Raw genomic sequence first — 72,089 nt, 5'->3', positions numbered from 1 at the left:
TCAGTGCCTTTTCCTCAGACGTCTGAACAGTTCTTTTACAGTCTCAGTAACCTCCTGTCTATATCTGCTCATCCCTATCTCCTTTTCCCCCATCTCTTTCCTAATTGCCCATCAGAATTCATCATGGGGCTGGCAATGTCCATCTTCCCCAAACCACAAATAATTTTATGTTTCAAAATGCATATATCTAGCGCCACGTGGAATGGAAACAGGTGTAGTTCATTACATCACCAGCCTGTCACTGTAGCCAGAAGCAGGTAAGTCCTGTCATAGAAAGCTGACTTCTATAAACTACAGAAGCTTCTTATAAGAGAGCTTTTTCACATCCTCTTCATTTCACTGTATTTAAAAAAATACAGTCTGTGCTCCTGCTGTGCTGTGTCTGTCCTTGAACTCACCTCACCTTGCTTCTGGAGCCCTGCTAAAATACTTTTTCCACTGATGCTAAAATGGAGCAGTGTTGGCCACACAAGCTTACTTCCCTAATCTTATAATCATAGAATCATAGAATAGTTAGGGTTGGCAGGGACCTTAAAGATCATACTGAAATTGTGCATTATACAGAAATAAAAACAAAAGAAAAATAACAACATTGGTCTGTGGAAAGCCATGGGGCAAAAGGAATTGTCAACAATTTACCAGCAGCAGTATTCCAATAATAAAATAAAATAAAATAAAATAAAATAAAATAATAAAAACAATAGTCATGCAAGTATCCTAAGTCCCTTACTTCAATACAGATCATAAAGATCTTTCTGACAGACAATAAATTTGACATATAATGGCCAAAAGTCTATGTTGTCTGGACAAAAGTCAGTCGTTCTCCATATATTTTCAATAGCAGCAGTCATTAGTCATTTGTTACAAAGAACAAATTAATTCCTCTCCCATTCTATCCTAGCTTTTCCTCTTAAATATCTTTCTAGTGTCATAAAGTTTGTCCTCTCTGTGTTACAGAGATAATTGCATAGCCATTTATTTCACTGCCTGGGTCGAGTGCATTACAAACCACAGAACTAAACAGAAGCTTTGGCTTTTTTTATTACATCGTTGATATAATTTACTGTATTAAAGTAGCTAGCTGAGTTCATCATTAGATTAGTAAAACAATTTTGGGTATGTCATACCTATTTTTCCAGTTAAATTATTTACTTTCTGTAATTTCTAAAAGAAAATACTAGTTTTGAATTATAAATTAAATACATACCAGTATTTTACATGAGCCAAGGCTAGCTAAAAATAGATGTTTGTTATTATAGGATAATACCAATGAAATTAATATTCTTAAGTAACAGAATTTTTTAATCCCTTTTCAGTCATGGGAAAAAAGGTTCTTCAGATATATTTTATTTAGATGCTTGTGGCTCTTTTAATTTGACAAGTCAAGAAAACACTAGACTTAAACTAGAATTTAAAAAAATCCCAGAAAACAAGAATTTTTTTTTATCTTTTTTTTTGCTGAAGTACATCAATATGAATGGAAAGGCCCATCTGACAATAATATAGCTTTAAACTGTGCATTGCATTCGTAGACTTTGTAGTGTATGTGGGCCTTTAATAAGGGCCCCTTAAGTACTTCAACCTTAATGAGAAATCTTCTGTAGACAATTTATTTCCAAGGAATCAGGCTAAATGCTACTGAAATTCTACTCTCACTCTCTGAAAATAGTTTTGCTTTGGTTGCCTCCCTTTAATTTATCCTCAACTTGAATAAGAACATTTCTTTGAAATGCTGCCCCAGTCTTCTTATTATGGGTGTGATCCAGCCCATTGACGAAATGTGCTGAGTACTCCTCAGGGGTGCTGATGCCATGCTGATTTCAGTGGATGCTCAGCACCTTTCACTATTGAGCGCTGAGTGAATCCTGTCTTTCATAGTTGTCACAGTTTCTTTCCCAAACCACCCAATCAGAAATTACTTTGTTTCATTCACTCATTTACAATTAAAGCTATAAACAGCACATCTGAGCAAAAGATTAATAGTGTAAGCAAGCATTTCCAGGGTATACTCAGCTGTCATTCCATAATTACTCAAAAGATTGGATGAATGGCTTTGAAATTACAAGGAGAGTTATATTTCTTTACCGAGATGGAGCAGCAAGACAGGAGTGCCCATGAAAAGTCATGCTAAGTTTTTGTCTGCGGTCCATCCTTTGGTATTTATGACAAAATTGCTCCAGCCTCAGAGTCCTATCCTGCACTACAGAAGTCAGTGAGCATCATAAGAGAATGAATCCTGCTGACCTGGCTTCAAAACAGATGGCTTAGATCTCAGTTGCTGCTTCTGGTGGACACAAAGGTCTGACCTCCATTTTTGTTTTCTTTGCATTCATTTTTATGGGATTTTTATAGGCACAAGAAACTGAGAATTAAATCCTGCAGAGTGTATCTTGTAAACCCTGCTGATCAGAGTTGATCTTGTAAAGTTTTCTGTCCCATCACCCAATAAACTATAAAATACTTCCCAGAGCCTCAAATGAGAGGCGTTGAAATGGACAGTTAATCATAATGACTAATTTAAAGTCTTGCTTTTGTTATGGTTTGGGAATGCAGAAAAGAACATAATGGAAAAGTTTCTTTTTCAAGAAAACCAGCTGAAAGAAAAATTCTAAACATTTACAGTGGGATTAATAGGAACTCATAGAAAAATGTGTTTATGAAATTGTCTGAAACTGGGAGTCTGGGAGTGTTTGCGTTCATGTCAACATATAATTGTAATGTAAAAAATCTTCTGAAGTAAGCCTGTGCTATTAAACAGACTGAAGTATGTCATGTGTATGACCAATAGAAGAGGGGAGGTCAGTATGTGTTTTACAATAATTACCCTAAAGCCTACTTTTTTTTTTGTGATATTAGAAGCCTTCAGAAGACTCATGGAGTGGTAATTTGGGAAACCACTGGAGCAGAGAAGCAAGTCCCACAAGTATTCCCCTACGGGAAGACATCAGATTTCATATTCTCTGTTACTGGAATGGTTTTGGTCGAAGTTTCTTTCCCTGCCCCTGCTCTGGGAGTTTTATGACTGTTCTGCCTGTCCACAATGATCTCATTCTCTCCAACTGACTTGTATAAGGTAAATAGAAACTGCTGTCTGACAAAACCCGATTTTGATAGGTAGGTCTTTTTAGTAATTTTAATTTAGTTTGATTTATAACAAAACTGCTATTAAATTGGTCTGATTTCCTACTTCCTGTATGATCTAAATGAGGAATCTGGCCCCAGAACAGCTCCTGGCAGCAATTCTGTGGCACTGGATTTGAGAGAGAAAGAAAGGAGATTTGCTGGCTGTTATTTTGCTACTGCTGCTGAAGTCTCCTTGCACAGAGCCTTCCGACTTCCACTTTTCAGCAGGAATTGTGTGGCAGACTGACCACAGGAAAGGTAAGAAAAAGCTAAGAGCTACAGATCTTAATTTAGTGCCTCACTGGTTGGTCAAAATATCACATGGCTTTGCAATACCTAACTTGACAAGGAGACCTCTTACAGGGGAAAAGAGATGGCAGCCAATAAAAACAAGGCGTGGAAAGTAACAATCCAGTCTTTAAATGAACAGTTAAATACAGTTACCAGGAAAGTTGAGGTTGTGAGCTTTGTCCCTGACATAAGCAAGAAAATCTCATGACCAAATCAGTAGGAGAATATGCTTTCAAGCTTAGAAACATTTAGGAACTAAACACTGCCTTTCAGTTTGGGTTTTTGTTTTGTTGTTGTGTTTTTTTTTTTTCTTATCCTCTTCTCCATCTTGCATTGCATGTGCACATAGTTTTATTTGGCAAAAAGGGATATGAAGGGAGGTTACATTCAGATCACTATTAGAAAACTTTCTCTGCAGAGCAGGGGTCACAACTTAGCCTGCACTAGTGTACTTAATCACTTAACTCTGTAACTGACAGGATGTAAGAGTGGAACGGATTCAGACATTTAACACTAAAAAGGCCAGGAGTTACTGAAGCAATGAAAAAGTTTTAGGTTTCAGACTGTGTACGGTAAAAGTGAAATGCATTCAGTCTGGATGCTTCTTCTCCATTGTACTTCTTAGGCCAGTGAGCAAAATTAAGGCTGGAAGGTTGTAAGCTCCTCAGCTTACACTGGAAGGCCACAGAGAAGACATTGTTTGAATAGCAGCATAGTTTTGATAAATGTGATCCACTCTGCATTCAGGACAACTCACCTATCTGCTGTTCAGGGAATGACTGGAATAAATTAAGAATTTCCAATAGATTCTCAAGAGGTCTCTTTTCAAAAGATTAGGAAATTTAGTTATATTTTAGCACATCACTCAACAGAAGCTAGAAGGATGGCTACTTTGAATCTTCGAAATAATTTCTCAAAGACTACAATTTGTGCTTCTGTAGTCTGAATGCTCAGGAAGATGAACTAATTCTGATCACTTGTCAGGTTGTCAAAACCTGATATTGGCAGTGCATCTTGGTCCTGTAGTCTGGGCTTTGGAAGGGTAATTTCGGAATTACACTGTGAATGGGTGTTCATAAAATCCCAAGCAGAATTAAGGAGGTGACCAAATTTGAACATAGCCTAAGCATCACATGGTGATGAGCCTGAGCCACTGTCAACTTCTGTTCTTACCTCTTGCTCAGTCTTTCCTCACTCCATCAAGAGGATATGCAAAGTATATAAGGCTGTAGCCAAAACCACTTTCATAGGATTTAGAAGAGTAGAAATAACAATATTCAACCAAAAAGTGTCCTCAGATAAACTGTGCAAACAGCCTCTATTCCAGGGTATCTAAAGGAGGAGGGTAACTTGATAGTACAGAGCACACATCCCCAGGATGCTCCTAGTATATGGCCAGGTAAAAGCCATCCTGTTGTCATAGAAAAGAAAAGGACTAGACACAAGTGCCCTTGCCTTCTATTCCTGTACCAACATAAGGATATTCTTGGCTTTGTGATATTTACACATGAACAACATTCTTTTGTATATTATTTATATATCAAGAAATAGGGAAAACATTATAGCCTTTATATCTGACTCTGGCAGGCTGCTACCTAGCAAATTATCACCTCTGCAAAACACTTACTTACAGGAAATATCTGAAGGGGGCCTACAAGGATACTGGAGAGGGACTCCTCAATAGGACAAGGGGAAAGAAGTTCTTTATTATAAGGGTGGTGAGGCACTGGAACAGGTTGCCCAAAGAAGTGGTAAATGCTCCATCCCCGGCAGTGTTGAAGGCCAGGTTGGACACAGCATTGGGGGTCATGGTCTAGTGGGAGGCGTCCCTGTCCATGGCAGGGGGGTTGGAACCAGATGATCTTAAGATCCTTTCCAACCCTAACCTATTCTATGTTATTAATGTGGCTCTCATATTGTGCTTACATTCTGCCTGCTAGAATTCAGAATTCTGCTAAAATAAGGGCTGCAGAACTCACTGTGGCTCAGCTGTAATGTTCCTCACATGTATTAGGGAATATTGATATTACTTATTCTTGCATTCAGGTTCACAGAGTGGGATTTGTACACCTGATTCAGAAAAAAAAAAAGAAGGAAAAAGAAAAAAAAACAGCAATATTACTCTGCTTGGAAAGGCTATGTAAACATTTCTGATAAGCTACTAAGTTGTTTCTAATCAGATAGATTTGATAAAATTCATTAAAAAAACACCAGTCATTTTCATATTTCTCTTTCATTTGTCCTTATTTTGTAGATGCTGCTTTTTCACTTTTTCTACCAAAATATTCTCATGCAATGTAGCCAGAGCTGTATTATACTCTATTAGCCTAGTCTCAGTATAAATGCTCTGCAGGTCCACAGTTATTTCATTCTCTTTGTTTTATGACAGGGATGTGTGACTATCTTTAGCTCAATCCCCTTTTTTTGTGTATAATCATTTGTTCTGCCAGCTCTGTGTGGACATGAGTCAACCATCTCATCAAGTCCGCCAGTCTGCTCCAACCTGGAACAGTGTTCAGAATCATCAACATGCCTTTCCAGCCCTTCAGTAAATGCATTCAGCTATGAGTACAGCATTTCCAGTCATGTGGCCTTCATCTTTTTTTAAGGTCCTTTTCAAGCTGTTTGCTTTTGAGATGCAAAAGTCAGATCCCAAGACTGTGGATCATTTAGTCCTTTCACTTTGCATGTATATTTACACTAGCCTGTTGGAGTGTTTGTACCTAAACTGAACACAGATCAAGGGAGTTGTTGGATCAGGCCCCTAAGGTTAGTGCTATCTGAAAGACTTCAAATTGCCAGGTAACATAAAACCCATAGTTTCCAGTTGTTCTGGTTTTGGCTGGGATAGGGTTAATTTTCTTCCTAGCAGCTGGTACAGTGTCATGTTTTGGCTTTAGTCTGGGAACAGTGCTGATAACACACCAATGTTTTAGTTGTTGCTAAGTAGCACCCTGATCAAGGGCTTTTCAGTCTATCATGCTCTGCCAGTGAGGGGGGGGCACGGGGAGCTGGGAGGAAGCAGAGACAGGACACCTGACCCAAGCTAGTCAAAGGATATTCACAAACTAGCTAAAAGGATACAGCACGTCATGCCCAGTATATAAACTGGGGGAGTTGGCTGGGAGCCACCAATCACTGCTCAAGGATGGGCTGGGCATCAGTCAGCAGGTGGTGAGCAATTGCATTGTACATCACTTACATTTCTTGGGTTTAATTCCTCTCTGTTATCTCCCTTTAAAATCTGAATGATGATGTTCGGACTATTATTAACTATTTACTGAGCCATCATGAATCCTCAGATCGCTATATAAAGCTGATGTGAGATATTGCTATGGCCACACCCTATTCAGTTTACCATCTTGCCACCAGTTTTAAGGTTTATCCCCCTGGAGATAATAGTGATAGTGTTCCCAGGTTTCCAGTCCAAAGAATAGAAATCACTTGCTCCCAAAACAAATTATAATCTTTAAATTGGACCATGCATGCAGTAGCTACTAAAGCTAGAGAAAGCACTGTGATGCAATTTCCAAAGAAAAACTAAGACAAGATACAGGCCAAAAACATTCCCCTCTAAATCAGAGACATTCAAGAAAACTCATACACCGCTAAAGCCAGGCTTCTGCAAAATGTTAGTTGCATCCTTTTTCTCTTCTTGGTACCTCGTGTATCTTTTTCCAAATCCGTTTCAGAGAGGATGAAGATTCTTGTTGTTTAGTAAGAGTAGGCCGTTTAATCCTTCATATCTTCCAACTGTTGTTCATGAGCATCCCAGCTGACTGTGTATCAGTATGCATTTGTTCTGTTGAACTATTACAAATAATTCTCTAGTTCTCAAACATAATTCTAGTGTTTTATTCTCCCTGTGCTCTAGGATTATAATTGAGACATCTGATGGTGCAGCTGAATATAAGCTTCCATAAACAAATGCTGTGATTTGAACAAAATTGCACGTAGGCCATCCACACACTTTTTCCAGTCTGTCTGTTTCTCCCTGCAGCCAATTAGGGAAGATGTTTTGGCCATGACTCTGCTGTAGATTACATCAGACCAATGACCGATTGGATTGAGGAAAAAGCTACTGGTTAAATGTCCATGGTTTTCAGCTGGTGTGCCAAGAGCTTCAGACGAGATGCACTTCCTCTCTGTTCAGAAAAGGATCAGCATTCCCAGGCTAACCTTCAAAGCCGAGCTCTGGTTTTGAGAGCATGTACTCTTCATCTCTCAAAGACAGGGAACTTACTGCAGCAGTTGAAATTTTACTATCTGTGTTTGCTTTTCATATAGTGCAGAGAGGGAATATTAGGCAGGGATTTGCTTTATGATCACCGTTTATGGAATTTACTCTTTTTTTCTTTTAATCCCGGAGAAAGCCTAACCTTTTTCCCATGGAATTTCTCTTAAGTGAGTCACAGAAGTTAACTGTTGCTCAGGCACTTACAGGAAAGATGGATTTATGTTTTATGTGCATTTTTAGGAGCACTCTTCTGTTGCATCATAGTTCTCAATGACTAAATTAGGTCATTCCTTTGCTTTTTCCCTCTTTGCATTGTAGATAAAAACAGACGTGATTTATCAGTCTGTCATTTTGGAGAAGGTTTTATTCTGAGTTTGTCCATTCAATTCTAACTCCACATAAACCTCAGTCTGTGATTCCCATCATTTTGGGGCTCCATAACTGGAGAGCATGACTGGGCAGAGAAAGGCTTTGACACTTTGGTGATTAAACATTTTAAAAACACCTAATTTAGATGATGTATAGATGACAACAAGAAAGCAGCACTTCTCTGTGATGTGGTCTCCCCATAACCCACTGAAAAATACTTGGCAGTAAGAAAAGATTCATAAAACAGGTACTAGCAAATACGCTTTGTTTCTGCACATATGCTGTGCCTGAGACAGCTTCATGACAAGTTCTTGGGAGACAGCATATGTCATTGGCAACAGGACCTACAGCAACTCTGCACAACACCTTGGTCCTCCCCACCTGCCCCAAGATTGCGCCCTATAGCAGAGCTATAGAGAATCCTTTGCCTTTTCAGTGGTGGTAGAGAAAACGATTACTGCTTTTTAAGGGGATGATTCCTTTGAATGCTTTTCAGCCTTCTAAAGATTTTAAATTTACAGAATAAATTCTTAATCTTTCATTAAAACTCATTCAGGAGTTGCATATATAAACTTTAAAACCAAAGTAACCTTCTGCACTAGTCTTCTGCTCCATTATTCACAAGAAACTGATGTGACTTAGAAAAAACTTCATTACTGCTCCACAGGCACTGAAATCTCCAATAAACAGGGCACTGTCTAACTAAATCTAATAAAATCATTAATTCAAATATCATTATTTGGAGAATTCCATCATACATGAAAATACAAAAACCTTAGCCACAAAATTGCTAGATTAACAGGAGCATCTTCATAATTCTACCTGGCTGCCTTTTTTTTTCTTTCTTTGGGGGGAAAAAATTGGAGTTCTTATATTTTAACGTAAGAAAAGACACTTGATCAGCTCTTCTGACCAGAATGTTACACTCATTGCATTCCTCGTATGTACCCTCATATTATAAACAAGAACATGATTTAAACATTTTGGTCCTCAGCAGAGTAAACTGTTGATGCCATGCTGACAGCCTGTTAACAGCAACCAGCTATTAGTGGAAATGCTGTGGGAGTTTGTAGGAAGGCATTTGCAAATGCTTTATCAATACAGATTTACCTCAGCAGCCAAAAAGGCAGACAGCATTAGTTTTGTGGCCTGGGTGGATATGCCATACGCTTCCTCCTCGCTGAAGAAAAAGCACTTCAATCAATATGAATTGCAGGTAGATAGCTCAGGTGGAGCAGAAGGCAATGGTCCCAGGGAAGGGATGAAGTTTCAGGAATTGCAACAGTTTTCCACATACCTGTAATCAGGCAGCATCAAAGCACGTCTCCAAGGAAAGCACTCATCATATTCTCTTACCCAGTCACTCCAGGCTGCAGCTTGATTATGCTGAGACTTCAAGTATTGATATTTTTGGCACACTTCTCTTTCATTTTTCCATTGTCAGAAGGTGTATTTGTATTTTTAAATGTTCATATTCTAGTCTTAAATATACATTAACAAAAAAAAAAATAAAATAAAGTTAATCTGTACCTGGATAGAAATACTGGCGTGGCTAGATCTGAGCTGAGATGCAGACATTTATCAGTTGTGATAGATGCCCTCTGGACCAGGCAGCAAATTGCCTTTGATTTCACTGAGCTTTGGCTCAGTAGGATTTTGAAGTCAAACTTATTTCATGGGTGTTTACACCTCATTACATCTTTCTGAAAGATAAAAACTTGTCTAGTGCATATTACTGTTTGCAAATTTGGACTGAGTTTATATGATAGTGAAAGCTTTTGCTACATTTCACCACATAATTACTGAAGCACAAATCCCCCGGAAAAAAACAAATTGCTGTAAAGATTTCATATTTGCACCTTAAGAGGTGTTGATTAGTTGATGTTTTACTCTGGCACTGCATTTTAATGGCTCCCTTAAAGCATACATAACTGCTGACATTTTTGTAATTTATTTTTCATTAATCATTTTTTGGACAAATATTTCCTTTGACTAAACTTTGCTTAGAATGTTGAACACCATAAATAGAGCACAAACAACGTACATAAATTTAGTTGGTTCATTCAGAGATTTTATCATCTGTGTCTTGCTCTGTCACTGAAATGTTAACTATCCAGTCGGGGGGGTTTAGGGGTTGGGGTTTTTTTCCTTTGGTTGTTTTTCTCCATGGAAAAATGTGTGCTGCAACGCACAGGTAAGTTCTTGTTCATTTCAATGGCTGGCTTTAATTCTTATTGCATTTTAATGTTAGCTTTCTATCTTTCACGGCCTTTCCAAAGTTTGTTCAGTGGAAAAAAGAGGACAGGGCACAGTGAGCCCTTGTCTGTGTTGAACAAATTCACTTGTATTTCTTTGCTGTCCTAATCTGGCAACAAGGAGAATACAGACATAAACAGAGTGCCGGCAAGCTTCAGCCTCAGTCCACTGAAAGATCTATATTTTCCAGGAGCCACAAATTCTGCTCCCTGGAAAATGAGAAATTTGCTGGCACAATAAAGCAGTGTGCCTGGGTTCCGTTGTACAGCCATACTCAGTGGGATAACAAATAGTTTTACAACAGTTGAAGAGTTTTATACCAGTTAAAAAGCAGGACTGGCTGCAGGAGTGAAAGAAAGACAGAAGACAGAATTTAGCTGCTAACATGTAGGTCTCTGGCAAATGTACACAACCCTTGCAGTATTAGGATTTATTTTGTTCAAATTCCCCAGGGCAAGTGTTGCTGTGTATCATACGGCATGGCTACAGAGAGCTACAGTAAAACCCTGAGACAGAGCCTGAGCTGAAATATCAGCTGGGAGATTGGGAAAGATCATAAAGAACTGAAGAAACAACTTGCAGAATATAAAGACTGTAGGAATGAGTTCATCGGTGATACACATGACAGCTCAGTTGTATAGCAGGGTATAAGTACATAGAAAGTGGACCAGCACAAAGCAATGATTGTAAAGTTTGGATACTTTGGGAGGTTGTGCTGTTCAAATTGCACCAAAAAAAAATCCCAACATACAGGGGGAACTGTACACTTACACAAGAGGGACTGTACTTCAGAGCAGGAACATGCTGCCAGGATCTCAATAATAAAACAGTATTGCACTGATGCATACATACCAGCAGAACATTGCTTGAAACCAGGAAGTCAAGGCAGCTCCAAAGTCTTTAGTGTCTTCAGGGTCAAAAAGTACGACTGGGTCATTTAAATTATCAAATTAGTATTTGTTTATATTTTTCTTCTTATGAATAGCTTTAATTAATAGCCTTCACCACAAGCCCCAGCCTCCCCAGTTTGTGTAGTTTTCACACAGCATTTGCTTGCTTCTGTGACTCAGTGCCTGCTCACTGTGTCACTACAGTGCCATCACCACAGTGCCAGCGCCATCTCCCAGCTTCATATGCAGTGCTATGGCACCGTTGCAGTATTTGACCACTTACCTTTCAAATACACCTTTGTCCGTCCTCCTTGCAGTCATGCTGTATAGTTGCACATGAATTTTCCTGTTGTTGAACATCTCCATGTCACTCTCTTTCTGTAGCACACACAAGGAATAGGAGGCTCCTAGCAAGAAGGTAGCCAGGCCAGTGGTCCCTGAGTTTTCTGGCATGCATTTGTAATCAGGGACTGAAGCTGGTTGCGCAGCAGAGCCACAAACACTAGGAGATGCTGAGGTCCTGGTGGGTACAGCACCAGTGCAGGCTCCCCTCTGTGCGTGCTGCCCAGCCTCGTACCAGTTTCTGTTTACTCCTCAGTAAATGGCAATTAACGCAGGAGAAATACTGACTTCCTTACATGCTACCAGCTGCCCTGGTTCAATAACTAGGTCAGTTAAAGGTTAAACCAGCCAAGGCATGGGCAGCAGGTTTAAACTTAAAGAAAAATAAACAAAAACTCAAACAAATAAACAAACAAAACCAACAACAACAACCAAACAAAAAAACTTGGGGGGGGAAACACAGGAAAAGGGAAAAAAAAAGAAAAACATAACTGAAACCTCGGGGCAATCCTGGAGCAGATTCCCAGGCCCACATAGCCATTGCTGTTCAGTCCCTTGCTCTCTTCTCTGTCCCTTGCCCTCTCTTCCACTGCCCTGCAGTGCTTGCAGTCCACATCACAGCCATTCACACTGAAGCCATTGCATGTCTAGGGGCCTAAATGAACCTCAGATGAAAATGTGACATCACCGCAGCAGTGAAACTAGCCTGTTTCCTTCAATGTACCCTGCTGTGATATATGAATAACTTTTTGTGTTATGTAGTAAATTATGCCAGAAACCATAGTCCAATTCCAAATTCTACTACTTACCAAGCCTAATACAGCTTTAAGAACATTACACAGAATTTGTCTGAGGTTTTTTAAATGAATCATGGTTTAACCATACTTTTACACCTATTTTTCAATTTTCCTAGTGGCACATAATTGCATTTGAAGCTTAAGATTTTGCAGCTTTGGTGGGAAAGACACATCTAACTCTCCACACTCATTTAGGGAATACATACTTTGGAGATAGTGTAATCTGAAATTCTTCCACTGAGAAAATCAGAATGACAAGTAAGGAACTGCCTGTGAATCTCAGCGCAAGGTTTTAAAGCAGTGAAAAAAATAATTCCTGTGCTAACACTGCCACCTATTGCCACTCGCTGAAAAACAGAGACCAGTTGTAGACGCCTATTCTCGTCTCTTCCCCCCTTTGGTATTTTTTGCAATGCTTTAATATCACTTTAATAACAGTGTTATCAGGGAAACAATGCAAATAAGCCAAAATCAAGTGATATGTCAAATGTATCTGCAGAACATAAGATAAACTCTGCAGAACAGAATCAGCAATGTATGGAAGTCTCCCTGTGAGACGTGACAGGGAGCTACTAGACTCCTGGAGCAACCTGATCCATAGCATTTATGAATATATCCTGAAAGCACATATAGAGCCCTGATCCAACACAACAGAATTCTCCACATGAGAAATTCCCTTATCTGCAAGTTCCTCTGCTTCCACAACTTCCTCCCTGCAGCATCCTTTTCCTTCCTTTACCATTTATCAATTTCATAAGTATTCCTGTCCAAATTGTTAGCATTCATGCAATGCAATGCACATCAGTAGTCAAAAACTTAAGTCATGCAATTTTACAATACATTCCCTTGAAAAAAGATTTTATTTTCTTTTTTACATGTAGCATTTCCAATGAGTTACCCCTGCACCTTCAGTAAATTAGCTACATTGCTGTCCCTGCTCCCACTGACAGCTTTTGGTCAAAGTTATTCTCATTAGTAAAACCAAGATGAGGTACATGAGGGATGTAAGGGCTGCCCTTGGGCCTACAAAATACCCATTAGGCCTTTTTATGAACTTTACTAATATGGATTAATTTTTTTTAGGAGACCAACTATCATACAATACTTTCAAACAATGCTCCTGCTCTACTCCAGTTAGTAAAATTATTTTCTCTCCTCAATTAGCAAAAACCTGATCTTGCTTAAAAGGAGGAGTAAATTCCTTTTTTTTTTCATTTATAATTTTAGTTTCTGAAAATTGAAATCAACTATGCTTTTCTACTGAGACATATCATATCAATTACGCCTTTCTGTGCCTGCAGACCCTAAGGTTTCATTAAGTGCCTGCATCTCCTGTACAGCTGGAGATGAAAACCTTACAGGGATGATACAGATGGAAGGGTCATTAACAGAACTAGAGAAATGCATCTGCAAATCTCACTCTAAAGGTTTTATGTAACAGCTCCATCTAACTGAGATGCTATTGAATAACAGGCAGCATGCTGAAAGTCTTCTAATACTTTCCAAAGCCTGGATTTATGAATAGAAGGATAAATCAGTGTATTGCTTATAGTCTGATGGATAAATAGCGGAGAGTTCTAGAGTCTCGTTATTTGGTAAATATGGATACTGCTATAGGTTTTTTCAAAATGAAGAAAGACAACTCAAAGAATGATCTGTTCTGCTTTTAGCACAATCAGTTTCCAAAATGAGCAAGTGAATACAGCTGTCCCCAGAAGTTCTTGAAAAAATTAAGAAATAAGCATTTTTCAATTCAATGTCATTAGGAAAAAGTGAAAGAAATTACAAAGGTTATGCGATACTGTTTTGTTAACTAGAGTTACTCCTTGATAGCTTTAGATCAAATTTCTCATGCAATATTTTTACCTTCATGACGGAGTGTGAAACATTTCACAAGAAAAAAAGGTTGATGAGCTGTGTAATCAGTATCAGCTAACTAACCAGATACCCAACTGATGGAAAATTCCCCTAGTGCAATGCTCTCTCTGTCCTTTTGATATGAGGTTGTGGAACTTCTTTCATGTTCTTACCACAATTCTGGCAAATTTAAGAGGCTTAGCTTGAGCATCTTATACCTTACTATGTAGCTGGATTCACAAACTGATTCCCTTGGGCTATCTAATTCTTCACCTTATTTACTAATTTTGCTAAATACATGGTAAAGGAATGATCTGTAGCAATTTGACCAGTAGACTCAAGCAGCACAAAATCAAGAAATCTAGATGGCAACAGCACAACCTACTTCATTGTTGGGTTTCACTGTATTTGAGAAACTGATTGTAAGCAAAGGTATCTTTTCTTTGATTACACTCTACAGAATTGTTACTGTTTGCAACTGCAATTCTCCGTATGATTTGCAATTCTCCTTATGAGTTGCAACACTTTTTTCCTACATCTTGATGTGAAGCTTATCATTCTTGGCTGTTTGCATCCTCACATTCTTCCCTTACTGCTCTACAAAGATGTATGTGAATTAATATGTAATTTATATGTAATGAATGAATTAATATGTAATTTTTTATGCAAGGTTGTTGGGACATATTATTCTATCCACTCTTCAAAGAGCCACAAACAGGCCTCACTCTAATGCAAAATGTAAATTTAAATTCTCAGCAGACCTCTCATGGAATTAAACAGGTATTTTCAAGTATCTCAGAAAGAAAAAGAGGATGTGGAGTATTTTGAGTTGACTCTGCTCTCTGTTGAAAGTGCAGCCATTGAATGTGCTTGAGCCTGGGACTTCAGAGCTACAGGCAGAACTGAAGCTGTGTGTCACCCCTTGCAGGGAAAATAATACTGATGGGCTTAACTACACAAGGACAGGACAGGTTTGGTCCTGGGTGTGTCACTTTGGTTTCTATAAATGCAGCTTCTATTCCTAACTGAAGGAATCAGAATTCTGTAGCAGATATCAGCAGGATTGAATTTCCAGTATCTCATTAATAGCTGTCAATTAAATATTTTCAAATTAATAATTATTTAATTCCGTAAGAAAAGTGCTGATGAATCAAAAATTCACCTCCAGCAATCCCTATTATTAAAGACACTATATTCAAGGAACTTTGTCTTTAGCAGCAGAAGCTAAATTTAACAAGGCATAATATACAATTTTGAAGACTTTCTGAACAGTCTAGATTGCTGTCATGAGTTTGTACAATTCTTATAACATCAAAGAGAGTCGAGGTACATAGCAGCCATAGCACTCCTCTTTTCCTCTGCTTTTTGACTGACCAGGAGCAATCAATAAATTGAAAATACTGAACAAAAGGAATCTTTATCAGAACTAAAATACAAATGAAAATATCGGCAATGACCTCTCTCCATTGCTGGATCCCAAGAACCACTATATGCACATGCTTCCATGAAGCTGTGGTAAGAAACAGCAAGTTTACCCATAGTTTGCACATTTAAATAAAACTATAAATGCTAAAAACCAGACCTGCCATTTCATGCATCTGCTTTTGAAGCAGAATTGTTCTGTTTATTATTCCTGCACTCTCATGCCTACAGACAGACTTACAATCTGTGAAATACATGGACTAAATGAAGAGGAAAGAGAATTCCTCTTTCTTTTGTATTTCCTGTCTCCTCTAAACTTCTGTTAATGAAAATCAAAGCCTTAAGTCTCAAAACAACCTGAATTATGAAACTAACATACACTGCAGAAGTCATTTGACAGCAGATTTATCACCATCACTATACAATTTTACAGTGATTTTTGATAGTTTTCTTCACTTAGATCACAGAATCAGAAAATCAGAGAATACCAGGTTGGAAGGGACCTCAAGAATCATCTGGTTCAAACTTACCTTGGTTTGAATGTGTATGTTTGGTAAGAAGTTGGAAACAACAAAATGTGAACACCAACGCAAAAGTACCAAAGAAGGATACACAGAAAAAGATCAGGACCTCTTTATTAGGCTTCTTGCTTATATTAATAATGAATATAGAAGTCCTCTTTTTTTTATGAATTAAAGTAACTATAAGTAGTTATTTTACAATTCCAAATTTCTTGTAAAGAAAGGTTGCTATATATTTCTGTAAGTTTCTGGTTTGACCTGTACAAAGTATTCTTATTTGAATACTACAAATTATTTACTACTATTTACTACAAAGAAAAACCCACAACAAAATGTAAAGCTTTTAGTTTATAGAAATATAAACTTGCAGTAGCACAAGATACACATTTCTCACATTCTTACTGGAGCTCTGAAATCCACTGTAAAGTTGGGAGATTTATATTCTTCTTCTATATAAAAGTTTTCATTGCCAAACTCCTGCTCGCTGTTGGTTATCACCAGCATGCTCAAAAAACATGAAGTCCTAAGAAGGCAACAAAAAGCAAATGAAACACTTCTTAAATGTGATTCTTAGTTCAGAGATCTTCTGGTTGCTTTGCAAGGTATTCAAAGCCCCTTCCTCTCAGAAGCCTCAAAGATAAGAAGATGATGGGGCCACCTCCCTCCATCCCACATTACCTGAGTCTCTCAGAATAGGACACCCTCAGAGAAAGAAAGAGATGGTGAAAGACCTACTTGGAAACTTTAAATTATCACCAGCTGAAGCTATGCTTCCTTTAAGCAGGATTCCTGCCCTGGCTTTGTTAGACTTCACTCAGCCCCTTCAATTTTACCTTAAAGTGGAGTCCATCATAATGATGACTATCTTTATTTTACACCTGGGGGCCCCAGTTTCTGTGTCTGGAGTCCTGGGTTGCTTGCACTCACTAACACTGTACTTCACGCACATGGCAGCACATGAACGAATACAGCTAAAAAAATCTGTTTCATGCATAGAGCTGCTAAGAGGCTGGTAAGAATGCTCCAAACTCAAGGTGCTTCACATGCCCCTTTCCTCTTCGTCTGCAGCTCTGCCAGCACAGAAGCAGAGCACTTTTTGAAATTGTACCTGATGCTGAATTGCACTGGTAAGCGGAAACATGAGTGTTATCGCATACGCACATATACATACAAAGAGCAAAGTGAGCTGCACTGCAATATTTGACACAGCAGAGTCAGAGTGCAGCTGAAAAGTGTTGTATCAAGTTAGATGTGCTTTGCCTCCACAGAAGTCCCTCGCATTGGAAATGACTCCTCTGAGAGCATTTAATCCTGTTCAGCTCAGTGCTTCACACACTTCCTAGAAGGAGAGTCAGGAGGAAATAGCTGCCACATCCAGCTGTCCACTTTGCCAGCTCAGCAGGCTGCTCTGGTTTGGTCTCTTGGCAATTGCTGATGTGCACTTTCATGGTTTCACCATCCACATAAACATTCTTTCCTCTATTAATGTAATGTTATAGACTATGTAAAGAGTCTTCCCTTTACAGGGTTTCTCAGTCCCATCAGATATGTAGCTCTTCTTAAATGCAATTAGCACTTCATGTAGTCTAGAACAAGCTTATTATCTGAAATAATTCCTTGTTGCCTTCTGTGTTTAGTTCTACACATAGCAATTTCACAACAAGTTACGGCCCATTTCAAGGAGCTCAGAATCAAATTCTTTAACAGTACATTTTGAACATAAAAATAAAAAAGCCAGTTCATACTCAAGTATCAGTGAATGACAGACTTACAATAAGGAAACAAGCACCGATCATGACAGCTTTCATTTTCACATCAAGGTCCATTGGGAATGTGATTCCAAAGTTATCCACATCTGTAAAGGCTTCTTTCAAAAATCCAGTCCACTGCTTAGAAATCCTTCCAACAGTAGCAGTCTCATCTACAGATTTCACCTAGTTAAATATAAAATTAAAAAAACCCATAAAATCTGTCATTCATAATATTCTCAAACCCTGTTCGTGACAGATCCATGTGAAAGCTACAGATTGTGTTATTTGAATTAATGCAGTCATTGAATGTAACTGTACCAAAAACCAGCCCTGACTATCACAAAGTCAGCCTTAAGTAGCACAGACAAGAACTCAATTCTAAATCTAACTACAGAGTTCGATACTTTAATGGTGTTGGAAGACACCTACTACACACATGTACACACACTGCTGAAAGTGTTGTCTTTTAACCAAGAGAGCAAATTAATTTCTCCTGCCATGTATCAGGTGCTGCTGGAGTGAAAATTAAACAAACTACATTGTTATGTTACAAAACAGAAATTTGCCCTTTAGTATTTCCTAAAGTTAGATGCAGTTGTCAGAGTTGCAAAATCTAATATGCAAAATAAAATTATACTAAATTTGCTTTAGCAACTATTTGCAAGATCATTTTAAATATTAAATGACAAACTACTGTATCTACTAATTAACGTGTATGAAAATAATGATGCATTAGTCACTATTATTTTTAAGTGAAAGTTGTAAGTCTTTAGTCATTCAAATCTATATTTTAGGTCTAAATTATATTGATTTACTTGGTCATTACATGATTATTAAATTATTAAATGAGTGATTGTAGGAAGTCATTTTAATAAATACATGACACAGCTGAGAATAACATCTTTTTGTTAGGCCCAAACACAATAGATTCAAAAAAACTTTGCTGCTAAATATTTAAATTAACAGATCTGTGTGCAACCTCAGGGAATCAGTCTCACTGATCACTGATGAATGGCTTTAAGACATCAATTCTGGAAGTTTTTCTGGTTTACCTAGAGTAATCTACATATCTAGAGAAGTGAGTTGATTATACTAGCATTAAAGTATTCTGTACTAATTAATATGTTACAGTTCAGTTAACAAGTTCAAGCAACAATTCAAGCAATAAACTACTATCAAACTACTACCTGAAAGAAGATACATACAAACAACTTTTAGCCTTGCATACCTCAAAATTAACATCATCACAACAGCTGCAGGCAACACATGGGCCAGAAATTTTCAATATATCCATTCTTTTCTCATCTTGAATGGTAAACTTTGGCAGGCAGGCATGCCAGTTCTGGACAACATAACCAACTGGTGTTCCTGGCGGCGCCTGAACTTCCATCTTCACAGGAAAAAGAAAACCTCCAAGTGAGCAGTCATGCTTTGTTAAGTTTGTTTGACAAACCCCACCATAACATACAAACCAAACACAACTTATTTTTCCACAACAATCTGGCTTTCCAATGGATGAAGCTGCATGGGGTTTTCTGTGAATGTTTTCAAAAAACTGCACACAAATTTCAGACCTCATATACATCTCCAGTATAAAGATCAAAGTCAAAGAAAGGCTTTGAGCATCCTGAAAGCATTCACTGAACACGTTACAGGATGCAGCTACTACATATCCCTCAGTAAGAACCTCAGATTTGCAATTTCAGAAGTTGCATCACCCCATGATTATATTCATATTAAAAAAGCTCATCATCTCATGTTGAATTTCACTATAGTTTTCACAGCAGCAGTAAATTGAAAACTCTAGCTGTTACTTTATGAAAGCCACTGCCTAACTCTTACATTGCAAGTTCATCTCCAGCACAGATTTTGGTAATGGCCACAAGTTCCCTGCTATGCTGTTTAATCAAATTTTTCATTACCGTAATCAGAAATGGCCAAAGTGAATCCAAGTGTTGCAGCAAACTTGCTTCTTGCCAGACCAAGGACCTCGTAAGCAAATCCCACAGCTCTCTCTCCCCACAATTTACAGGAAAAACCTGACTTGTTTCACCTTGCCTAACTCAAGACAGCCCCATCTCAAAACTGCACAGATGGACCACTTCCTATGTGAAGGAAGAAAGTGAGAGGGAGCAACTCACCTCCTGTAAGCAGCAGGGAAAGCAGCATGAAGAACACCGGAGGGGTCTCTGCAGTGTTATCACCTCATGGCCCAGGTTGTCTATAATCCGAATGGTGAAGGGTCGTGATGGCCCACAGCAGTTCCTGGTACAGCAGTCAGTGTCCTCTGCTGCAAAGTATACCCTTTGCCCCAGCGTATTCTTGATTTCGTATTTGTTGTTTGTTTCAAAGCCAGTCAGAACTGAAAAACAGGAACAGAACGGTTAAATTTCTGAGGTGCATCTGGTCAGAAAAGTCACCATGCTAACTCTAAAGCTACCCTTTGGGAAGGCAGGCCTCCCTCAAAGTCTGTCAGAGGCAGCTACGGGCAAAAGGAAGTGGTGGAGAAGGACCCTTGCACAGAGCAGCCTGACAGAGAAGTTCAGAGAAGAGAAGCTACCGTGCACATGACAAGGCAGAAATTGTAGAGAGATGTCCATCAGTCTCCTCCCACCAGACAGGGACACCTACTGCCAGAGCAAGCACCACAATTATATAAATAACACAGCATGGAAGATTCCCAGGGAAGGAAGAGCTGAAGGGATGAGAATTAAAAAGAAAACTTGTGAATTTGGTGAAGCAAGAACATTCAAATGAAAAGGCCATAAAAAATGTCTCACAGTCAAGATTCACAGCAGCACAAATAGAAAACAACAAGAGCCAGGACAGAAATGTTGATTAATTTCTCTAAAAAATGAAAGCACTCTTTGAAGCACTATGGAAAGAAAATGCAGCAACAGTAGGCATCAACTGAGATGGATGTTCCATTTTATTTCTTCCATTTGAAAGACACTGATAATATGACTTTGATATTCTTAAAGTGAATGGAATAAGGGTAGCAGAAGGAAAGCAGTTCAATTCACTAAAACAGCAGGATTGCCTGGAAACTAGTCTAGAGCTTCATGCAAGCCTATAGAGTTAGAAAGAGTAAGAAAGGACAGAAAATAACATCTTTAAACAGCAAAGAGAAGCAAGTCGAAATTATGTGGATTAATAACATGGGAAGTGGAACTTCAGCTTTAACTATCTACCAAGATTACTCAGTCACATTGCTATGTATCTTTCAAGATACAGAACGAGCTTAAACCCCCTGCCCTCCTATCTTCTTGTTTGTCTCCTCCACAACTTCTGCAGAAACTAAGACAGACAACAGAGGCAGGAAAGAGAAAGGTTGTGATCCACCTTAAAAAGATAGTATCAAAGTCTAAATTTTATCATTCCATGGGATTACTGGATTTAAACATTTCTCTGCCATAAATACTTCGCACTTACTCTCAAGAAGTTCAATTTGTTGATGAATTAATATCTGGTCAATCTGTTAATGATTGAAAAAATTAAACAGAATAGTTAACAAGTTGTAAATAAGAGAAACCTAGTTTCAAGAAGCATTACTGTTTCATTTCAGAATGCAGATTTATGGATCAATATATTGTCTAGAGGCAGATTATCTACTGTAAAGCATGCAAGTAGCTCATGTACCCTCATCCTGTCCTCTGCCAAATTAGCACAACAGTGTTTCAGGGCACTGGAGCAGATGACAGAAGTTGTACCCAAGCTGGGCTGGCTACAAGCACAGAGGGCTCAAGCTAGCTCAGCTACAGAGCCTGAGAGAGCCTTTGACACCACATATCCCAGCCGCTTACACTAGAAGTCCATACAGACAAAAGCAGGAAAATAAGAAATTTTAGAGCTACTGCTCAGCTCTGAGAAACTCAGGATATAGGGAAACTCAGGATACATGGAAACTGAGGACATATAGAAACTCAGGATACACGGAAACTCAGGATACATGGCCTCATGGCCTTCCCTCACTGGTGCCTTTTTTTTTTTTTTTTTCTTTTTCAGCAATTTGCAGATTTGGCAAAAATCTATCAGTGTTAAGCCTTGATATTTGCTCCCAGTGATAAGATAAACTGTATTTTTACAGTACAAGGACATATTCTGCAATTTGGAAACCATTCTTATTTTGCTATTGGCATTCCCTATGTTGTGAAGTCTGACTAGCATCTCTGCTAACAACATTATGAAGAGGTGTGAAGAAAGCACCATGTAGAAAACGAAGCACTTTTAAAGTGCTACAGGTGCACATATTATATACATTTATTACAGACACTTTGCCAAATCTCATTACATCTCACAAACGGTACCTTCAGAAATAGGAAAGCTCTATGATAGCCCTGTGCCCCTAGTCCTTCAGCATCTCACTTGACAGAAGAGTACTGCAACCATAACAGGCATCTCCACACTGAAACACACATCAGTTGCACTACAAAAGGCTTCACTTAGCAGCTCAAAAGCAGCAACCCACGGAGCTGCAACAAAGCCACATACTTTTTTTAGCTTTTTCACGGCTGCAGGCTGCTTCTCAGGTGAATACCTGTTCTCTGGGGAAGAAGGAAGGGTGCAGGTACCTGTGTGAGGTATTGCAGTCCAGGAGGGCAGTTGGGAAGAGGAGGAGGGATGGGCATCCAGATTGTCCCCTCCTTCACAATGGGCTGATTCTGTATGGGTGGAACAGCAAGTTCAGCTGGGATTCTCACGGCCTGTACCTGAAAGCCATAGCTCCCTGCATCTGTGACACCTGGTGTGGTAGGAGAGATGCAGTTATTAAAGTTAGATGTTAGAAAAGAATTGCCCCATGGATCTTCAAAAGATTAATGTATTCACTATTTTGAGCTACGAAGATCCTTATACGTACAATATATTTCAATTATGAATACTTTTGTGCAAAGAAGTTATACTGGATATGGATGTTCTAATCGCTCCAGACAAAAACAAACAAAATCAGTAAATTAATCATTATTGAATATACCAGAAATTTTATTCACATAAAGACAGGCATTCAAAAAATAGAAATAAATAAATTAAGGTTATTTCTAAATAAAGAAGACAGAAACCTTAAAATAGATTAAAAGTATGGGCATTTACAAGTTGTCAGTTGAGCAAATGGGGAATTTTCAGACAAAGTGTTCCTGGAATCATACCTTCTACTTATGTGAGAGGAAATGTCCTTTTAGCAAAGTTCATCTGCAGTTTTCAAACCAAATGAATGGGATCTAAAACCTGCACTTTCCCATTCTCTTTCAAAACTCAGGAAATCCACAACTCTTTCACGGAGGAGGTGTATAGTAAAGGAGAAAATAGTTCCACGTTTTGTGAATGCCAAGTAAATCTTCTCCAGTTACCACTCGACGGAAAACACAAGCTCTCATGAAGCACTTCAGGGTCTAAATGCTCAGCACCCCACCAGATGGCACACGCAGCATTGCCTTGGTGCTCACAGCCTACCCCACGTCCCTGGCTGAGTGCAGAGCCCTGCCTTGCTTGCAGCAACACAGCCTTCGTAGCTGAAGCTGCTGAAGTTGCTGCTGAAGTTACAGAACAAGAACTATATTTTTTCCCTCACCTAATACTTCCCTGGTAGACTGTAGGTTTTCACTCTGATAGAGAGGAATTTTATATTTTATATTTTATTTATTTGTAGCTCGAGATACTGACTTGTAGATTTTAGCCCAAATCTGTTCAGTACCAGTGTTTCACATTACATTCCAATACATGGACTGTTACATATGAAAGCTCACACTGTGGCGGTAAGCAGGACAGTACCTCAGGTGATGTAAAACAGCTGTGGCTTAAAATTCGTAGGTGGCAGGAGACCCCACTCTAGAGAAGGATTCACCCTTACGGAATACAAAATCGCTTTCATGTCTGAACTACTGCTGTCATGCATAAGTGTATGCATGCTCCCCTAACCTTCATCACACAGGCAGCACATGCTCATTCCCTGCTGAAGCTAACTGTACTTTTAGACTTCAGACTGCCCTGCCACAACATGCACAAGCTTTAACTTACGAACAGCACAGTAACTCAGGCCAAACAGTTTGCGTTTTATCTACAACTTGAGTCTGATTGTTAGACTTGGTTCTTCAGAAAGCAACTAGTTGCCAGAACATGAGAAGCTATTTAGAAATGCTGCGTTTTAAATGTGGAGCAGGAAATGAAATACGAGAAAAGCAAATGAGTGCAAGGTACAACCACATGCAAAGTACAGCAATAGGGTAGGAAACAGGCACAAAACACATGGATCAGAAGAACAGGCAAGAGGAAAACAATTCTTTCTTCAGTTCTGGATTTCTACAGAAAAGTAAAGTGAAATACTGAAATAGCATATTAATCAAAAAATCTGATCATCAGCAAGAAGCTGCCACACATTAATTGCTTTGCATAAGTAATACCACCCTAACTCCACACAGTAACCACTGAGGAACATCCAACATCTTTAACTCCTACCACTGTTGGTACTGCTCAGCACCACAAAGGAAAAGATGACTTTTTAGCAAAACAGAAATTAACAGAAACTCTGCAAAAGTAACAGCAGAGAAGAAAATCAGAGATGGTCCCCCTGGTGAAATTAAACCTCACATTTCCCGTCCTTATTTCCAGATCTGTAGACAAGCAACCTACCTTGGTAAGTCCCAAGTGCATGTTGAGGGTAGCCATATGGGACTTGATATCCTGGCACATGGTTAATGTTTGAAAATCCAGGTGCTAGGTCAGGTTTATGTGCTGGAAGAATGGAACATAAACTCTGAGTATTGCTCATTTCCTCCTGCCCTACAGTGAAAAATCCCCAACACTGCCTCCTTTTTCGGACTAGACATAACAAAATTAAGCAGCAGCTTTCTGTATAGCAAAACCTGTATAACAAGTTCGTATTTATGCACAATATGTATATTAAACATCAGTATAATGTTTAAGAACTTAAAGGAGTTCTCATCCTTAACGTACAGAAAAAAAGCAGGTATTGCACATGATGTCATGAAGATGTCACAAAATCACAGGATCATTTAGCTCGGAAGGGACTTCTTGAGATCACCTAGTCCAAGCAGGGCCAGTTCACTGTTTGGACCAAACGTGCCTTTGTTCATTAATATTTAGAAGCAGGCTTTAATATAAAGAATTGCCAAGGAACTGACAGGCTGCCCTCCTGTACAGAACTGACTGGCAGAGAGTCATTCTTCATTATATAAAACATTTTCCAACAATTTTTTCAAGTTAGGACTACACTAATGCCTCACCAGCAGACTCAGAGGGTTATGCATTTAAAACATTTGCTGAGTTCATTTTGTAAGCAGAAATAACTTGAATTTCAAGATGATTTATTTGGTTTATTTAACTTTAGAAATCAAGATCTGAAAATGTAAGCTATATTTTGGAAATTATTAAATTTTAAAATGTAAATCATTTCAATTCAAAACATATTCAACAAAAATTCATACATATTTCATAAAAATAGCAGGCAAGTAAACTAATAGCTAAGCTAGTATTGCTTGAACACTGTGGAAAGACCCATATTATCTTTTGATATTAACAAAAGATGACATTTTGTTTATATTTTACTCACTTTGTGTTGCCATGGATGTGTCTATAGAAGTTCTGCTAAAAAAAAAAAAAAGGGGGGGGGGATTTTTAATACATACATATAGTTTTACACAAGAGTTAGTCACGCTCGCAGGCCCTTGTTCTCATGGGGGACTTCAATCACCCTGACATCTGTTGGAGGGACGGTACGGCCTAGCACAACCAATCTATGAGGTTCCTCGATTGTGTGGAAGACAACTTTCTTTTGCAAGTAATAGAGGAGCCAACAAGGAGAGGTGCCATGGTTGACCTTGTGCTCACCAACAGGGAAGGGCTGGTTGGAAATGTGACGCTCCAGGGCAGCCTTGGATGCAGCGATCACGAGATGGTCGAATTTGAGATCCTCAGGACAGTGAGAAGAGCGTGCAGCACTGGAATGGTGCCCACGGAGATTGTGAATGCTCCATCCTTGGCAGTGTTCAATGCCAGGTTGGATGAGGCCTTGGGTGGCATGGTTTAGTGTGAGGTGTCCCTGCCCATGGCAGGGGGGTTGGAACTAGATGATCTTAAGGTCCTTTCCAATCCTAACTGTTCTATGATTCTATGATTCTATTCAAAGTTCTCTATTATTGCTAAAAAGATACTTGTCTGTCTAAACCATATGGGAAAACTGAATTACAAATGCAAGTATCTCTGCTTCCTTCTAGGCTATGTCTCCACCACACCATAAGTCTGAATGATCTATGCCTGCATTCATGCTTTGAATATCCTGAAATTATCAAGTCAGAGGAAAGCATTACTATGTGCAGTTATTTCACTGCACTGCAAGACTCCGTTGTGCAGCCATTCAGAAACATCATGCAATTCACATGAACAAATTACTGCAGTAATTTCGCAGCAACTGGTTTAGTATATTGATGTTGACTATAAAACCTGCTTGGGTAAATCCTGGAGCAGCCCTGATGCCATGCTGCCACTTATTCAGTTCCACTTCTGAAGTGGTAATACTAAATACCATGTATCCAGTATTCGTCTTAACATGATAATGATGGGTTTGCACAGGGGAGTGGGCACCCACAGCAGAACAGCATGAGTGAAAGGGCCAAGTGCTTGTCTTTTTCCTTATACTTTTCCATAATTGTCAAAAGGAGTTTAAAAAGGCAGAAAGAACATTTACTGATGCCAGCATTAACCTTAAGAGATATTCCTTTCTGCCTCTGGAGTAATGAGAGAAGGAAAACAATGGCAGCAACTTTTATTGAAGACAAGGGTCAAAAACAGCCAGGAGATCCATAAGTGGACGTACAAAAAAGAACAGCATAGGAGTTCCTTTTTATAGGATTGAAAGCTTTATAACAAATGATAAACCTAGTTATTCTTTAGACAGAATGCAGTTCAAGTTAAACTAGTAATATACATTTTGTCTGTTATGAGTCTTCCAACTAGTTCAGTTTGGTGAAGATGGCCATTCAAAGCTGGGAAGGAAACTGAAACTGAAAACAGTTCCTTCCTGCTTTTTACTCCCGGAGTAAAAGCAGACATCACACTAGGATGTTTAATGGTTCTGGGATAACATAGCATCTATCTCACATTCCAGCTTGCACACAACATCCTCTTTGTTTATTGTTTTGGTCTTAAAGTGTTGCTTTTTCAAACCTTGTTCTTGCAGTTGATAATATAAAACTGACATGTTTAATATATGACCATATTAAAATATGTTGAGAAAACTACCAGTTTGTAGAAATAGCACAAATTAAAGATGCTAAAAAAAAATAATTTAAACTAGAAAAAGCTCAATTTATACTGTGAGATGTTGCAGCTACCTGAACTTTAGTGAAATACTGAGAATTCAAACTGAACCCTTTGCTAAAGGAAGGGTAGAGACCATATCGTATGATTTGTTCAAAAGAAAGGCTTTACAATAGCCCAGAATCTTTCTTCTCCCTACAACCACACATATATGCCACTGCACAATCTAGGATTTAGAAAATGGGGATATGCTCTACGGCAAGAAAAGTAATAAAGAATTTACATTTTACAAAGTTCAACTCCCATTTCATCACACATTATGTTCAGAACAGTTAATATTATGTCTTTTACTAAAATTGTCTTTATTCTTTTATTGCTTTTTATGTAGACTCCTTCTATCACATCCAACTCAGTCACCAAGATTAGTACATTGCCATTCATGCCTTGCTTTTCATCTGAATTATTTATGAAGATTGTGAAATAACATGAAATTGTGAAATACCAAAGGAATGAGGAATAAAAACTCACTTTTGTCAACTTTATGTTGCACAATATATTGTTCAATGATGTCACTATGCATGGGGAAATTCCCACGTGGTGAAACCTCAGTCAAGAAACAGCAGTAACAGAAAGACCAGTCACTTAGAAATGAGTTGGTTCCAGCTATCTGGGTTACACAAAGCAATGGAGACTGCATTTTCATTTCAGTTTAATAAAATGAGGCTTTACAAGCTGCTAGGTGTTATTAGTTCTAGTAACAGTTTTAAATATAGGGAACAATCACTGAAACATTACTTTGCAAGGAAAAGTAAAGGTATTTGCATTTAGCTCCCACTAACACAAAAGAGTGAGAATACTATTTCTTTGTAATGGAGTCAAAATTCCTTAGAACTAAAGAAAAAAGGAAAGAAAGTGCTTCAGCAAATGAAAGTTCATTACTGAATTAACTTTGGTTCAATAAAACAGTAGCTGCATGAATCCCTCCCACTACACTGGCCACGTGCTGCAACCTGAATCTACAACATAAATTGTGATTTATGTTGTAAATATAAATAAATCGAGAGTAAATTGTGTTGTAGCGAATAAGCTGGCCGTGGCGTTCAAGAACAAGCTCTGAATCTTTGCATACATCTGATAAAAATCTTTGCAAGGCTCTGAGCAATCTGACCTACATGTGAATTTAGGCTGGCTTTAAGCAGAGGAATGGACCAAATAACCTCTAAAGGTTATCCTTTCCAACCCAAATTAAGCTAGGATTATTAAGGGTCCTTCACATTTTATTACATTACTTGAGATATTTGCTGATCAAACATTCACCAAAATCCCCCATCTGAAGCGCTAAAGGGCAAGAGAGGATGGTGGGGTCCAGGCTCCAGCTCCCATCACCTCACCCCCTTGCAGCAGCCATTATGTTTAGGGCTATGCAAGAGAGCCTATGCCAGGAAAAGCCTGACAGATTCCTGTAGTAACTTATAGTTCTGGGCCCATGCTCCCAAAGGGAGCACAGATAAGATATAAAGATGCCTTGGTTCAGCTTTACACAGGGGAAAGGAGAAGCGATTTTGCTGGCAAAAGGGAAGCACCAGGCAAACGCTTCATGGACAGCAGCTGTCTGATAGTGAATGACCCTTATGAAACAGTCTCTGGATGGTCTGAGGTGCCCCCACTGCGCCTGTGCACTGGGAGTGGGAAGCGCAGGGGCTGCCAGCCGGCTCTCCTGAAACACACTACTTGAACCCTGCAGCATGACAGACGCAGAGAGGAAATGAAAGGCAAAAGAACACACGCATCTGCTCCCAGCGGTGCTTCGACTGCCAAGAGCAACCATTGAGCCGTGGGTTATCAAGCTGACAGCAGATCCCCAAACCTCATCTGATGTAACGCTCACAAGGGAAAGGAATTCATATCAGGAAGGCTCATTCTTCACACCCTGTCCCTATACACTGTACTACCCAGAACCCATATTGTCAGACTTCCTCCTCACCCATAGGAGCTCCCCAGGCTTCTTCCCTTTGCACTCAGAAGTAGCAGTCAATTGCTGCTAAACCCTCTAACCCAGCACCAGCATACCCCCACCAGTTCCTCACTCTGTCTTTACTTTCTTGAATCATTATTCAAATGGGTAATGAAGAAGCAGAGCATCCAGGTGCCCAGGTATAGTGGTTTTTCCCCTCCAGGAGTTTTGAGTCAGGACACTTAGGGACAGCCGAAAACTTTTGGAAAGGGAATACAAGAAATGTTCCAAAGGAAGTCAGAACAATACTGTTCTGGTTCCGGGAAAACTAAGGAAATAACATTCCTAGCTTGCTCTTTTTTAATGAATGAAAGAATACCTAAGTTCCTTTTCAGTCACTTTCCATTTTCAGAACTGCATTACACATGTTCTTTATTCTGATACATATCAGTAGGTACACTGTAAGTCATTTAGGGAGATCTTAATTCAGATAACTACAAGCTTCCGGGTTTTATTAGAAAAACAGCCTACTAGCGTGACAATCAGTTTCGATTCTTCTCCAGCTCGCTGAAACACTGCCAAGAGCATACTAACGTAAGGTCTCAAGCACAAACATCAAGCATGGTGCCATTTAAACACCAAGCCAGGCCATTTCCAAGAAATGATGATTTAAAAAAAAACACTCGAAAGCCAAACAGCTGTAAGGCATGCATTAGTTCACCCTAGCTAGCTTTGTGGCACTGCTTTTCATCATTTGTATTAGACTATTCAGCCACTGGATTTTAACCTCGGATACCGCAGAAACAGTATTACTTTAAGACAATTTAGTTAATCTAATTAAACAGGCTATTTTCTGCTAAAGTTAACCAAACAGCCTTCAGAGAAGGAATGAGATATTCGTTGGCATAAAATTATTTTCTTCTGATGCAACAGACACTGCCATCGGACATCGCCGTCTCTCCTGCCGCCTGTGAGTGCCAGCACCCAAGGGCCAAAGAAACAGGTCATGCTCTGGGTACCTGGCCTCAGGGACATGAGGGCACATGCCTAACGCTGCTCACTTCACTGCTGGATGACACGACCACCGTTGCCCGAGCCATGCCTGCTGCTGCCAGCTCTCTTGAGCACAGCCTCGGCAGCAAGATCATTTCTTAAACCATTTCTTCAGAAGCGAGTTACTTTGCTGAAGACACATTTTCTAACTGCACCACCGAGAAAGACCACCGAGAAGAAATCGCACACGGTAAAGACACTTATAATCACAAAAAGAATACCCGTTCCCAAAGCCGAGGAGCCGCTCCAGCACCGAACCCCGCTCCCAACCGTGGTGGCCCCGCTGCTGCCGAGCCCCGCTCCGCTCCTCCCGTCCCAGTCCCGTCGGAGTGTCTCCGGAACCCCCAGCGCCACGGGGCGGGAGCTGACCGGGGCCGCCCCAGGGGAGGCCCCACTGGGCGGACCGGGCACCACCACCCCTCCGGGAAGCGCAGTGTTGGGAGACGGGGCGGTCTCTTGTTTCCAGTGGAGGAACAGGTTTATAAAGCGCGAGAAAGGCGGCGGGGACGTCCCTCCGCCCGGGGCTCTGCAGCCACTGGATGCAGCATACGTGAGCACCGCTGGCTCGGTTAACCGCTGTTTTGCTACGGGAGTGGAACGGAGAGTCAAATATTTGCTTAAAATTAAGCGATGCACTAGTTCTAGAAGGTAGTAATGTCTCTCACAGTATAACTTCTACAAATGAAATAGCATTGGTGTTCTTCCATTAGGGAAGCAGTTCACACTTTGCCATGTAACTACTGTCTTTGAGAAGTATATGAAATTATTATTTGCAGTAAAATATAACCTAAAAATAATTTAAAAGTATGTATCTTAGGTTTCCTGTTACCTTTACACTGTCACCTTCACCTTCAGATAAAGCTTCCCCTGTCAGCTGAATGTTCAGCAAAGACAGCTAGTTTCTGTGAAATCATAGAATAGTTAGGGTTGGAAAGGACCTTAAGATCATCTAGTTCCAACCCCCCTGCCATGGGCAGGGACACCCCACACTAAACCATGCCACCCAAGGCTCTGTCCAACCTGACCTTGAACACCGCCAGGGATGGAGCATTCACAACCTCCCTGAGCAACCCATTCCAGTGCCTCACCACGCTCACAGTAAAGAATTTCTTCCTTATATCCAATCTAAACTTCTCCTGTTTAAGTTTTAACCCATTACCCCTTGTCCTATCACTACAGTCCCTGATGAAGAGTCCATCCCCAGCATCCTTATAGGCCCCCTTCAGATACTGGAAGGCTGCTATGAGGTCTCCACGCAGCCTTCTCTTCTCCAGGCTGAACAGCCCCAACTTTCTCAGCCTGTCTTCATGCGAGAGTTGCTCCAGTCCCCTGATCATCGTCGTCGCCCTCCTCTGGACTTGTTCCAACAGTTCCATGTCCTTTTTATGTTGAGGACACCAGAACTGCACACAATACTCCAAGTGAGGTCTCACGAGAGCAGAGTAGAGGGGCAGGATCACCTCCTTCGACCTGCCAATTGAAGCAAAAAAAAAAAAACAAAGAACAAAACCAAAACACTAAAATCCTTAGTGCTTACCCTGATGGGCTATTTCTGAAAGACTGAAAATACAGGTGAAGAAATTATTACCTTACGTTTGGTTCATTCTAATATCCATTACTGCATTAGTACTTAACAGTATGATACTAGAGTATGGACAGTGCAGTGCATTCATATTGCTTGCAGAAACACAAGTCTGAAAAGGTTTCTAAAAGTTGTGTAAAACTTCTGAAGTTTTTTTTATTTAAAAAAATTTTACACTAGATACGTACCCCAAAAATGAGTCTTACAGAAAGGAACAGTTTCATGATTAAGAATCCAGGCATATGTGATGGTGAGAGCTGGGGTAAGGAATGGGGGCACCATTCATTTGTTTACTCCTTTGATAACAAATTTAATTGTACACAGTGAAGCCCAAGAAAGACAGCCAGCATTTTAATTTCAAACTGGACTGTATACAAGTACTTTTTATGCATGGTCCCAAGTTTATATCGTACTTTCCTGTTTTCATGTAGACACTGCAGAGCCACTCGCCATCCTTAATCCATTAGCAGCCCCATTTAGGATAAAGAATGAGAGGTCCAAAAAGAGAGTATCAGGTAGCACTGCTGAAGGTCTTTCACGTAAAAGCAGCTGGAATGTTGGGCTCAGATTATCACTCTAAAGCAGAGGCTCATCAGGTTGTCTGTTAAATAAAGCATACTGCAAATATATTAAAAAAAAAAAAACACCTTACATCTCAAAGTGCCCCATTTCTTGGTGGATTTGCTGTTGAATCATGCGAGATTAAGACAGGGGAGCATTAAATCCCTCACTTTCAGCTCAACCTTTTAAGAAAGAAGCTCTTTTATTACAAAATGTATTGTATATTTGTCCTGAGTTCAGCTGTAACAGTTATTTTGATTCTCCTTCCCATCCTTCCCCGGAGCGGGGGGCAGAAACGGAGGAGTGAGAGAGCGGCTTCTTGGTCCTGAGTTACCAGCTGGGCTTAAACCACAACAATATTCCAAGTATTTTCAGGTTGAAGATGATGAAAAGATGCAGTTAACACCAGTGTTATGTAGATAAGCCATCGCGTGAGCCAGCACAGGTAGGATGCAGGAACAGCCACAAAACCATGGAGGAAATGCAAAGAATAAATTTCATTACCTCGCCAGACAGGGTTTCCCCAAAGCAGCACACAGGCAGAGGCACACAAGTGAGGACATATGCGCCAGAGCCTGGTCCATGCTAAAGGATCACTGAGCCTGCTGTGTTGGCCTATGTATCAGGGATCCACACAGTGGTTTAACTTTGATTTTTCCCACAGCTGGGCAGGAATCTCAAGCGTGTTCAGTAGGGTGCCTCCCTATGTTGGTCTATGTTATCTGAACACAGACAACTAAACAATGATTAGTATATGTGTTTTTCTACATCCCGGCTGTAAGTCACTTGAGCATGTTTACAGTCCTTCTCACCAATCTTCTGTTGTTTTCACACAGCCACATATATATTAAACCATAATGCCTGATTTTACAAGGGTCATTTTAGATTTACACAATGCTTGCTAATGATAATCATAGAACGTACCAGAAAAACAGGTAATATATATTTTAGAAGATTGGCTTGTGGAGACATTTCTTTAAATGTCACTGTTAAGATTCACATGGAAGTCCTATTGTCTACAAACACGTGGTCTGTATTTTCACTGTAATTTATTTTCATTTACATATTAATGAATTTTTAATCTTTAGATTGTATTAAAAAATTACAGTCTAGAACTTTTTCTAGCACATCACAGTGAATAAGAAAGTATTTTCTTAGGTTTTAAATCTAATACTGAAATCTCCTGTTAGTCTCTTCAATGGTTTTGTGTCCCAGATCATTCAATAAACATGATAAATTGAGCTTAAAAAAAAAGTATTAGGGTCTTTCAAACTTCTGTTCATATTGTTGAAAGCCCTGTCTTTCATTCTTCAGAAGCCTTTGGATAGCATTACATGTACAGTTGTACAGGTGCAGATAAAACCTAATGAGATGCAGTATGCAAGTCTTATTTTCAGGGCAGAATTATAAAACAAAGCAAAGAATGGTTCTGTTCTGTCAGAGGGTCTAAATAATGGATCTGTGGTGGCAAAATGCACTTTTGATATTTGCATCTCTAGGCTGCTGCTATCCTTTTCTTTCATTATCCATTCCTAATCCACAAGGCCTGGGAGTACTTCCAGACAAATACTAGTTTCCTATGAAGACCATCCTGTTTGAGAGATGAGTAGAAACAAATATGTATGATGTTTTCAAAAGAACGGAAAAAGCTTATCTAAAAATCAGATGATCACAGTGTCAAGTAGGCTATAATAAGAAGCGTCATTCTGGAACACAAGGGATTTTGGATTACATCAAATAAAGCCCCTTGCCCAGACAGCACAACAGTTACCCCTTTGCCAGATCCCACAGCTTTGAATACCTTTGCAGCAAGGTGTTCGCTGGAGCAAGGTATTCAGCTTGGATCACATTATATACTTTGAAGTAGTAGATGAAGAATTTGATGCTGTATTTGATGTTATAGAACCTAAATTAGAGACTTACAGTAAGAAAGCCAGCATCAGTCCTGACAGCTTCTCCAGGAATACCAGGGACACAGGGAACTCCTGGTGGGTAACCCGGAAAGACAAAATTGCTTTGTCCTTGGGAAAGAACAGAACTTAAAATTAAACATTAACCTCATACTACTCCAAGGTGGGATGCTAGAAAACAGCAGGAAATCCTGTCCCAACTGTCATCTCTTACAGCCTACCAAATTAATAGCCCAGTTTTCATGGCCTTCAGTCTGAGCAGGATTGCACTCAGCTACACCGAGGGCTGAAATCTTGACAAATTGCTCTTGGAGTATGGGGCATTGAACTTCTATAGAAATACCTGAGAGCCTCAGCATGAATTAAACAGTGAAAGTGATGAGGGCTTGATGAGCTACACAAATTAGTACTTTATCACATGAAATCATTCAAATGATTCAAAATGATGCTTTGGTGTGCTCCTGCTGTCATCAGGGAGCTGGCCCTTGATGTCCATCCTAGCTTTCAGAAAACTTGGATACATCTGGAAAAGTAGCAACTTTCCTGGATTGCCTTAAAGGCAACCTTAAAATAAAACTCAGCAGAAAAGAGTAGTATGGATGCCGCCTGCAGCCTCTCACCGCTGGCAGGCAGCCAGCCCTTGCTCTTCCCACCCTGCCTCCCTGAGCTGGAGCCACACACTTACATGGGTGCCAGGGCAGGAGCAGCGCTTGGCTTCGGCTCATTCCCATAACAAAGTCAAGCCCTCAGAAATAACATTATGATGTCGTTGATGTTGAAGTCCTTGCTGTTTACAGATCCACATGTTTAATATCCGCTACAAAGAACCAAAAAACAACAGAAAAGCAACACACAAAAACCCCAAACAAGGGGAAAAAACCAAAAAACACAAACCTCAAACCCCAACAAAACCAAACAAACCAAACCCAACATGCTATCAAAATGTATTCCTCTGTTTCAATAGGAAAGAAGAAAAAAACAAACCCAACAACAAACAACCCAAAACTAACTTTTCGGGCTTTGTTCTCCTCTCTCAGAGTGGGAGGGCAGAAAGGATATTTTGTTTCTGAATGTAAAATCCAAAAAAATTCTAAAGATTTCTTAGCTTTTCTCTTTATGATTTTGACTTTTTCCATCTCCAAACTTAGAATATAATGGCAATTCAGTGCTTTTTTTTTGTTTTTGCCTTTTTTTTTCTTTTTTTTTTTACTTTTTTAGCCCAGAATGCATGGTCCCCTTGAAAGGAAAATAAATTATATTTGAAACAACTTTACCTTGCATATAAGGCACTACCTCAGCAAGAAAGTATATTCATGTGGACTCCATATTTACAGCAACATGAACAAACAAATACTGAATTATTTGGGGAAGAAAGCTCTTGGAGCTACTTGGCTCATGCCCTGATTAATAGCATTGGTGAACTGACCTTTTTCATCCTTTTGCATACATTCACGTAGTCCATACTGAAACTGCCAGTGTCCCTGTATGTCTCTGCAAAATAAGCTGCACTTAATCTAAACCAGACAAATCTGATCACAGTAATTTGTGCATGCATGAATTCCAAGACTGGAAATTAAATTTGAGACTTTAATAAAGAAAACAGAAATGAGCAAGTGCAGATCATTTACATACTCTTTCTCTTCTAACTCCCAAAATAAGGTCTCCAGATTCAACTTCCCATAAACAAAAATCCCTATTATTCTAGCCCTCCACTGAATTTAACCTAGACACCAGATATGTCAAGGATTCAGGAATTTTATTTTGCTAGTTTCTTCAGGTACATAAGAATCTAATCTAAAGCTGACTAGCCTTTTTCTACACATCTGCATTGAGTCTCTTAACAGGATTAATACCCGTCACCAAGAAACAGGCTTTAAGCACTTTTTAAGAAATAGGCATTGAAGAATTTTGATATGGTTTGGAAATTAGAAATACAGAGTAGCTTTTGATACTACCTTTCTTTTTTAACAGGAATATAACATAGTTATATTTAGCTCAGTTCACACTTATACACAGATTTTATTGCCTAACAAATGTGACTTTCTGACATAGGAATGAATGTTATTTCTTACATGAGGATATCTTCATCTTCCCAAAGAAAACAGAGATAGCAGCATATCTCTTCCATTTCTTTTCAGGCATTTATCAGTAGGAAAATACCTATTCACCTGCAGTGGCAGAAAAAAGATGCCATGATTCACACAATACAAAGTAAATTATTGGGTTTTGCCATACTAATTAATGCTCCACTTCTTATCCAAACTAGGATCACTGGTGTTATGACTGGCAGTCAGTGCTTTTTTGTTAGATCAGTGGGTTGAACACCCAGTACCTTTTTATTTTCTCCAGTGAGCAGATGTAATCAGAGCCACAGGGGCAAACCTTAAACATTAAAAAGAGAAGTTAGAATTGCTTCAAAGGAAGTGAGAAAGGGATCATGCTCCTAATATTTTTTTCTTTTAGGTTTAAAAATGCTTACCTGAAAAAAAAAAAAAAAGTAGATTCTTGATCCCACTTTCTAGGTATGTTGCCTACAGTCTGCATATTCAGAGTATCACTTTCTACCTCTTTAGCTTCTGATCCCCCTGACTCTGGCATCTTTTCTGATTCCATGGTGCCCAGCACCAGAAATGGGATCACTTCTTCCACCAGCTTCTGACGCAGATTTCCAGAAAACTGATCTGCTGGATGGAGTTTTGTTGGTCAAAACAGCTTCATCTTTCTTCCTAACATGACCTAAGCAGCTTCTTTTTCTTTAATGCTCAGGCAGCACAGTCTGTGTCATGGAACATGGGAGGAAAGCCACTCATGGCTATACAATAGAAACAAATAGCCTTTGTACAGCTCAAACCACATATAACTGAATTTAATGTCAAGAAAGGCATTGTTTGCATGCCACAGGAAATAACAACGATTACCATCAGGTTTTCCTTTTGTGTCCATGGATGTAATCCCACAGAAGACACAGAATCACTTCTGCAGTGTTTGTGAACTGGAAATCAAATCCAGAACAGCAAACAGCACTGGCAAACACAAAGAAAGGTTAGCTGTGAATAGCTGTTATTGTCTTAAATATAGAAAAGACAGACAAAATGGGGCTTGAGGTGCAAACTTGAGGGTGCTGCCAGGAAATAAATGGGGGAGAAGGGAAAAAAAAGAAAAAGAATTAAAAAAGAAAAAGACATCCCCCTCCCCACGCTAGGCCAGGAAGGGCTCCTGAGCTGCACTGGCAGCAGCCCCAGTGAAGTGGTATACACTTTCTTTCTTGCTGTTTCCCATCCCTCACTTGCACACAGCTCTGAAAGGCTGCTGTCACTCAAACTGCACACACAGAGGAACAGAAAAGGTACTGAACGAAACCAGGACCTTCAGTTTTTGACCTAAGATTTAGGATCTGCCAAGCAGCGCTTGGACATCTGCATTATAAAATCCTTCCACCCCTCTGCATGGAAACTGGTGTAGGGATGAAGCAGGAGGGAGTAAACTGGAGTCAGTTTTATCATCTGTGAATGATGAGGCAAAAGATAAACGATATCAGCTATCAGAAACATTTGGGTAAATATGGGAGGAATGATAGATCCTGACTGTACCAGAGACTGCAATGTTGGCTGCTCTGGACTGTTCAGGCTTTGCTGGCAAAGACCACACAATTTACAGTCACACAAAAACACACTTTTAAAATCTGACTAAAGTGGCAGGTGTCTGATATGATTCTCACAACGCCTGAACTTGTTGGGAGAGTGTCTTTTAAAAGACTAACCCCACCCCCGATTTACTCACATTTTAGGAATCTTATCCAGAATCAATAAATTATTATTTGCTTATCTGTTTTCAAAACTGCTGCTAGTTTGGGTACAAGAAGAAGCATAAATACAAAAAGGAAAATAAAGAATTCCAATAGGCAAAATCTACATTTTAATAAAACATGATGAGTCTAGTATCAGACCACCACCAGTGCGTCAGACATGATGTATATGCAGTAAAAGGCAGTTTAAATCCAAACATTTTTAAAAGTAGATAAATTACTATCATTATTATTTCTTTGATGTGGAACTGGGGCAAATGGATTCCATCATGCGAACAGCTGACAGGCACCCGACATCTCCCGAGTCCCAGTGTAGCTCTCTTCTTGGTTCTGTAATTAGGCCTTCACTAAGATAATAAAAAATGTATTCATGAAACCAGAAGAGGCAGCTAACACATTATCTCTGTATTAAAGATTTGTAACTGTGGTAACAGGGCTGTTAGAGTATTTGATTTCATTTAACAATGTCAAGTCAGTTATCCAGCCTGCAGTATAACAAATGAGTTTTAGGTTCTCCTTTGAGAGAGAAACTGGGTGAAAATGGTTTTAGTATTGTAATATCTTTGTTAATTTAGCATCCAGATAGCAGGATTATATAGTTAAGAGTTCGAAACCCCATAAAGCAGCAGTCCTTATATTTTTTTACACATGCTGACCAGCAACATGTCTCCTTAGTTTGTCACTAAAAATCATGACAATCATTTCAACAGGAAATGCAATTCCCACAGCAAACTGTCAGCCATCATCATCAGTCTTTCCTCAAGATATTTGAACACAAGGGGAAAAAACAACAGAAACAATAAAACACACTTGATTTTGCTACTGAATGTTTTTGTGCCAAACCAATTTCTTTCTTAAACCAAGAAGGAGGCTATATAAAATTTTGCTGCTGCCTGTCATACAAGTTCTTGAATGTCAGCACTGCAGCTGAACTGGCATAAGCCGCTTTAGAGTCAGAAAGCAGGTTATATGGCAAAAAAGAACAACTCAACATAAAGAAATAGGCTATTACAGTTTACAGCATTTAGGATTAACCATGATACCAAGAGTTTAAAACGCAGCTTGTATAAATCCTGTTTTCTGCTAAAGGGATATTGATACTGCAAATAGATATTTACGGGGAACATTTTCCTAGACATGATTTATTGTCCTAAAAAGCATACTTAATACCAGCTTAATTAATACAATACATCAGGAAAGCAAACTCAGGCCAATTCCATGCACTCCGTTGTGCAGATGTCCAGCTCTGTGTGTCAAAGCTGGTGCTCGGAATTTCCAAACTGCTTAGAACTGTCTGTACTGGGGAGGGAGGGGTTTGTTCTTTCATTTAAGCACTGCTACAGGCAACATTAGGTCAGTGTCGTGGTTTAAGCCCAGGCCGTAAATCAGAACCACGCAGTCCACTTCCCCCCCCACCTTTCTTACCTCCGCTCCTGGAGGGACGGGGAGGAGAATCGAAAGAATGCAACTCCCACGGGTTGAGATAAGAACAGTTTAATAACTAAGGTATAACACAAATCACTACTGCTACCACCAATAGTAATAATGATAAAGGAAATAACAAGGAAGAGAATACAACCGCTCACCGACCGGTACCTCACCCCCACCCTGCAGTGATCCAGTGCTTCCAGGAACTCTCCGTTCTACATCCCCCGGCATGACGTGCTGTGGTATGGAATACCTCTTTGGCTAGTTTGGGTCAGGTGTCCTGTCCCTGCTTCCTCCCGGCTTCCCCTCCTCCCTGGCAGAGCATGAGACTCACAAAGTCCTTGGTCAGGGTAAACATTCTGACCAGCAACTGAAAACATCGGCTTTATCAGTATTATTCCCAGGCCGAAAGTCAAAAACACAGCGCTGCACCAGCTACTAAGAAGGAGAAAAAGTGACTGCTGCTGCTGAACCCAGGACAGTCAGATAGCAGCAATGAAGCGGTACTAGTCCTTGAACACTCCCTCCCTCCAATATGTTTCCTCACAAGCAAGGAATGCTCATGGGTGGGATTCACTGGCCAAATTCCTCTACAGCTGACATTGCTACAAAGCTCACATAATCACAAAGCTATGAATCACATGAAATGGTTATGTTAGGACATCTGGGGCCTTGAACTAACATCTGCCCTTTTAAAAGCCATCAAGCAGCAGCCCAATCCCATGGTGCACGGGGTATCTTTGGCTCAAGGGGATGAGTCCCTCCACTCCTTTTGCCTATCCTCCGGAACCCCTAGTCCTCAGCCCCACCTCTGGTCAAGCAAAGCGAAGAATATCTGACAGCACTCAGGCCCACATCTGCTTTACTTTATAATATTTTAGTCTTTTCGATACTAGTATGGCATTTGAATTCAGCAATATGAAAAAAAAAAAAAAAAAAGCCTTTTAACTTTACTGTTCCTGATGAGGCACCCTGGGCTTTATCAGGGGGCTGCTGTAGGAGGAGAAGCTGTAAATGGGGTTGGTTGACTGTGCTGTGGTATACACTGGCACTTCTTTTACCAACCTGAAGATGAATAGTGCAATACCTAAACACATAACCAGGCTGAGGAAAGGACGTTGTTAAAACCAATAAAGTCCAAAGTAATAAATTTCATAACAGACTTGTCTGATAAAAAATGTACTGGGGACATTGAGGCTTTCATTAATTAAGAAGATAATTAAAAAGTTGTAAATGTAGAAGGGCCACTAGATCTGCAAGAGTTTATGAGGTGAATTTACAGGACAATTAAGAACAAGAATAGAGGAAAGCCAGCACCAGGCAATTTCTCACAGAGAACTGAGGGATTTGGAGAGGTTTAGAAGCTGTGGAGGAGAAAATATAGGAAAAGGAAAACAGAAATATTTACATCAGACATAAACCTTATTCACTATTAAGACCTAGCCACTAATGTCAGGTACAGTAAACTCCTTATAATGATTACCTGGGATGTGGAGTAATTAAACATGAAGAAATTGCTCATCAAAGCAGTGACATCATGCTCAGGCCAGGACTGTTCCTTAGAAATCCTGAGCACAGCTTTCAGGACATTCACATTTACTTCTATTATATCTTAAATCAAGTTTGTCAGATTTGCTACTAGCAGCCCAGGAGATATTTCTCCGTGGTTGCTGTATCATGTGGTATTATAAATTGTATTTGACATCCAGCCCTTGATTCAGTTGTTTAATGTATTGAGCTGCTGGTTCCTACTGATCGAGGATGTGCTCTCTCCTCTCCCCTTAACAACATCTCACTGCTGGCAAGGCAAAAGCAGGATATATCCACCCTGCATGCACAAGGTCTTGTTGGGAGCTCATGGCTAAAGACTGCAGTTTCTCTTCCAGCTGCAGTACGTTTGCAATGTGCTGCTGGAGGACACAGCACTGGCAGAGATGCACACCAGGAGCCAGCCCACGGTGCTCCTGCATTGCTGCAGGAGGAGGTTTAGTGCCCCATGGCTCCCGATCCTGAAAAACAGCCACTCTCCTGCTGGTGACAGGAGGTCCAGTCCCCTGGACTTGCAGCTTTTGCAAGTTGGATGGGATAAATTGGCCTACAAGTCTATGCAGGTGGGTTCTGCAGGCTTCTGGAACCAACATGCTCCTTAGGCAGGTCTTCAAAATTGAGGTTAAAGCCTTTTTCACACTGGTATTTGCAATTTTCTATATGACTCTTTTTCAACGATCTTTTCCAGAATTTCAAAGCATGTGATTTCTACTTAAGTGGATTTGTATCAGCATTAATCATTATTTTCTATAGCTTTAGAACTAAAACAAATGTTTTGCACCATTTACTAGTTATTTTCTCTGAGTAATATAAAACACTTTCTGGTAGAGCTGCATACAATTACTCTGGACTCACTGACAGAAGAACTCTTAATGACCTGATCTGAAGGCTAACCTTTCTTTCACTGGGCTTTGAATGAAGCCCTGTGGTTTTAATGCTTCACTGTAGTGTTGAAACTCTAAATCCTTCTACTTTAACCAAGACTGCATTAAGATGATGTTGCTTCATAACAACAAACTGAACAAAGCTATTTACAGAATTTAATTTCCAGGACAGCGTGGGGGAAGAGAGGAGTCTGATCTCTTTGTACAAGTTACTTTTTTCTTTTTTTACTTCTCCTTCTATGATGCATCTTCCTTGTCTCCTTCAGTACACCAAGAAAGCTAACATGCTTTTGTACTAATAAATATATATCGTGCCAAGCACATCAATGCTGCATGATGCATTTGCTTCTCTGCAGATTTCCATAAGACATTTTTCCCTTCTTAATCACCTTGTATCATCAGTATTTCTGAAGTACTAGATAAAAGTGTTATAGCTTGAACAGATCAGCAATGTGTTAGATAACCATGACTTCATCAAGCAGATGCTTGCTCTGTAATGAAGATACATTATCCTTTTTCCACTGAGCACATATTTGTAAAGACCATATGAGACTTCATAGTTAGTTGAAAGCATTTACTTACTTTTGATAGAAGGATTTCATTCTCCTTGTCCTCTTCTGCCCCCTGGTCATTTTGTTCCCATGGCACCCTTCCTCTTTCCTTCAGCTCAAATTACCCAGTGGTTTGCAGGGATTCATGTGGGTCAGACTCTTCCCAAGCTCCACAATCATTCAATCTTTCCCCAGTATCAGTGCCAATAACCTTACTCAGGGTGGTGATAGTTCAACTAAAACACCATGTTTGTTCTCTGAAACTTGTCAAACCCAGTACTGCCAAGAGAGGACTGAGCAAAACACCAAAAATAATTAGATAAATAATTTAAAGAGATTGCTAAGACAATCAGGTTACTCTGAAGTCGGGTCACACACTTTTTCCCCCCCTTCCCAGGATATAACCACACCTGTCTATGATAACAGTGTCGGCGCTGGTGTGCATATAGAGGTCACATGCATATACCCATAAGAGGAGATAAGTTTTTCTGTTAAAAAAACAAACAAACAAACAAAAAACCAAAAATCAGGACAAAATACCTAATCCCACTGGTTCCAGCTGCTGCAGCTAAAAGCAAACAGTTTCATCTTACAGAAGTTTTTATGGATTACATACTGATTTTATTTCGATGTCTCACTTGTTGGCACATTTGATGTCAGCATATCAGTCAGTGTTTCTCTTATCTTACTGATCAAAATCTTTCCTAAAGACACACCTGGTATGTCTCTTGTCCTTAGCTCATAGTTCATTATTTCCCCATGCTTACAATTATTCAGCAAAGCAAGAAGGAAATGGACCAGTTCAAGCTTTCCTCAGTGGCCGACATAGTACCACTTCATGTTGTGTGTGTTTGTAACAACATGAGTACTGGTCTGGTATCACAATGATAAACATCCAGGAGGATGACAGACATTGATTTCCTTCAGAAAGGAAAAAGACTCTTTAATTTTCTGTTGGGCACCACTAGAAAATTAAACAAACTGCGGGACTGTATTGACTTTGCTGGTCCAACAGCCGCAGCACTGTATCAAGAAAGATGAAATACATCGTAAGCTATTAATTCTTTCTGGGGTTTCACTTTTCTGTGAGTTTGCACTAGATGACACTATATTATATCAGGTCCTTGATAGTTTGTGGCAATAAAGGCAGAGATAAAACTGTTCCTTAATTACAGAATTAATTTTTTCACTTACTTGTTAGCTTAAGTAATAGCATGCTTGTCGTGGCTTCCACTAAACTTGTTGTTTGTTTCAGAGCATTGGAGTAATGCTGCTCTGATATGGTAGGCTCTGTTTGTGAAAATGTTTCAGAATCTAAATATATATCAAATAAAAACTTCTTCAAACTCTAAGGAGTTTAAAATGCATGTCTAGATTATTTAAATACTGATATTTAAGAAAATTCCTTGAATGGCAAACTGTAAGGACTTGTCTAAGCCTAGTCTTATTTTCAAGGGAAACTTGCGGTTCCAAGTGCAACATTGCTGCCTTTTTGCTGGGAAATGCTGAAGGCAAAAGAAAGCATCACTTGTGGCACTTACTTAGCTCCCAGACGTTCTGAGCCTTAATCGACAGCTATTTGTAACTAGAGATAGGACAGAAGCTAAAATAAATATATTTTTAAAAAATCTTTTTTATTCCTACTCTATACACTCAACAAACTATCCTATATAATAACCATTGTGGCAAAGCAAATAGGATTTTGCTTTTTTAAATAAAAATGGTATTTTGACACTTTGGGTTCTTCATAAAAACCCAGAAAGAATTAAAACAAAACAAAACAAAACAAAACCCACCCCAACCAAAAAAAAACCTCAAAGCTTTAATTTGGCATGTAGAAAAATGTGAAGCATGTAAGGTACTTCTAGTAGTGATCCTTAGTTTGATCCTAGTCTGAATTTCTTATTTCAGTCCTTATTAGTGTATACAAGGGCATTATCATGCCAGTTGCCCAAAATTATTCCTGATGGCAAAACATAACTCTTCAAGGGTCTAGAAAAATCACGTGGATTGAAAACTAAAACAGTCATTAGCCTTGTCCAAAAATTCTGCAAGCTTCTGCAAGCAATCCACAAATGACTACAAGAAAAACTTACAAAGCAAGACTGGACCTTGACACACGCACTGTGCATTTCCTTTCATTACCGGGGTGCTGGTGGTGGGGAAGTCCATGGTCATCTCTAGATAGAAACAGGTATTTCTCAATAGAGCTATGCCTGCAGCAGTAGTTTATGGGGGAGGGGGGGGTTTGTGGTTTTGTTATTGTTGTGTTTGGGGTTTTTTGAATACAAAATATCAGTAATGTAAATAGAGTACTTACCTGATAAGGTTGGCACAGAGCAAAAGGAAGTTCCTCAAATTAATATCTTAAGTGGAAAGATACATCAGACTAGTGAGTCCTGTTGAAATGACTTTCAGGAAGATTTTTCCTTCAATAGTGACCCAACTGCCAGAATAAAAACATTATTAGACACACTGTGACTGGATAGAAAATATGGGGTGTGTGCTTCCCTATTTTTAAGTTTCACATAGCCAAAGTGCCACTTGCCCTTTAGGCAATGGAGGAGAGGGTGCCCCAGCCCTGGGGTGCTGCAGGGCTCTCCTGGTGCTACCTCATGGCTCTCCACACTTGGTCCTATGCTGTATTTTTGCATAGTACAATTTTATTTCATTGCATACTAAATCTACTTTGTCAGACTTAACCAGGAAGTATCCTTACTTTACAAGGAAAAATGAGCAGCAGAATTGAGGTCACTCAAGAAAGAGGGGACTTTACTACCAATTAAGATTTTATGTGAGAGCTCAGGAGTTCTTGTCAGCATTTTTTATTGCATAGTTGTGCAAGGATTAAACCTGTGAGGTGCTGGCTTCTTTAGAAACAAAAGCAGGCAAAGTGCTCACTTAGCTTTAAGCATTTGAGCAGGCTCCATGCTTATCTGCTTTCCAATATCCAGATTTTAGGACGTATTCTGTGCCAGAGCCCACATAAGAAATACACAGAACTGAACTTGCAGCCTGCGAAAGCACTGAACTTGGGTCTATAAAAGATTGCCTCATTTATTCCTCATGAATGAGGATATTAAGTGGAAGGGATAGATTTAATCCATTCAATACAGTAAATTTATTTCAAAACCAAGATGGACAAACCAGCTGTGCAAGTAACAGTGCTACACAGCTTTGAAGCCAACGCCAGAACTCCACACTGGAAACAGAGCCTACCAGCATGTACTGCACTGTGTTCCTGTTCAATAATCACTGAGACCTGGGGTTCATTGGATTGAATAGTCCTATATACCTTAGAACAGAAAGTTTAATACAAAATCTGTAGCTTTCAAGTAGGTTTGCTGAGTATCAAGGCAGATGAGGTCAGGACTCTGATTCCTACAGCAATACTGTAATAACTATGTTTATACTGCTTTGCCGGAAGAAAATGAAGGTGAGAATAGTGGTGAGAAGTCTCTGCATTGTTTTTTACAAGAGAGACTGGAAAATAAGACCTCATTGTGAATTGAGATGAATTTTCAATGGCAATCTAGGAGATATCACAACAATATAAGGTTACCTGCAGGTCTCCTTTTCACAGTGGCAGGAATTCACTGTCATTTGGGAAAAAGGAATGAATGCACCTTGAGGGTACAGTTGCTGGGCACCCATCTGTCTCTGTCCTTCTGACTTTGTTTTTGAAAAGGTTACTGTGCTTTTGTAAACATAATACTAAGAAATTTGGAAAGAAAGCAGAAAGTTGTACCTGGCCTGGGCTGCCTCACTCCAAAAAGTAGGCATTAGTCTCTTAAAAATTGTTTTGTTAACTTCATTTTACATGGAGGAGTAAAGTAGTAAAGTGCTGCCAAATCATGAAAAAAACTGTTGTCTCATGGCAGATGCTAAAGAGTACTTTTTGATTTGGCTTTTAGGAAGCTATTTGATCCCTCTTAGGAAAGCACGTAGGATTCTGTGGCACAGGTGGGGGGAAGAGGGGAGAAGGAGGGGTAATTCTCATTTCACAAGATATGGGATAATCTAATTTTCCCTAGGGAATTTGAGTCTTTTTTTGCTCCTTAAGGGAGCCATATTTAGGGAAGAAAAAAGCATATTAAAAAAACTTTAGTTATCTTTGAATTAAACTAGTATGTATTATTCTAACATAGAACATACCCTTCTAATTGAAAAGAAATCAATAAAACTAAGAAGAGAGTCAGGAGGAGGAAATTATATTTATTTTTTTCCCAAACAAGTACCACTTGGATCATTCTAGGTTTGTTTAATTAAAATTGAATAACCCAATTGAAACAAATTGTTTTCCATATACATAAAGTGTACAAAGCAGTACTTTTGCATCCACCACATTATCAGATAAAAAAGAAAAAAACAAAACAAAAAAAAAACAACCAACCCCCAACAAACCAAAATAACCTCAGACTTACAGAGATTGTGTTGCCACTCTCTGACAAAAAGTGGTTGATCTCCCCACGGACAAACTAGCTCCTTCCCACGTACTTGTGTCACCTACGTTTGTGGCACACTACAGGGGGTTTCCATGCCTCTACTCCAGGACAGTGCATAGTGACAGTCCGTGATGACATGACAAGGGGCAAATTCATTTTACCTTCCACATTCCTAGGGACCCCACCACAAAGCAATCTTCTTTAGACACAGCCCTTTCTGTTTCTGCAGAAGGTGGGGAACATCCTGAGACTTCTCCTCTGTTCACCTGTGGAAGCTGGAGAGATGTTCCAGGTGCAAAAATTAGGTTTTGGGCTGACCAGAAAAGCCCACTTTGTGGTAGAGTGGATTCTGCCCATGCACCTGCCAGAGCTCATGAAATACCAGTCACCAGTAATTCAGCTGTAAATTGCAGGCAGTAAAGATAACCCAGCATCATGTAACAAAGATTGAATATAAACAAAAATAAAATCCTCCAGATAATGGTAGAAATCAATTAGAGGTCAAAGGTGTGTTGATTTTTAATCAGCAGCCTGGGTACAACTAGTGATATGTGGAAAGCTAACCACTATAATAATGAACTGTTGCTGCCATCTACTGAACACAAGAATTATATACTACACAGATTTGGCCACTGATCAACTATGAAACTATTCAATCGGCTGGATTAAGTAAAATTTCTCTTTCATTGGAACAATCATGTTTCTTTCTAGAAGATGTTCAGGCCATGAAACTGCTTTAAAGAATACCTGTTTCCCTTTGGGAAATACAGAATTCTCCTTTGGAGAGCCACTCTTAGCCCATGGGGGAATCAAGAGAGTTAGGATTTGCAAAGAACACATATAGCTCTCATAATGTGAAAGCTATTAATAGGAATGAGTGACTAGTTAGAGGCGCAGGTGTTTAAAATCATAGTATTTGTTAGCTTTTCTTTAGTAATATCACAGAGAACTCCATCATCTTTGCCAAGGGTGAATACCTGCCCTCATATCGCAGCTGTGGTTTAGATGAAGGAGCTTCCAGTTGAAAAAGCACTGGCATTGGCACGGAATTTCTACCAGGATGTTGAAGGGTAGGACCAAGGTCAAACAAGCTGCTGAGGAAGTTCTAATCATCAAGAGCTATCCCAAACCCAGTGCTTTGTTTTATCCAGGAACTGAACCTGTTCCTGTATGTCCCAGAAGCTGCCTGTCATTCAGCAGAGGCATTCAAATATATTCATACAGGTATGCAAGCACTACACTTCTTTAAAAAAAAAGGGTTGTACTAACACAAAAACCAGGAATGATGTTGCTAAGTGCAAGTAATAATGCTATCATCTGGTTACAATACATAAAATCTATACACATTGCTTACCTACAAGGTATATATGTGGACACTCAGCCAAATTTCAGCCCTGCAGGTAAATAAGACCCTATTTTGTATTGAATTCAGTGGCAGTTGCACACATCTGCTTCAAGGAGGTCTTTAGCTTGTTAAGGGTCATAAGAAGTCTGGAAATAGCAGGGGAAGTGGCAGATAGCAAGGGAGCCCGCTGATCTCACCAGGCACTACATTTAGCTGTGCATTCAGATACACACAACTCGATAACAGTGCAAGAACATGTTTTTGCATGAGACTAAAGAATGTTGAATACAAAAATAGTTACTTCTGCCTAAGATAGAAATGGGATTCAAAGAGAAAGATTAATATTAAAATATGTTTCTTTTTCTCAATTTGCATTAGAGTAAGTCAGGAGTGAAAGGACTGAATTTTATAGAATTACATCAATGTGAAACTAGTGAGAATAGCAAATTGGCATCAGTCATCTGTGTTCTTCTGCAAAACTATAAATTTCCACACGAGGGAGCTTCTGCCCACAAAGCTCACAAGTTGCTTCCTCCTGGGAAAGGTGATGGCAATGGTTCTCTGTGAGTTCATAACTTCTGCAGATTGCAGCCTGATTGCACTGCTAAGAATCACAGCAAGAGTCAGTAATAAAATGGTTAAAAGATAATTATGATTGTCAGAGCTTGTTAACCACAATTATTTTGAAGACATATGTAAATCTGTATAAATACCTAAGTGTGGTATATAATCTAAAACATACTGTTTAAATCTATAAGCAATCCTGAGTTAATTTCACTAAGGGAACATTAGTTGCAACTTCCTGACTTCACTGTGTTTGAATTCATATCCATGAACATTAATTTAAAATTAGTCTAAATATTTGTTGAGAATTAATCACCTGATAAATTTAGCTCTTTTTCATTTTTATGAATTATTCATTATCTCCTCTCCTTTCCGTTGATGTGTTGGTTGTTTTCAAGAATTGAATTAGTAGTTCATGATAAAAAAAAATATTCAGCATGCCCTGATTTATAAGATGCTTCCCTTGGAAACCTGACCAGTGACTACAATAGCATTTCTTTTTTACCACCAATATTGTATGCTACTGATTTGCTTCTTGAAGGACTCATTGGAGTTTTTAGGAGAGGATAAGCAAGTTCATACAGAAAATATTTTACAACAAAAATTATTCTGTTCATATCTTGCATATATAGCATGGATGCTTCTACAAAGAAAGTTTGTATTAATAAAAGCCTGTTGGTGAGAATGTTTAGGAACTGTATAATGAGGTGTAACTGCAGGAATGAACAGCTATGTAAAGCTGCTATCTGAAACAGAAAAAGCTCTTACTTTTTGTACAGTCCTATCATAGAAAATACCTGAGCTTGCCAAAGGAAAAGAATAATTCTGTTCTAGGGTGGCCTCAGGCAAGTCTGAGTGAAAAGTTTCTAACAAACAGATATTATAAAGAAGAACAAACCTTTTAAGGGAATGCTTGAGTCAATAGAAGCAAGAATCAACGCTGGACAGTTCAAAGTGAAGTGATTTGTGCACCTCTAGCACATAGAGGACCATCTCTCAAACGTTATGGCCTGCCTTCGACAAAAATAGTGGAAGACCAGATTTTCTGAATAGAGCTTATGTTCCCAAGTCTAATGCTGGAGGCCTAATTCCTGGCTGCAACTCATTAAACAAATCTTTGCCATAAAATTAATTTACTAGCAAACATAGCTTCCCTTCTTTCAACTCACTGCAACAGATAACACCTTAAACTTCCCATCGGGTGATGTCTTTCTATTTGTTACTTTCCAACTCAGTTTGCTACTATTAATTAAATAACAAATCAGAAAATTGCTTCTAAAATTATGAGAAACAAAACCCCCAGAACACACTTTCGTGTGGTTAGTAACTGGTACTAGCACTTGCAAAACATCAAAGGCTTCTCTAAACATAGACTTTCATCAGTGTTGCTGCAAGCCTTCATCTAATCTTTTATGATTTCCCATGCAGAAACATCAAAAGAGAAAGAAAAGAATAGCACTATTCCAAAGCAAGTGCTCTGTGTGAAAAAAATGTGTTTAGCTACAACACACATAGAATGTAAGAGGGAAATTATTATTTACGTGAGACGTATTTTAATAAACATCATCATTAGCTCCCTATCTTTTCCTGTAAGGAACAAGGATTTGTGAGGTTCAAAATCATGTCCAAAGCTCAAGCGATTTCTGGAAGAAAATGAAAAGGAATTAGGAAGTATCTAATGTATAAGTCTTCAAAGCAAGAAGCTCAATTTATGTTCATTTTTACTTACTGAAACACATTCTGCATATTTTATTGTTTCTGTCATCTTGTTATAATCCATCCAAAGAGTTTTCAAAGAACATTAAGTCCTATAAATAAACAAACTGTGAATTATATGTACGGTACAAAAATACAACATTTGCTATCAAAAGTCTTACTTGTAGGCTTTTGTTACATGAAGTAATTAGATTAGTCAATCGTTTTCTATTACTCTGCCACTAAACAATACAAGTTTTGGATGACACAATCCAAAAATCTTAAGTGTCATGAGAGTTACATTTCTATTTCTGAGTTGTTGTGGCTATCTTGTTCCCGCATGCATCTTAACTTCATCCTTACTCCTAGCAATGAGTATTTACTTTTTCATATAATTCTTATCTTCTTATTATCTTCACACTGAAATTTTTGTAGGAAATTTCATATGACCTGAAGGTTTTACATGCAATACTTGATAGAAGTGTTTAAGTGGCACTCACAGTTTGAAATTACCATAGCACAGATAAGGGGTTTCGGGAGTTCAGTAGGTTTGACATGTACTTTGATATTTGATCCTGCCATGTGAGATATTGAACTAGATGTGGAATACTATTTAAACAGTTTAATAAAAAAATTAGGAACCTAAAGATGCTCAGCAATTAAGAAAAAAAAGCAGACATAAAACCTAAAAGGTTTTCACTTAAGTTCAGTTAACTGATTAACTTAACAGTTCATCTTTTAGATAGAAGGTTTGGCTTTTCACACCTAGAGCTTTGTAGGATCACAACTGATAGCAGAGGCTCTTTTGGTTCTCTCTCTTTATTTTGCATACTTACAATGAGGAAACAAGCACCAATCATTACTGCCTTGATTCTCACATCAAGATCTACAGGGACCTGGATCCCAAAGTTGGCAGTGTTGGTAAAGACATTGTTTACAAATCCAGACCAGTACTTGGAAATTTTGCCAATCGTTGACATCTCATTGAGAGTTTTTACCTGCACCAATAAAAAATAGGAATACACCTAACTATAAATAAATCAAGTACACACCAATATCTCCACAGAATTAATGACTGTGCCCTGACACACAGTATGCTGCAGTTGTCAGGTTGTTCTTTTATTCTTATCATTGAGATGCTCTATTAGTGTCAGATTTTCCTTTAGGAGTGGCACACAAGAAATGGTCTCAAGTTTGGAAACATCAGCATCTTTAGAGCTGACAGAAAAGTGGAGGAAATGAGATGTAAAAATTTATACCATACTTTTGCTTTTCTTTCACAATGATTTTGTTTTCTACATTGTGTTTCTGATATGCTCCAAATCATAGCAGTACCAATGCTGTGGACCACTTTCCCTTACAACTACTGACAGATAAGTTTTCAATTGTGTAGCTATCTGCATGTTTCTCAGAGTATACTGAGATTTTCAGTCAGTACCCAGTGAAGTCTACTTATTTGGCTAAGAAGTTGATCAATGAAGCTCTTTTATGATTCCTTAATTAAGGAAAAGCACTTTGTTCACATCAGAAAACTCTGTGCAGGGTTTCTTTGATTATCTCCCATTCTCCCTCTCATCCATTACATATCTCAATGGCTCCTCAGAATTATTTTTCTCCTGAAAAATGTTGTCAAATGAATTTAGACATATTGGACAGTAGTCCTGCCTGTGGTTTTCAGTCTAAAAGTAATGAAGACAGCAGATTCAATGCCACAGGATTCAAGGGACTGTTTCAGTTAACAGTGAATCCACGTGGGATAAAACCCTGAGTTTATAAAAATCAATGGCTGAGTGCTCAAGGACTATAGAATATCAGGACTTCACCTAGCAACTTGTTTATTTCCTTGAAGGAATTGTCACTCCTGTCCAGAAAACACCTGTAGGAATCCGTGTGCAAGTCAGGAACTCCAATGCACTTTATTGTACTTCTGTTCCATAATTATAGCAACATATGTTTAAGGGTAGAATCACAGGATTTTTGAGTAAGAAATTTATTCAAAGTAGTAAAACCTTAAAATTCTTAACTCTCACAAGAAACATACCTCGAAGTCAACATCTTCGAAACAGCCACAAGTCGTGTAGGGGCCAATTATTTTTAGTACATCTTCTTTACTTTCATTCTGTATAGTAAACTTTGGCAGAAAAGGGTCCCAGTTCTGTACAACATATCCAGCTATTGTACCTGGTGGGGACTGAACTTCTAACTAGCAAAAAAAAGAGAAAACAAAGATCTTCTAAAGTAACTTTATAGTAGTATATTTAAAAAGTGCATTGTTTATATAATGACAAAATATATAACTTTAACAAACTGTCAACTGGATATTACAAGGCTATCTGATTGTGGGTTTAAATATATTGGACAATATGAAAGTCAAAAGCTGCACCAGAAGCTAATATTTTACATATAACATTTGGTAAAAACTATATACTGTGAAAATTTTTTGTAATTATAATCAATGAGTATCCTTATAAACTTTTTTTATACAGTAGCTGTGCTACCAAAGGACCTCTTTTAAAAAGGATCTTGATTCAGTACTGAGAATGTAGGTAGATGAGTCAACTCTTAAAGCATTTTTATAAAACAAGAAAAACATCTGAATAAGAGAGAGTCCGAAACAATGAGAAAAGACCTGGTAAGTTATAGGATCTGTGGTTTTCTCTAAAAGCAGCTTATTTTCAAGAGATATATGGCCTTGAGGAGAAAGAGTCATGGAGTGAAACATCAGCTGATTCAGAGGGCTGCTTCTCAGTCATACCCACACATACTAATGGTTTCCAGGGATTTTCTGTCCTTCACACTCAGGGAGTATAGTGGGTGATTTCCATCTGTAGCACTGATACTAGTCTGTGTCAGGGCAAGCAGTGTTTTGGGCTGTTACCTGACTGGAGAGATATCTGTATCATCAGACACAAAAGCTTGGGATGTCAGGAAAGTAAAGACCCATGAAAGAGGGGAGGCATGCTGGGAATGTAACTACAAAAGCACCCCATTTATCAATAGTTACTTCTAAGTGAAGGCCTCCATGTAGTCCTCCAGGCTGAGATGTGGGTGTAAATCTCTTCCTGCCATCCTCACAGGGGTTGCACAAGACTTTATTAATGCTGTGCACACACAACGAGAAGCTCGGACAAAGGGCAGTTAGGATTCACTCACCTCTTGCAAGAAACAGGGGAACCAGCAGCTGTTGCATCTCAAGGGTTTGTTCACTGTAATCACTTCTTGGCCCATGTTATCAGTAATCCTTATGGTGAAAGACCTTATAGGCGAACACAGATTACGATCAAAGCAATCATTTTCTTCTACTGCAAAGTAAACTCTTTGTCCCAAATGGTTTTTTATCTCGTATTTGCTGGAGGTCTCTGTGCCAACTATGGCTAATGAAGCAAAATAAGTAGAAAATTGCCTCAATATAATATTAGCATATATATTAGAATATATTCTAAAAATCTATGGAACAAAGTGTAATAATTGTTTTGAAGTAATGACACAAAGGAAAAATGCAATTATAAGGAAATAATAACAGGTCTGTATTTTGAAGGAACATTTAGTTCAAAGATTTTGATTTGCTGTACACTAAATTACATTATCACAAAACAGAATTCAGTTGAGTTTGAGTTTGAGCTTTTTCTTACTTTATCATCTGTGAAAAGTAAAATATGAGGCTGTCCCACTTCAGCGAGCAAAACTTTCATGCAGCGAGATAGCCAAAAATCAGGACAAAAACATTTTGAAGGGAGAAATGCATTTTAGAACTTAATACTTGTTCAGTACTTTGAAATTCTGAGGAATAGAAAACAAAGCCTCCAAAAGGCTTCCAAGTCTTGCCCCCACCTCACTGAAGTCACCATACCTTCAAGGAGCTCCACTTGCTGATGAATAATTATGCGGTCCAGCTGTTAAAAAAATAAATAAATAAACAAGATGGTGGGTGCTGGAAAGGTCTGGGGCTACTGGTGATCACCATCACCTCTCTATTTTTACTGCTTATCTCCCTTTTACTAGGTTCCCTTTCCTTCCAGAGGTGCATAAGTTGTGTGCTCAAGGTCTATCTCAAGTCACACTTTAGACATCTTTGAAATGATGACTGAAGAGTGTGACATTGGGTATTGTGGTTATATAATTCACACGCATATTTGAAGAAAAACAATCTTTGAGGCTCATCGGAGACCTTATCACCATGTTCCAGTATTTAAAGAGTGGCTACAGAGAAGATGGAGACTCCCTCACATGGAAAAGACAAAGGGTACAGGTTATTGCTGTGGAAATTCTGATTAGACACAAAAGGAAAATTTTTCACAATGAGAACAATTAACTGTTGGAAAGTGGTGGATTCCCTGACACTGGGCACTTTTAAGATTCAGCTGACAGGGAGCTGGGACAATTAGTCTAGATCAGAGAGAGGTTGACCTAGTCATTGGATCACGTGTTAGTGGAGGTCCCTTCCAACCTGGCATTCTATGGTTCTATGATTCGTCACCAAGATAATGAGGAAGACAACAGCAGTGGAAAGATGTATGTGAAAAGCAGGACGCATTTCAGACTCCTGTTCCTCCCTGCTGCTCTTGGCCCCTCACCCCAAAGCTAAGGTTAGTGCTGGGCACCATGGCAGCGAAAGAGTGAATGAGTTTGAACTCAAGCTGAAAACATGCTGCAGCCACATTCAAAGGACCTCGCTAGAGCAGCCTAGCAAGGCAATTAGGTGATGCCAGCAAAGGCACACACAATCTTTAACACTCTGATCTCAGGCACTGGGAGTTCTGCACCCTAAATCTGGCAAACAGTCACACGAGGGTGCCAGAACAGTCAAAGCAACACTCCCCAGAGAAACCCTCAGCTTACTGAAACTTTCTTCTCCTGCGAGCTGGTTACAAATGCAGGAGAATAAATGCCACAATACCCTTGCTTTGCTGTGCTTACAATCCCGTCGACATCACTCTTCTTTAGAGAACAGTCATTAGCATTATAAAATCAGCAAGACTTAATTTCAGTCTACCTTTCAGTTTTATGTGACTTTTTATGCCTGTTTTATGTGATAGTTTAGGCTTTGCTAATCTTTTTTTCCTTAAATTCCTGATGGGCAAACACGTGGCACAGGATTTTGCTCTTACTCACAGCTGCAGACAGAAAGCACACAGCGACCTTCTGAGACCAGCATGTCACTGCTCTCCAGCATCTGTATATTTTACAATTGATAAATCTTGCCTGGTACATATTCAAACTGTTGCAGCCATTTGTCAGTTCTAGTCATCTCCTGCAGCTAGTTTAGGCTGCAAAGAAAAGTTGGTACAAGAGAAATTTCTTTATCTCTTTCATTAATCTCTGAAATGTGCATGCCAGTAATTGAAATAATAAAAAATATTTGAACTTAAAAATTTTCTCCCAAGGATCTCTGCTGTTTATTGTTTAGGTTTCATGAGAGATGTGAACTCTTGGAACTCATGGGAAGTGCTCTGATGATATAAAATGAATAAACATGTTAAAGATGGTAGAGCTATTTTAGTATTTTAGTATTTGATTTTAGTTTTGATTATTTTTTTTTTTTAATTTTTTTAATATGGATTTCTTTGCCCCACATAGACCTTCACAAGGAAAAGAAAATGAAGGAGGCTGAACTGTTAAAAGCTTTGAGTGATTTTGGTCTGTTTATTGGTTTATTGTGAGCAATATATAAAAAATGTTGAGACAGCATGGCAGTAACACTTGTTAGGCTTGTTTTGTCCTCCCTGGTTTGGGCAAGACAGCTATTCTGATGCACCTTTTATTGGAACACTTGTGGATTAAGTGAATTCTGCACTTGCATTTGAAAGCATGTAAAGCCCTTTGATTTACAAGGATCTGAGCTCTGTTGAGTTCAGATATGTTAAAATTCCTTATACACAGCTAATTCTTAGTATTCTGTTTTGTGGAAATTAAATTTACATCTGATCAGTCTAACCAAGTCTAAACTAAGAAGCATTTACAAAATTGGTTAAGCCTGAATGGTGGCACAACATGCTGTTAAGCTACTTGGAAAGCTCTCCAAGGTCTGGTCTACGTATTTCTGCTACAGCAAAAGGTTCCCTCAATTTTTGTGATGGACACTGGACAATTCCTCAAACTATGGCTGTGATCTAGAAGATAACAATGAGGTTTGGTCAAATTTTTTTTGTAGGAAATTGTTTAGAGTGTCACTTCTGTGACAGTGAAAGAACGGTATCTGTTTGCCAAGGCAGAAGCAAGTTATTGGCCGTTTTTAGTGCACCTTGAACAGCTGAGCAAATCACTCCTCAGACTAAAAAATGTAGCTCCCACAGTCTGTGATCAAATGCTCATGTAATCGACAACTGATATTTTGTGCATGGGCACCATGAAAGGGAAATCATAGCTCCATGTGAAAGATGAGACCTGTAGTGACTCCCAGTTTCATTAGCTATCTGGGTAACTTAGCTCAAAATATAAGATGTATTCAGTTTCTGGTTTTGTACAAAACTACCAGAATTGTATATCTAAAATACAGACCTCAAGAGAAATAAATATTTCCCAGCGCCACCAAAATACAAACACAGCAGAAATGTGTGTATCAGAATCACAGCCCGACTATCCTGAGGCCCAATTCTGTTCCTGACCATACCAGGCAGGGTGTATGACCTGTTACTCAGCATATGTAAGAGCAGCAGAATCCAGCCACACCTGAAATGCAAACAGGACTCAGTGTCAAGACAGTAGCAGGGAGTGACTCTCCCAGTAGAAAAATGCAGGAAGAGATGAAACTTCTGGAACAAAGCTGCAGACCATCACAGGTCTGAGCTCCAGCGACTGAGTTTTCACACAGCGAGGTGGACAGTTCACATTTAGCAGTAGGATGGAGAAGGCTTCAGCATTCCTTTTCCCTCCCCTGCCTGTGATCTACTGGTCTGCTTCCATTTCCAAGCGTTTTCCTCTCTTGGGCACTAGCACTTTCCTGCCCTATGACCCAGCACAATGCAGGTGCAAGTTTGTAGCTGCCCAGACTTATGCTCACAAGTTGTGTCCTTGAGAACTTTTCTCCCCAGGACCTTACATCTAACCTGGAGAGCACTGTTGTGGGCAGGAGTTTGCTCATGAGACCTTTATGTTCCTCAAAGGATGGGTTGCAAGGAGGTGACAATTCCTTCACCTGCTGCCTGTTTTAATCTTTTTGAGGCAGGCCAGAGTTTGATAGCCATTTTCCTGAGGATGAGCTCTTAAGCAGCTGGAATAAAACTGGGGGGACAATGAGCAGTGTAATAATATGATCTAGAAAAAGTCCTAGAGGGAAGAAAACCATGATTTTGGTGCAAGGAGAAGTGCATGCACAGCAAATGGATTTCTATGCAAATGAATGGCCACAATGAAGGAAGAGCTTGTCACTCCTATAGCTCCTTATTTCATAGTAACATCAAACAATAAAAAAGCCTTTCCATCTCCACCTGTCCCTCCCCCAAGAAAACCAAACCAAACCAAACCAAGCAAACAAACAAACAAACAAACAAACAAAACCCCAAGACAATTCTAACATTTGGAAAGATTCAGGACCTGGTTCAGGTACTCTAAACCAGGTGGCAAGTTACGAGGGTGTGATGTTTGCTTCAAGAGGCTTGTTGGTTCAACAGGTTTATTCTGTCCAGAAAGGTCAGAAGAACCAGGGAGGTAATCCTTAAAAATTGGGTTGGTTTGTCCCTGAGATTCTGCAGGAAAAGAAGTAAAAAAAAAAATAATAATCAGAAATTAACAGGATCAAACAGCAGCTAGCTGTTCAGATCAAAACTGGAACAATGTCAAATTCTGCCTGTGACTATGGCAGCATTTTAATTCAGATCAGGAGTGAGGATCTGAAACAAATCTTCTGATGGTCCCACACTTAGAGCACTCTGATTCACTTTATAAAGCAATCTTAGGGTATGCAAAGTGGAATTGCTGTAGATGAAGCTAACCAGGAGATATGGTCTTAGAGGGTAGCTAATCCACCCTGACAGGTTGCAAGCACTGAGTCTATGTGACAAGGCTGGAGCTGTTCTGGATTCACACACAGGATGGCCATAAGCTCCTCAGCACAGGTTGCTGAGCCCTGCTCCCCATGAGCTGCCCTGCATGCTAATGTATAACAAGTTGCTGAAGGCTTGCTTCTAGCAAGATGCTTTCTAGCATCTTGAGGGTATGCATATTTTCTCTTAATTAGAGATAATCTTTCCAGAGATCTCAGATTCCCTGAGCTAGATGTTACAACTCTGGTATCAGAGTCTAAACAGCCTCTTGCGGTGTATTATTCATTATTATCTTAGTGAGAAGATCAGATATCATTAAGCTGTGTTTTCTGGTTTGCTATTGCAAACTCATCCTTTAGGACACAGTGATGGTTACCTTGGCTACTGCTGTGAAGGTAATGAGAGTATTTACTGTTACAGGCACCTGAATGCCTGCACCCCTTCAGATGCACAGGCACAGTCTCTGAGTGCACAGTGATAACCTTAGCCATTTGATTCTCAGCAAACTCAGCAAAACCAGTAGGTTTTACTCCAAGCATCTTTCCACAGCCTTCACTAACACTGGCTCTGCCAGAACAAGCAAGAGCAAGCTGAAGCTCTCTGCATATAAAATGGCAAATCCTTCTAATAATAAGCTGAGCCCCTGTGCTTCAGCAGTAAAGCCGTACCCAAACTGATCATTTTTATCTCATGCGTGACAATACATAGGCATGATGGGGTTTGAGGTCTAGAATGAATTTTGGCTCTAAGTCTGAAGTTGTCTTTTGCTGTTGTGGGTTTAAGTGAGATCCTTTAGCATTATTTGAACTCACTGTGGCTGATTCATCATTTAATCATATTTTGATCTTAATTTGTCTTTGCAGCCACTGCTTTCTTTCAAAGTCTGAGACCACAGGAAGAAGAAGTAACCTCTTTGAATTTGTAGCTGGTTTTTAAAAATGCATAACTGGGTAATAAATATTTTATAGGCTCTTCTGCATCATTTTACCTTACAGGGTTCTGTTACTGCCATAACTCTTGTTACATGAAATGCCATGAAGTGTCCGAGTGTTAGTGTTATTCTCGAATAATAAAGAGGAAAAGAAAGACAACAAATTGCAGTTCTACCTGTCAAATTTTAAGCTATACAAAAATCAAACAGTAAATACATTAAATATTCATGACAATCTGAGCTACTCTGACACTTTGTCTATTTTTGTGGATGTTTCCCATTTCATTCATGGTATGGAAAAACTTAAAAGTTAGCATATGATACAGTGAGCTTTCTGTACAAACATAATTCATAGAGTTACTTGTTCCTAAAAGAAGTATATTATCAAGTTCCTTCATTTTGAAAACCATATTACCCAACATTACTCTTTTCATACTTATGTTAACTACTTTGCATTAAAAATATAGAAACCCAGATCTCTTATATGGCTAAAGGTAAGCAAAGTATATATAAAACCCCCAGTATATTGCAAGAGTACAAAAATACCATAAAGCCTGCTTGCTGCTGAATACCTTTTAATGTTGTAAATGCAGAATGTCATAAGTATTTTGGGGGCAAAGAGGGGTAAACATTTGACAAACTTAAATAGACATTGCTGAAAGTCCCTAGGCCAACATCTGCCTCTGTACATCATAAGAGGGTGACCTCTGTTGAGTTGTATTCCTGTTGAGAAAAAATAGATTTGTGTCTTTCTGCTTAGTTTAAGTATTTGAAAGCATGGAGAAAATAAATTTAGAAGGCTGGTTAGATCAGCATGCTGCAATGTTTGCCGATAGCCCTGAGTACCCACCCAGCTGCAGCTAAAACACAATGTGTGACAAAGAGGAACCCAGATAGGAGTAATCTGATTAAATTCAGTTATTCTTCAGATATTTTTTTTTTCCCTACATGGTTATCAGGACTCTGGCCAGTTCTGAAAGTGAAAAGTGTTTGCTGATTCAGTATTTTTGAAGTGGAATAAGAAAGAAATGTGCAAAAATAGTGGAAGCTTTGGCTCAATATCTGCCCTTCCCAAGCATTCTGAACCAACAACTTTAAGCACAAAAATACAAATGCTATATTTTTGATTGAACGTAGATGCTAATATTTTATAACATTTTATTCAAATAATTTCTCGTATAGATTTTAGTCTCCTTAGGAGCCTCTTGAATGCTAAAAAATTAAAGGAAGCCAAAACAATTGCGCTTTGGCTGATGTGGTTTTTAGCCTGAAACTCTCATTTCATCAGACTGCTGATTGCTGGAAACATACAAGACTGTAGTTTTCTGTAAACATGATCTAAAAATACAGACTATAGATGCACTTACCTTGAGAGGCCATGAAGCTTCCTGAGTTACTTCTTCAAAGGAAGCCAGGTTAAAAGAAAAGGCTTTTCTTGTTGCAGCAAAGAAAAAAAAGAGCACAGCATGCACAAAACTTCAGAAGGTGTCTGTCTACTTCATATCAGCTTACAAAGAACTGGAGGAAATGTATTGCCTTTCTCATGTTCCAGAACACTGCATTTTATGTCGATGGACAACAGGGGGAGATGATGCTAACAAACAAGAAAAACACTATTCATTTCAAGTAGTTTGCACCAATGGAAAAAGTGTTTTGTGAATATGAAAAGGCACAACTTCAATGTACCTACTGGCTAACTGAACACATTTGACCTAAAATTCTGCTTTATAATGTATGTATATATTCTGAGACTACACAAATTCTGTCTTTATAATTCAATATTTATGTTCCCATTTCTTCAGGGTATCCAGTAAAGACAGAGGAGCTAATTACCTGTATTTCCCTACTGCTGGCCCCCAGTCAACTCTTCCAATGCACAAAGCAGGAAAATCTACCTTGGATATATCACTGTATTCCATCTATGCAGCATAAGCCTTTCCTACAAGGGCTGTCATGGCTGCATACAGATCCAGAAAATGATTCTGTAACCCACCCCCTGCACGCACACACCCCATGCATTTGTGTGAGGTGTTTAAACTGGATTTGGAGAATTAAAACAGACTCGCTGTGCTTTGCTCCAGACAAGCACAATCCATACCAAACCGTAACACATAAAACCCCTCATACTGTGCTGGGAGGAAAGGGAGAGGAGAAGGGAAGATAACCTTGACTTACCAGCTCATATTTCTGCCTCAAGTGCCCAAGTCACCATGGAGATCCTCACGCACATGCGATTTGCAGACAGATAAGAAGTATGGCTGCAAAAATGGCAGAGCCTATGCACAGAGCCCAGCAGAGCAGACTGAGGTGTTGGGGACCATTTTCTGTTCTCTCCGCTAGTACAGATCCTACTGGTTTGAAATGTTCTCTAGGAGTATGTCTGAGCAGATTTAATTCCAGAGTTTGTTGTTCAGGAAGATGCTGATGAGGATTCTCTGAAGGAATAATACAGAAAAACCCTCCCCCAAAAAATACAAAAAAGATATGGCGGCTGATTTTTATTGACTATATTCACAAATGCAAGGGCCTCAGGTCTACCTACACAATGTGTTAAAATTAAGCTATGTGAAAATTCTGAGGAGTTTATCATTGCCTGCTTGGGAAGTCCTTGTGCACTCACTCCTGGAAACTCCAGCAAAGAGAGGGCAGCTCACAGACACAAACCTGGTTGCTGTAAAGTGGGCACTAAACAACTCTTTCTGGGCTGGGAAGAAGTCTGACATCACTGGAAATAAAGATTAAGAATGACTAAAAATTTTTGCTTCCTTTATCCCTGTCAAAGATGTGCTTCTTTGGAGCAGAGGATCTAACCTGGAGAGCAAACACCAATAAATATAGTAAACCTAATTTTGAAAATGACAGATAAAAACTCAGGCAAGACAGCACTTATCTACCTTAAAAAGGAATAAATATTTACTTTACCTCCCAGAAAACCAAAAAGAAAAATATCCTAATAACTAAACCAAAGAAAAAAAAATCCCAATAATTTGGTCAATGCATAAAGCAAGTGCAGAACATCAAGAAAGGTGCCTAAAACAGACAAAACATTCTAAAAATAAAATACACTAAAGAAGACACTTCAAACATTTTAAAGGCTTTTCGAGAAGTCCAAGTAGCTCACTGGCTGATCTGGAGGAGCACAGAGGTGCCAAGGCAGCCTGTCTGTGGTTGTACTCAGTAATTGTAACATGGGACCAGCCCCAGTTCATTCCTGCAGCCGTTGCAGTCTCTCGGATGGAACAGCCTGGCTGTGCTGGGAGCTGCTGGCACCATGGAACAGGCTTCCAGGAAAGAGCCATGGTGGCACAGGCAGCAGGCCAGGTTTCATTATCCTGATGCTCATGAAATAAACATTTCCTTGAAGCTGTTCTGCCCCAAGAAGCTGATTTTCTGACATTATTTACAAAATTGCAGTAAATAGTTAATAGAAAGATAGAAAACTTGGTTTGAAGTACATTTTATATTTTTCCATTTTTTGCAGATTTTTCCATTTCTTTCCCAGATTTCCATATCTTTTGCAACGTCTCCTCTTACCCTATTCTTATTGTTTTATACTGAAGCAATAATTTTAGTAGATTATATCAATAGATTTCTGCAGGATTTGTAAGCAATAGTCTTGAATTGACGTATGTCCTCACAAGTAAAACTATGTTTAATAATTTCTTTAATCTGAACTTTTGGCTTTTCTAATTTTTTATTTTTTGATAAATACTCACATATTGGTCAAAAATCTGCTCCAGCTGTGAGTAAAAGCAGCCTCAGCTAAGGCCTTCCAGAGCAGAAGACTCAATCATACTTGTTCAGGCACAAATGTAGCCATATGTTGGTGCTGTTTAGAAATGCACAGGAAAAACTACTGAAGAAATCAGGACAAACCTTTAAAGAACTGCATACAGCTATTTCTGGTCAAGTCTTAAGGACCTCAGAAGGTGGAGTGGCAACACTCAAAGGGGAATTCTGCCAAGACACAGAGCTTGCTGCCTCTGCCCTTTGAAGAAGGCTCCAGGGGATCACAGCCTACATTTACTCTATGATCAGGAGCCTGAGCACTAAAATACGCTTCCTTCCTCTATACAAACATGGCAGACATCTGTAACACATTCACAGGTATGAAAAATAAATAAATAAATAAACTGAATTTGCGTGTATATATCCCCTCTACCTATAAAATATACTTGCTCTATCCCATGCTGTACAGCCCATAAAAATTGATGGGCAAATCATCAGAAGGTGCAGCATGGATCCACTAAAATCAATGAGACTATTCAGATCAGGGCAAGCAGTGCTTGAGTGAAGGAGTTTATACATCTAGAACCTTCCATGTTTCCCTATTGCATTCTATAATTACAACTTCTCCAAAAGCACTGGGATTCATCCCCACTAAGCTTATGTACAAACACCACTGCAGTTAAAGGCTATTACACAAACTACTGTATCCTGTAGGAAACCTAACCATGGACTAAGACATCATTGTCCCAGAACAGCACAGAACCAAAACACAGATTTTCATCCAGAAAACATATAGTAATAGTCAGCCAGGTAGATCAATAGGGCAAAGATACCATATGGCTCAGCATACGTGCTGCTTTTCTGGAGCCTAGTAACTCTTCTATTTTCTACAGGCACCAGAGCCAGAATATGGCAAAGGTTTCACAAAAAACAAAACACTTTCACTAGGGGTCAGAAGTGCCAAAAGACAGCAACAAAACTCAAAGTATTAGGGAATGCTGATTTCTTGTCCTGCTCCCTTCTGCTTGGAAAACTGCCTTATAAACCTGATGCAAGATATCTGCCCTTGTACACAGTGGGAAAAAGACAACAATGTCCTTTCCCCACTGTCTCACTATTGGCTTCCCCCGGTAAGCAGGAACTGCCTCTTCCCTTGTCCCCATAGTCTAGATGTTCAGGCAAGAGACCTCAGCTCCTCCTCACCTGCCTTTATTGAAGTCCAAGCAGCCAGGGACGCCTGGTGCTATTCAGCAGGCAGGTTGAGGCGAGTGTGCGGACATCATGACATGCATCCAAAACATCACCAAGCAATGCCTGAGCTTCGCTTCTACTAAGAGGGGTGATCATTAATGCCCATTTCCATTTAAAATTTCCTTTCTTTAAAATATTAGTTTTCACCAGCATTAAAATACATTGCTATTGTCAATATTTTAATAGAAAATTATATAGCCTTATTCCTTTTTTTAGACTTGCCTTTAGTACAGGAAGAAATGCTGAGCATGAGTGTATCAGACTGTGACCCTGTGCAATAAGAAGCTCCAAGGATTTTTACTGAGCATTGCTTTTTGCACTAGGGGGAAAAAAAAACACACAAAAAAAAAAAAATTCTAAAACCAGCTACTGTATGGAACTCACCTTGAACTTTGGTTTGTGAGGTGTCTTGCTCCTCCTCTCTGAAGACGTCTGCAATTATGCTGAAATACTGCAGGCAGCAGCCTGGCATCGGCAGTGCTGACCAGCTGGTTCACCAGTCAGTTCCCATGCTGACAGCACACGTATCACACACTGTGCTGCAGAGCAGGCTTCTCTCATTTGCCTGTCAATGGTAGGTTTACCATAGCTATTCAACAAGGTGACTACTATGCGTGAATTAATAGAAAAATACAACCTTCAAAATAACAACTGTTCAGCAATATGTTCTTTATTTTGCATTTAACTGAACTGGGAGAAATGGGATCAAAATAGCAATCTTAAAATGATTGCATGAGAAAAGATCGGGAAAGAAACCTTTAAAGCATTTGTATTTAGAAATGGTACAAGGGTACTGAATATGTACCAGAAATTTTAATGCTACACCCAGCAAGTACTGATATGGGTCACAGCCTGAATATAGATGTCAGCAAAATGCAGCAACCAGCTGGAAATTCATAACCCAGCTTCCATACCCAATTTGGGCACAGTAGATGAAGAAGGCTTTTGAGTATTTTGCCTGTTTCATTGGGTTTTGGGGAAAGAGATGTTTGGGGTTTGGTTTTGTCAGGTTTTCATGGTTTTGGGGGCTTGGGGATTTTTTGGGGGGAGGTTGGGAGTAGTTTGGTTTTGTTTGGTTGGTTTGGGTTTTTTGTATGTTTGTTGGTTTGGCAGGTTATTATGTTGTTGGGGTTTTGAGGTGTTAGGTTTTTTTGGGGTTTTTTTTGGGGGGTTGTTTTGTGTTTTGGTGATTTTTGGTGGTGTTGTTTTTTTGTTTTTTTAAATCACATGTAAAATCTCATTCTCATGAAAATACAGCATACCGAGGAACTGTGGGTACTGCTGGTGAACACTGCCGCATGCACGTTCTTCTTTCCTAGCAGTTCTAAAACAGCTGCATGAAATGAAATAGTGAATTCAAAACCAGACTCAAATATTACAACTTGAATCACATTTTAGCATGTTTTAGGATAAAAGAAGAGGAGGTGTGGCCATAAGAATGTTGATTTATGTAAGCAGACCTATGAGATTTAAGCAAAAATAAAACCAGAAGGGAGCAGCACGCAAGACCTGAACATTCATCTTCCACCAAACCATATATTAGACCTTCTCTTTGGTCATGAAGGAACTCTGAAACTGATCTCTCACTTGAATTTGCCCTAATGAGCACGCTGAAGGAATTTTTTAAAAATCTATCCTAAAATTATTCAGCTCCAGGTAAATATCCTTGAATATTCATTAGATTGGAGTGTCACAGAGAATAACTTTATAGCTGTGTGGCAACAGCACTCTGAAGGTATGTAAGTTTACTGCTTTAACTGTGAATTGGACACAAAGACATTTTATACATCTTTCCTGCTTGCTTTAGTAAACAGTACTGTGATTAATCTATTTTAAGAAGCTGAAGTGAATTTTACCTGATTTTCTTTTTATTTTGGTTTAAAACCATTTGCCGAGTACAACTGAAATTAAAAACCATCTCAACTTCTTTTTGCTTATTAAACACAGACTCAACAGTAAAAGAACTATATCTTGCCCTTCTTCACAGATAACTGAATCACTCTGAACACTTTTCAGGCTGAAAGCAAACAGTAGGCGTTTTTCCTTGGAAGTCATAAGCTTTCACAAGTCTAATCAAACTGCAACTGCTCAGCAGCCTCTAACAATTAGATATAGTGCTTGTGTCCAATTAAATTTTACCCATTCAAACCAGTGATAAAACAAGATAAAGTACTCAAACAATATATGCTGGTATATTGATAAGATTCTTTCTTTATTTCAGTACATGGAATGACAGAAGGTGTGGATACAAATGTAATTAACACTTCTGGTGATGATGCAGGACTTTGCTGGTCTTGAAAATTCGTTAGGTAAAATTAGAACAACTGTGCCTTGCTGTAGAAGAAAAACCAGTATTTCTCTCATACGTACCTCTCATTTTCCCTTTCTTTACATTGTGAAATATTTAAATTGCAAGAAAGCATACTGGGAAGCCAGAGTATCAGAAAACACCAAGTATACTTCGGGTGTTTTTCCTTCTGTAAAAATTACTTCAATTAAAATCAACATTTGCATCCACCGTCACATCAATAGTCTGATCTCTTCTCAAGGCACTAGGTAAAGTCTGTGTCAGCCAACAGCACAGTGCAACACCAGCAGACCTGTAGAAAGAAAAGACAGGCACTGAGGATTCACCCATGCTCAGTGGCTCTGGGTTTTGCATTGGTTCTTGTGTGGCTCTTCAGCTAGATGCCACTGGTGGTTCTTGGTGTGCTCCTGGAGCATGTCTTCCAATTTGGTCCCACCCAACAGGAATCAGTCTGCACACTCCAGGATCGTTTCAAAACTACACTCAAGCACAGCAAGTGAGGATGACTAAGAGATTCCCTTTATAAACTGTGTATGAATTAAATCACTAACGTGGACATACCCACCTGACCAGATTATTTGCTGTCGGATGATACCTTCTATAGAATCATAGAATAGTTAGGGTTGGAAAGGACCTTAAGATCATCCAGTTCCAACCCCCCTGCCATGGGCAGGGACACCTCACACTAAACCATGTCACCCAAGGTTCTGTCCAACCTGGCCTTGAACACCAACAGGGATGGAGCATTCTCAGCTTCCCTGGGCAACCCATTCCAGTGCCTCACCACCCTTACAGTAAAGAATTTCTTCCTTATATCCAATCTAAACTTCCCCTCTGTAAGTTTTAACCCATTAGCCCTTGTCCTACCATTACAGTCCTCATGAAAGACATTTCATTAAGGTGCAATAGATTGTTAGCAGTCATTACAATGTATGCCTGATGGTTGAGTTTTGCTAGTTCCATCTCTGGAAAACATAAGCCAACATTACTAAGTTACTGTAATACACTATTGGAGTGACCGTTTACAAGCTAATCGCTAATAACACAGATCCAGTGACCCAGAGGTGAACAGTTTTGTGTTCACTTAGAGCACGAGGTGAACAGTCTTGGCACTCCCATGAGGGCTACAGCTATTCCAAGATTATCAGCTGATCTTCACTTCTTGAGAAAGTCACCATTCAATATTATAATTCTAAATTCAAAGTAAAAAAAAACATTTTTCACTTTTTGAGGGAAGAAAAAGAAGAGAAATGGATAAGACATCCACAAGATTTAACGATATAATGGTAACTCTATTAGGACATCAAAATTAATTTCAGTTTCCCTGAGGTATCTTATTTTAATTAACAAATCCATGATCCTTCTCTATTAATTAGCATAGTGAAAGAATAATAAGTTTCAGATGAGCTTAATTCTAATACAGCTTTTCATCCCCTAAAAAAATAATAAAAGGGATTAAGGATCTCAATCCAATTTGTTTTATACATTTAGAAGCAATGTTTAGAATTTTACCTAATAGTACAGCACAACTATTAGTCATTTGTTTTAATTTGAAAATGTTTTGGTTTTGCAATTATTGCAAAATCATTTCAGACATTCAACCTATCAAAGGGATAACAGTGGCACACTATGAAATGTAATTCTTGCAGAGTATCAGGTAATTTTATTTTTCCTTATTATTTCCTACTGTTAAAACTGAGTTACTGCTATACTACTGGTAAAATCACACGTTTTTATAGACATGTTAATTCATTACTCTTCTCAAAACAGATCTGGAAAAATAACTTTTTTTTTCCCCAAGTTTGGTTTTCTTTTCCTCTTTGTATCACAGTTCACTTACTAGTTGTCGTGGTTTACACCCAGCCAGTAGCTAAGTTCCATGCAGCTGCACACACACCCCTGCCTTCCCACCCTTGGGTGGGATGGGGAGGAGAAACAAAAGAATGTAGATCCTACAGAACAGTTTAATGAATAAAGTACAATATAATACTACTAATAATAATAATTATAAGGGAAATAACAAGGGAAGAGAATATAAAACTAAAATGGGAAAGATAAAAAAACCAAACAAACAATAAACACAAGTGATGCACAATACAATTGCTCACCACCCGCTGACTGATGCCCAGCCCAACCCAAGCAGCAATCTGCCCTTTCTAGGTAACTTCCCCCAGTGTATCTACTGGGCATGGCTTGCTCTAGTATGGAACACCCCTTTGGCTAGTTTGAGTCAGATGTCCTATCTGCTCCCTCTCAACTTCTTGTGCCTCTCCTCGCTGGTACAGCATGAGAGACTGAAAGTCCTTGATCAGGGTAAGTGCTACTGAGCAACAGCTAAAGCATTGATGTGTTAATCAGCATTGTTCTCAGACTAAAGCCAAAACAGCACTGTACCAGCTACTAGGAAGGAAAAAAATGTTACAGCTTAAACCAGGACACCAGTGAAAAATCACAAGTTTTTCGATTTGTTTTTGATTCCCAAAAGCCACAAGTTTGTAGTTTAGATTCCTGCAAAGCACTTTGTAGATTCCCTGTTATATGAAGTAAAAGGAGAGAAGAAAATATTAGCAAAGCATCAAAGGCTTAAGTTAGCAAAAAAAAAAAAAAGCCAAGGAGAAAACTTCTGTAGAGGAAAATGTATTGATACTTGCAATTTCAAAACTACTTGCCCTTAAAAACAACCTGCTTTTTTGACCTAGCACCAGTTTGTTTGTAAAACAAACGAGAGCAAAAGAGGACACTAGGAATTTATGTGTGCACAACTTTTCTAGTGTATCTTAATAGCATTTTGCTTATATATTTCAAACTACCAGATTGAATATTTTCAACACTTTTCTGCAGAACAAAAGTCAAAACATTTTTTATGTAACAGAAAAAAAAATAGCATTAAAGTAATACAGAAAATAGAAAAAGAGCTGAACAACTTAAAAATATGAGTGTCCTGGGTTCAGCAGCAGCAGTCAGTTTTTCTCCTTCTTAGTAGCTGGTGCAGTGCTGTGTTTTTGACTTTCGGCCTGGGAATAATACTGATATAACCGATGTTTTCAGTTGCTGGTCAGAATGTTTACCCTGACCAAGGACTTTGTGAGTCTCATGCTCTGCCAGGGAGGAGAAGAAGCCAGGAGGAAGCAGAGACAGGACACCTGACCCAAACTGGCCAAAGAGGTATTCCATACCACAGCACGTCATGCCCAGGATGTAGAACGGAGAGTTCCCGGGAGGGCTGGATCATGGCGGGATGGGGGCGAGGTACCGGTTGGTGAGCGGTTGTATTTTCTTCCCTTGTTATTTCCTTTATCATTATTATTGGTGGTAGCAGCAGTGGTTTGTGTTATACCTTAGTTATTAAACTGTTCTTATCTCAACCGGTGGGAGTTGCATTCTTTCGATTCTCCTCCCCATCCCTCCAGGAGCGGAGGGAAGAAAGGTTGGGGGGGGGGGGGGGGGGAGTAGACTGCATGGTTCTGATTTACGGCCTGGGCTTAAACCACGACAATGAGTTATAATGAAATGCATGCAAACTTCATTAATCCTTCTGCCAGCTCTGTCACTGCACAGTCCCTTTCTCTTCCAGAACTCACAGAGTGGGGAAGGGTAGGAACAGCTCTATTCCCATAACAGGATGTTTTGATAGCTAAGTTGGTCCTATTGTCTCCCCATTTCAGCTTCCTTGATTTTGACTCCCTTGGGTTTGACCTGGACTGTTGTATATCCCAGGAGATAACTAAGCAACAACCTGATAAGATTATCACTACGTTGCCTCACATGTATGCAGGAAAATGATGGATATTCTCTCTAAAGATACTAAGAGCACAGAGAGTTCATTATCACAGATAAAAACTTTTTTTGAAGAATGTCTGAAGACCTTAGCTATGTTCGCTTTATTTTTAGCTCCATCTCCATGTGGTCTATCAAGGAAGCCTAATTTGCAGGTCACACTCATATCTGTGTTTATTCCTCAGATACCTAATAGCAATCATTCTTTATGTTTATTTTCAAGTCTTTGTGTCCCAGGTTTTTTAGAGGAAGATATTTCTCAGTAAAATGATTAACATGCTATCACCTTATAATTTGACTTTTCTAAAGGCTTTGTGATGTGTTTGGTATTTTACTCAGAAGAAACACAATAGTTAATAGAAACAAAATTTTTCTCAAGAAAACAGGGCAATTCTTTTAGAGATTCATTGCTGTAATAATTTATCCTCTTGGAACAGCCTTAATCATGGAAAACTAATACCACACAGGCAGTGAACATCCTTATTTCTTGCTTTATGTTTTTTATGCTTTTCAATAAGGATTCTAATTTTCAGGACTGAGATTTTTACTATAGTGGACAGAGATGGAACCATTAATTTTCTAAAAAAATATAGTATTTCCTTAATAGGACTGTAAGTTAATGCTTAATAATAGAGCAAATAGCATCTTAATTATCCTGTACTTGCCAGTTCTCAAACTTACCGCATATCAGGTAAAAGTACAATACTCCAGGTTCCAGATTTGTTCAAAAGTATAGAAAGTTAAAGAAGATTCCCCCCTGCTAAACACACACACCATTTTCAAGTGGTAATTATACTAATTTACTCCAATACTTACAGTTTAAATACAGTAGACAGGAAGAGTTAGTATACCAAATGCAGAAGATTTAATGAATTATAGCAGCAAGAAATAAGAATAATCAAATATTGCATGAAATTCTGCTCTCATTTACTCTGGCATAATAGTTTATTCTGGTGACTAGTATGTGAATGTGTCCTCTTCTGTTTTTTTTTTTATACAAAGAATTATACATTTTATAGACTCCAACATTTGGTTAATGGTTACTAAATCTGGCATTTACAGAGACATTAGGAAAGATGGTATTTATTTGCAATTTTATTTCCCTCATAGTGAAATGTAGAATCCATACAGCTGTACAATGAAGATGATTAGAATTGCTAGAAATGAAGGCCTCCTGGGAAAAAAAAAAATATCAATAGCATAGTTTAACTACATGAACCATAATTGCATTATTAGCTCTGCTGTGCACTACCACAGGAAAGCTAATGACATGATTCTGAAGAAGCTTTATAGATTATGGAAAACTATATAACCTCTTGTGCTCCCATTGACAACACAAGTCATTTGAGATCCCTGCCATTATGGGAAGGAAAACTGCCTCATTTTTTCATAAACCTTGTGAATATGTCTTTTCATGGATTTTAAATATTAACTGTATATGTGCCCATGGACCTGTAGCTGCAATAACAAATAACTATTTGTTTAACCTTAGCTGTGGCAAATTTAGCAGTGAATTGTGTCTTCGGTCCCAGTCTAACAAATAAATGACTGTTGCAGAAGGAGCAAGGAAGTAAAGGCACTCCCCACTCCACACACACGCTTACTCTGAAGAGGTAGTGAGAGGATTGCTATCATAAACTGTCAGTGAAATGAAAAGTCG

At 39.1% G+C, this 72,089-nt stretch overlaps 2 protein-coding genes across 5 annotated transcripts; both read right to left on the bottom strand.

Annotated features, from left to right (window-relative positions):
• Positions 1–16,303: 16,303 nt before the first annotated feature.
• On the bottom strand, positions 16,304–30,465 carry LOC308224068 (phospholipid scramblase 1-like). Of its 4 annotated transcripts, none has more exons than XM_080623696.1 (9): positions 30,355–30,465; positions 25,421–25,455; positions 24,481–24,582; positions 22,428–22,597; positions 21,289–21,331; positions 19,998–20,218; positions 19,085–19,246; positions 17,878–18,039; positions 16,304–16,628 (listed from the first exon to the last, which is right to left on the bottom strand). In XM_080623696.1, the coding sequence occupies exons 2-9, from the start codon at positions 25,431–25,433 to the stop codon at positions 16,569–16,571; spliced, it is 933 nt and encodes a 310-aa protein (XP_080479822.1). In that variant the 5' UTR covers positions 25,434–25,455; positions 30,355–30,465; the 3' UTR covers positions 16,304–16,568. The 4 variants fall into 4 exon arrangements, with proteins under 4 accessions (XP_080479822.1, XP_080479823.1, XP_080479824.1 ...); XM_080623697.1 differs by having other exon boundaries at positions 25,421–25,452; positions 30,355–30,432; XM_080623698.1 differs by lacking the exon at positions 25,421–25,455 and having other exon boundaries at positions 30,355–30,440.
• Positions 30,466–50,525: 20,060 nt separating this feature from the next.
• On the bottom strand, positions 50,526–60,744 carry LOC308224270 (phospholipid scramblase family member 5-like; the record flags this gene model as incomplete). The annotated part of the gene is made up of 7 exons (XM_080624022.1): positions 50,526–50,564; positions 51,288–51,449; positions 52,493–52,654; positions 53,605–53,825; positions 54,302–54,344; positions 57,985–58,136; positions 60,732–60,744. 7 exons carry the CDS (start codon positions 60,742–60,744, stop codon positions 50,526–50,528), a joined length of 792 nt encoding a protein of 263 aa, XP_080480148.1.
• Between the last annotated feature and the right edge of the window lie 11,345 nt (positions 60,745–72,089).

The sequence above is a fragment of the Psittacula echo genome, assembly GCF_963264785.1.
Source record: "Psittacula echo genome assembly, chromosome: 7".
In the NCBI taxonomy this organism is placed as follows: Eukaryota; Metazoa; Chordata; class Aves; order Psittaciformes; family Psittacidae; genus Psittacula; species Psittacula echo.
The sequence above is the reverse complement of the archived record's forward strand: the minus strand, read 5'-3'. Positions and strand labels throughout refer to the sequence as shown.

Bases quoted from the DNA above. Each gene is read 5' to 3' on its own strand.
- LOC308224068 (XM_080623696.1), bottom strand. The intron at 22,598-24,480 runs GTAGGTTGCTTG...CTACCACACCAG, and splicing joins TGCACTTGGGACTTACCAAG to GTGTCACAGATGCAGGGAGC. The intron at 20,219-21,288 runs GTAAGTGCGAAG...CCTGTTTTTCAG, and splicing joins ACAAATTGAACTTCTTGAGA to TTCTGACTGGCTTTGAAACA.